This window comes from Triticum aestivum, chromosome 3A (assembly GCF_018294505.1).
Source record: "Triticum aestivum cultivar Chinese Spring chromosome 3A, IWGSC CS RefSeq v2.1, whole genome shotgun sequence".
NCBI lineage: Eukaryota > Viridiplantae > Streptophyta > Magnoliopsida > Poales > Poaceae > Triticum > Triticum aestivum.
This window is the reverse complement of record NC_057800.1, coordinates 51,718,361-51,789,610: the sequence shown is the minus strand read 5'-3', so window position 1 is coordinate 51,789,610 and position 71,250 is coordinate 51,718,361. Positions and strand designations below refer to the sequence as shown.

The 71,250-nt window shown below is 50.1% G+C and overlaps 3 protein-coding genes and 1 pseudogene across 3 annotated transcripts; 2 read left to right on the top strand and 2 right to left on the bottom strand.

The window, feature by feature from the left end:
- The first annotated feature begins 23,069 nt into the window (after nucleotides 1-23,069).
- On the top strand, nucleotides 23,070-23,990 carry LOC123056742 (uncharacterized). Its single transcript, XM_044480027.1, has one exon. The coding sequence runs from the start codon at nucleotides 23,070-23,072 to the stop codon at nucleotides 23,988-23,990; it is 921 nt and encodes a 306-aa protein (XP_044335962.1).
- A 3,219-nt stretch (nucleotides 23,991-27,209) lies between these two features.
- LOC123060183 (KIN17-like protein) lies at nucleotides 27,210-28,477 on the top strand (annotated as a pseudogene).
- Nucleotides 28,478-28,504: 27 nt separating this feature from the next.
- On the bottom strand, nucleotides 28,505-30,873 carry LOC123060184 (probable 3-beta-hydroxysteroid-Delta(8),Delta(7)-isomerase). Its single transcript, XM_044482765.1, has 4 exons — nucleotides 30,576-30,873; nucleotides 30,337-30,483; nucleotides 30,100-30,208; nucleotides 28,505-29,091 (listed from the first exon to the last, which is right to left on the bottom strand). Exons 1-4 carry the CDS (start codon nucleotides 30,709-30,711, stop codon nucleotides 28,833-28,835), a joined length of 651 nt encoding a protein of 216 aa, XP_044338700.1. The 5' UTR covers nucleotides 30,712-30,873; the 3' UTR covers nucleotides 28,505-28,832.
- Nucleotides 30,874-48,089: 17,216 nt separating this feature from the next.
- On the bottom strand, nucleotides 48,090-50,354 carry LOC123057838 (F-box protein PP2-B10). Its single transcript, XM_044480719.1, has 2 exons — nucleotides 49,821-50,354; nucleotides 48,090-48,692 (listed from the first exon to the last, which is right to left on the bottom strand). Exons 1-2 carry the CDS (start codon nucleotides 50,300-50,302, stop codon nucleotides 48,257-48,259), a joined length of 918 nt encoding a protein of 305 aa, XP_044336654.1. The 5' UTR covers nucleotides 50,303-50,354; the 3' UTR covers nucleotides 48,090-48,256.
- Nucleotides 50,355-71,250: the final 20,896 nt, after the last annotated feature.

Genomic DNA, 71,250 nt, shown 5'->3' with positions numbered 1-71,250 from the left:
CTCTCCCACAAAGAGGCGAACTTCTATGCTTGGAAGACATACTTCAAGCTCCTCTTTCGTGAGTATAATCTGCAGGATCACATCGACGGCACCGCCAACCTCTTCGTCCTCAACCGCGACGCCGACTGGCTGGCGATCGACGCCACCATCATCCGGTGGCTCTTTCTCACCGTGTCCAAAGACATCTTCCATACTGTCGTTCGCGACAAGGACGATGCATGCACGGTGTGGAACAAGATCGTCGGTCTCTTCACCGACAACAAGCTCCAACGGATCGTCTTCCTGCAGCAGGAGTTCTTCGGGTGTCATCAAAACGACTCCTCCATTGACGACTACTGCATGCGTCTCAAGACCCTCTCCGACGAGCTCAATGACATCGGCTTCAAGGTGGGCGATGAGTTGCTCCTCTCCACCCTCACCGCCGGCCTCAATGAGGATCTCGGCAACGCTGCCACCAACCTCACACTCATGGCGAACCCTACCTACGAGCGGGCGGTGGCTTATCTTCGTCTCGAGGAACGCCGGTTGAAGCATCTTCGCTCCTGTGCCGTTCACACCGCCTTCGCCGCCGGCTACTCACGCGGTGGCCCTCCGCCCTCGGGTGCTCCCCCCGGCTTCCCCGCGCCGTTCCAGGCGCCCCGGCCACCGACTGCTTCAGCGCCAAACGGCGCCTACGGCGTCCCGTACCAGCAGCGGCCACCGGTCCCTGGTGCCCCTGCGGCTCTTCCTCAACACTTGCCGCAGCAGCCGCAGCAACAGCAGCCGCGCCAGCGACGCCGTGGCCGCGGTAAAGGTCAACAGCTGCAGCAACAGCCGCGCGCCGGGCCCGTCCACCAGCAGCAGCAGCCGACACCACCTTGGGGGGGTGGCCACAACCCCTGGACCGGGGTTGTGCACGCCTACACTATGCCCGTGCCCCCCCCCCCCCCCCGCTCCAAGCCTCCTCGGTCCCGGTCCTTCCGGGCATCAGGCCTTCTTCGCCGGTCAGCAAACCGGCCCGGTCGCTCCATCAACCTACTACGCTCCTGCTCCGGTTGGCTATGGGGGGCCAACCGCTAGCAATGGCGTGACCGGCTACTCGGGCTACCCTGCGCCAGCTTCTTATGATCCGGCTCTGCTTGCTGCTCTTCATCAACAGCCTCCGACCGGGGCTTACTCCGGCGGTGGTGACTGGTTCATGGACACCGGTGCATCTTCGCACATGGCCGCTTACCCGGGTAACCTCTCCTCCGTGTCTCCTATTCACACTTCTTCTCGTATCATTGTCGGTAATGGTGCTGGTCTTCCTATCACTCATATTGGTTCCACAAGTTTTCCTTCCAACTCTAGGCCACTTTATCTCAATAATGTTCTTGTGTCTCCCGAGCTTATTCAGAATCTAGTTTGTGTTCGTAAACTTTCTCGTGATAACTCTGTAACTGTGAATTTGACGAAGTTGGTTTTTCTGTTAAGGACGCCCTCACACGGATGGTTCTTCACCGCTGTGACAGTCCCGGCGATACATACTCCGTCCAGCCTCCATCATCTTCACCTGTTGGACCAGTTGCACTTTCCGCCGGCGTTGATCTCTGGCACACACGTCTCGGTCATCCTAGCTCCACCGCTCTTCGTCATATTATTAGGGATTTTTCTTTTACATGTAATAAAACTGATGCGCACTCTTGTCACGCATGCCGTCTGGGCAAACATGTTCGCCTTCCCTTTAGTACTTCATCCACAGTTGCGTCGTTACCTTTCGAGTTAATCCATAGTGATGTTTGGACCTCTCATGTTGCTAGTAACACTAGTTTTTCATATTATCTTGTTATCTTGGATGACTTTTCTCATTTTGTGTGGACCTTTCCATTACGTAAGAAGTCCGATGTTGCTGCCACTCTCACGGCTTTCTACTCTTATGTAGCCACACAATTCGGTCGTCCCATTCTAGCTTTGCAAACTGACAACGGGAAAGAATTCGACAACACTACCATCCGCAACCTTCTCTCCACACATGGCACTGTTTTCCGTCTTACCTGTCCATACACCTCACAGCAGAACGGTCGGGCCGAACGCATCCTTCGCACTCTCAACGACTGCGTCCGCACCCTCCTTTTCCATGCCTACATGCCACCCCGCTTCTGGCCTGACGCTCTCGCTACTGCCACTCTCCTCATAAACCTTCGTCCATGTCGTACCCGGTGGAACTTCACACCTCACCACCTTCTCTTCGGGTCTCCTCCTTCATACGACGGTCTTCGTATATTTGGTTGTCTCTGTTACCCTAGTATTGTCGCCACCACTCCTCATAAACTTGCTCCTCGTTCCCTTCCATGTGTCTTCCTTGGTTACCCGGCTAACACCAAAGGCTATAGATGCTATGACCCGGTTTCCCACCATGTCATCACATCCCGGCATGTTTATTTCGACGAGTTGTCTTTTCCTTTTAAACAGGAACAGCAGGAGGCTTCTTCCTCGGCGCCCGGTCCCTCCTTGGCCGACCCTATCCGCCCTGGTTTAACCACCCGGCGTAGGGCGCCCCCTGGACGTGCGGCGCTTCGGCTCCTGCCCGCCGCTTCATCAGCTGCGCCGGCCTCCGAGCCGGCCTCCCAGCCGGCATCCGAGCCGGCCTCCGGGCCGGCCTCTTCGGCTGCTTCATCGCCGGGCTTCGCGCCGGCCTCTGCGCCGGTCTCCCCGGCTTCGTCGACTTCACCGGCCACTGGGTCGGCTCGCTCGCCGGAGTCGTCATCCTCTGTCCCGGCTTCTTCACAGCCGGGCGCGTCGCCGACATCTTCACCACCAGGCTCGGCGCCTTCTCCGGTAGAGGCTGCTGTGCCACCGCCTGCTGGCCCTGTCACGCGGTCACGGCTAGGCGTCCATCGGCCCAGCACTTGCTACCCACCGGACGTGTACACCTGCATCGCTTCGACTTCTTCATCGCCATCACCCGTGCCGACCTCCGCCCGTTCCGCGCTTCGTGACCCCATGTGGTTCGCCGCGATGAAGGAGGAGTTTGATGCATTGCAACGCAATCACACCTGGCAGCTCGTCCCCCGTCCTCCTCAGGCCAACGTCATTACCGGGAAGTGGGTGTTCAAACACAAGTTTCATCCGGATGGTACTCTCGACCGACACAAGGCTCGTTGGGTCGTTCGCGGTTTTCGTCAACGAGCAGGTGTTGACTTCACCGACACCTTCGCCCCGGTTGTCAAACCCGGCACGATTCAGACTGTTCTTCAGCTCGCGGTCTCTCGCTCATGGCCTGTGCACCAGATGGATGTTTCGAATGCTTTTCTTCATGGTCACCTTGAGGAACAGGTGTTCTGTCAGCAGCCGACTGGATTTGTTGATGAGTCTTCTCCGGATCATGTGTGCTTGCTCTCTCGGTCTTTGTACGGTCTTAAGCAAGCTCCTCGCGCCTGGTACCAGCGCATCGCAGCTTTTCTCACTCAGCTTGGCTTCCGCTCCACTCGCTCCGATGCTTCACTGTTTGTCTACCACCAGGGTGATGCTACTGCCTACCTTCTGCTCTATGTTGACGACATCATCTTGACACCATGCTCGCCTGCTCTTCTTCAACAGCTCACCGATCGTCTTCGTGCTGAATTTGCCATTAAGGATCTAGGTCCTCTGCACTATTTTCTCGGGATCGAGGTTCTTCGTCGAGCAGATGGCTTCTTTCTTCATCAGCGGAAGTATGCTCATGAGCTTCTGGATCGTGCCGGGATGCTTAACTGCAAACCGGCTGCCACACCTGTTGATACGAAGGCCAAGCTCTCCGCCACAGATGGTTCTCCTGCTTGAGATGCTCCCTTCTACAGGTCGATTGTTGGTGCTCTTCAATACCTCACTCTTACTCGTCCAGAGCTCCAGTACGCTGTGCAGCAGGTTTGCCTCCATATGCATGCTCCACGTGATGCTCACTGGACCGCGGTCAAGCGCATTCTGCGCTACATCCGTGGCACCTTGGATCTTGGATTGTCACTTCAGGCTTCATCATCTTTGGACATGACTGCTTATTCTGACGCCGATTGGGCCGGCTGCCCTGACACGCGCCGCTCGACCTCTGGTTATTGCGTCTATCTTGGACCATCTCTCATCTCCTGGTCATCCAAACGGCAGCCTGTTGTATCCCGCTCCAGTGCTGAAGCAGAGTACCGCGCCGTTGCCAACGTCGTCGCCGAGTGTTCCTGGCTTCGTCAGCTGTTGCATGAGCTTTTGTCTCCGGTTGACAAGGCTACGATTGTCTACTGTGACAATGTTTCTGCGGTCTACCTCTCCGCCAACCCGGTTCATCATCGACGCACCAAGCACATTGAGATTGATATCCACTTTGTTCGGGAACAGGTCGCTTTGGGTCATGTGCGCGTGCTACATGTACCTACGTCCCAACAGTTTGCTGACATCATGACCAAGGGCTTGTCTACTGCGTCTTTTGAGGAGTTCCGATCCAGTTTTTGCGTCGACCGTGGTGCCGCTTCGACTGCGGGGGGGTGTTGAGATGTAGATAACATATGTGTATTTCTTGTACAACAAGCCCTCCTCCTTCCATGTATAGTCGAGGACGTGGCTACCCTTTGTACTTATATATACGTGCATATTGCACCCGATCAATACATCGTGAGTTGCATAATTCTCTACACCCACCTCGAGGTGAGTTTGAGGGGCGGCCCGCAGGATCTATGCTTCTCGGTGTCTGTCCCCTTCCTAGGCAGACGACCGCTGGTGGTGGCTGCAGCCTGCAGATCCACATCTCGTTCTTCCTCTTTTTTAAAGAAAATATATAAGGGGGCATGGGCCATCGAGTTTGTGAGCTCGAGCTCACCCTTTACCACAGTAAAATCCAAAATATTTGTCTAAAAAAAGTGAAATCCGAAATATACTAGCAGTACTATTTAAAAAAAACTCGCAATAAACATCGATGCGTGTTTTGCATGTGTGCAAAATTTTACAATGAAATGTTGTCTGGACAGAAAAAAAATCAATGCTCCAAAAACATCGTTTTTGAAAGCATTTTGGAGCTTTGATTTTGTTTTTTCGCCGAGACCTCTATGCATGTCATTCCATTACAAAAAATTTCATGCATGTGAAATGCACACCAATGTTTGCTGCCAAAAAATTCAGATTCTTTAAATAAAGATGATATATTTTTTTCCAGATTTTACTGTGACAAAGAGTGCATGTGAGCTCGAGCAGACAAGAGCAACTTCACACGTTTCTGTTTTCTTGATATACTATCCAAGAATGGGACATCGGCACGACTAAAAAATTAAATTCAAGGCCAATGAGTCTTTTGCACCGGCTTCAAAATGAAATTGGGGCAAGGGAGCCGGTCGCAGCTGGCCCTTCAAGAAGAGAGAGTCGACTCAGATTCCTTTGCCTCAGGTTGTAATATGTTGTTACAATAGCACAGGGTTTTGCAAGTATGTTATCTTTTGTGTTTATAGATGAAAAAAATCGAACTGGTGACCGAATTTCTTATATTCTAAAGTTACAAATATGCTAACTCATAATATTAATGGGGGTCATGGTAGAGATTGGAATTTATTCACATATGTGCCTTTTCTCGTTAAGCAAATAAACTCTAAATATCCTAACTTGATATAAAATCCAATTGCTAAATGATGCTATTTAAAATGATGTTGCTCTAATACACATCTGATATTAAAAGTGAATAATGCTTAGCAACAAAAAATTAAACACCTATGCATTTAAGAGTTTAGTTGATAAGAGCATATCGGGCGCCCTATATCCGTCTCAAACGCCCGAACAAGTTGTTCGGACACTGGCTGGTCACAAAAACTGACCCAACTGGAGCTCTTAAACGGGCCCCAAACGCCCGGGCTGACCGGCACCTCTCATGTCCGTCTCAAATGTAGGACGGATATGAGGCGGCTCGGGCGTGTCCGCCACGTTAACCTGGCCCACCCTGACCCCACAAAATTCCCCGTCCGAAAAAAAATCCTAGCTCACTCTGCTCCGCTCCATGACACTCCCATTTCCCCAATCCGGCCAATCCCTAGCGTCGGCGAGCATGTCCAGCACCGGCACCCACTCCAATACCTAGCAACGTCAAGCATTTCCGTATGTGGATGTGTGTTATTCGTCAGAAAGGCCATATATTAAGTATCGCACGTCCTTACAAAGACAACCGTATGTGGATGTTTTCAATTCCATGATATAATTGTTTTCGTTTTTGAAACTGATTTTGAAAAGAAAAAAAATCTTAGATTAGAAAATATAATAGATTACCATTTTTTTTATAAATACTCGGTTTCTCGACTATTCAAACCACCTTTTCACATTGTCACTTAATTCTATCAAATAAAAACTTTAGAGGATTAAACCTAAATGTACCGACCCATGTAATTTCCCCTTAGGCGATTTGACCTCTATTCTGCGCTGAGGAAAATTCCTAATCTACGCTCACTGGTCAAATAGCCCCCCCCCCCCCCCCCCCCCTATATCCATGGCATGTGTGTAGATGGACCAAGGCCCGTCACTGGTTTTCATGGCCGACCCTTATCTTTTTCGTGGGTTTTCTGTTCAGGTTAGGTTACTTTCGGGTATTTTTCCATGGTTTTTCTTTTTCCCTGACTTTTCTTTTTTATTTTCGTTATGATTTTATAAACATATTTGAATGTGCATAGTCGAACTTTTTAAAATACAGGATGGTTTTTCATTTTAAATTTTAATTATAAATAAGATATATTTTGTATACATGGATACTTTTTAATATACGATGAATATTTTCAAAATACAGGATCAACTCTTTTCAAATGCATGATGATTATTACTCGAGGCAAAATAACCAATGGGTAACATAATTTTTTATCATGGGCATACAGGTAAAAATCATTGAGTTATAAATTTAGGTAATCTTTACATTTTAAATATATTTCTTATCTTAGAATAAATGCAGGTCTCTCATGTTGCACTAAGTTAGAGGAACTTTTTTACTATATACTATATAGCTATGCATTCCCATGTGGGTGGGTGCCTTGTGTTTCCACCCACCCACATACGAGCCCTTAACAATGAACAGAGCCTCGTGGGTGCCTTGTGTTTCCACCCGGCGGCTGCTGTGTACGGCCGCAATTCCCCACTCCTCCCAAAGGAAACACACCTCGTCTCGGATAGAATTTGTTCCATTCTTTCCTTCCACAAGAAAGAAAAGGATCGATTTCACGCAGTGTAACCAGCCAGACGAATGTTTTTCTGCGCTCCGATCCTGTGCATATGACCCTCATTTTCTTCCACCGCCCATTTGATTGTGTTTGCGTCTCCTGGAAGTAATAAGAAGACCGCCATTGCTACTGGTGGTGTAGCTCAAGCTGATAGCTAGCAATGATGCCAATCAAACCAGGACTGTTGGCTTCTTGGAATGATTTACACTTTTCCTAAAGCATATCTAGATGGGTTTTAGGTATTGCACATCTAACCTCTATGTTATTGATTTTATGCTAGATTTATGCAAGCGTTTTCTTTTGTCTTTTATTTTTCTTTCTTATTTGATTGAGTCATTTAGATGCCTAATAATTAGGACATATCTAAACGTGCCCTAGACAGATCTAAAAGTACATCTTTGCATTTCTACTGTGTCCGGAGTTATTATTGGACACGGCCAGTTGCGGGTGCTTCGACGAGCAGCAAGAGAGCGGCACCTAGGCCGCCGTGAATGTGAACAGTAAAACATGTGCCATTGAGCCTGAGCTCCACAACAACTTTTCCCGTGCTGCTTGCTACATCTTTGCATATCTACTGTGTCCGGAGTTACTACCGACTCGGCGCGGTTGCGGCCCTACGAGGAGCAGCGACGGACAGCGGCACCTTGGCCGCCGTGCATCGGTTTACCTTGGCCCGGGCGTGCTAATCGAGGACGGCGCCAAGGATGACACCGACGTGCTCCCGGTGGGGGCTAAATTTCGTGTTTTGACCATTTTCTGAAACCTATTCAAGATTTGACCTTAGTTTGAAAAAATTTAGAGATCTGATCCTTTTGTTACCGCCAGGGACCTTGGTGGTAGGGTATAACAGCCTACCGCCAAGGTCCCTGGCGGTAGGGTTGCATGCCATACCGTCAAAAACCTCCTAAGTATTGACCACAGTGCGTGCTCGTGCCTACCGCCAAACACCTTGGCGATAGAGTTGTGCAGACTACCGCCAGTCCGGTTGGCGGTAGCGATGTTTCCTACCGCCAAAATCCATGACGGTAGGCTGTTAGACCCTACCGCCATGGACTCTGGCGGTAGCAAAAAGGCCAGATCTCGATTTTTTTTTCAAACTAGGGTCAAATCTCGAATAGGTTTCAAAAAAGGATCAAAACACAAAATTTTACCCTCGGTGGGTTCTGCGCCATGGCCAATGTTGATTTCTCGTGGAAGTCCTTGTATGTAGTAGAAACAAAGGCCACTAGTAGTCAAATAAATGACAAAGAGAATGAAGCATGTCGGGGGTTTGGTGCGTCATATGCCAACGGATGGCTTATTATGGTGGGGGCGAGTAGAACGTCGCCGGTGCCTGGAAACGGGATGAGGCGAAGACATGCACGCCGGCGAATCTTACCCAGCTTCAAGGCTCTCCGGGGAGATAATACCCCTACTGCTGCTCTGCGGGGTCTCCGCATGATCACTATGGTCAAGTGTTTACATGGTTGTTCCTTGAGCTGTGTCTGGTGGTAGGAGAGGGCAAGGCTAGCTCTCTCCCTCTATCTGGTGTGGTATAGAACTACTGGGATCCAACCCTTTGCATGGGTGCCCTGGGGGGTTTATATAGGCCTACCCCCAGGGGTACAATGGTAATTCGACTGGGCGCGGGCCTAGCCGTCAGTGCCTCCGACCTCCGGCTTCTCCGCCGACCGCTGGGGCCCGCCGACTGGTGGGCCCCGCCGACTGGTCTGGTACGGAGCCGACAGGCCGCGTCCGCCCGTTCTTGGCCTGTCACCGAGGGCACGTGGCCAGGCCATCCTGCCAGCCCACGCGCGCGACGGGACAGGCCCGTAGGCGGGGCCCGCCACTACCGCACCTCGGCGCCCGAGCGGATCCGCTGCGGCCCGGTGGACGGTTGGGATTCCCGTGAAGTTACTGCGCGCAGTAACTTTACGTGGATCATGGGGGCGTGGGGTTGCGGGCACAGTAAATCCCCACGTCCGCCCCCTCGGCTTCACAGCCCACGGGGTTATAAGTAGGGGGAAGAGGGGGGCACACGCGCCCCTCCTTCCCACTACCTCTTGCTTTCTTCCTCCTCGCAGCTCCTCGCTCTCCTGCTTCCTCTTCTCTTCTTTGCTCCACCGCACGCCCAGGCTCCGGCGAACGCTGCGGTGACAGCTCGCGATGAGCTCTTCCTCCGCTGTCGCGCCTCCCCCAGTGCGCTCCGGCACCTGGGACGGCTCTGAAGTCCACGAAGACCATATCGAGTTCCTCCGCCGGACCCGTCAGCTTCCCGGCGAAGACCGCCTGCAGGTGCGTCTTGCGTCGGAAGGGGAGATTTCCCCCGCCCCGCAGGAGGGCGAGCGGGTCATCTTCCGCTCGCACTGCCTGCGCGGGCTGGGGCTGCCGGCGAGCAGCTTCTTCCGGTCGTTCATGGAGTTCTACGGCCTCCAACCACACCACCTCACCCCCAACACAGTGGTGCTGCTGTCCGCCTTCGTGGCTCTGTGCGAAGGCTTCCTCGAAGTCCTCCCCACCCTCGAGCTCTGGAGGGAGTTCTTCTTCTCCAAGCTCGGCACCCAGGCCGCAGGCGTGCCGGCTCAGTGCGGCGCCTTCATCGCCGTGCGAAGGACAGGAGCCGACAACCACTTCCCCTCCATCTCGCTGTTGAAGTCGGTGAAGATGTGGCAGCGGTCCTACTTCTACGTCAGGAACATCGCCACGAGGGGCGACTGGGTTAATCTGCCGGCCTTCGAAGCCGGCCCGCCGGCTGGCAGACTGCCCAACTGGTCGTACCGGGCCAGGTCGCTGACGCCTGCGGGAGCCGGCGCCATCACTCGACTCCGAGTGCTGACGCAGTCAGAGGGTCTGACTGGTCCGGACCTGCTAGCCGCCTTCGTCTCGCGCCGAGTTCTCCCACTCCAAGGCTGCCCTCACCTGATATGCCAGATGAGCGGGGGCCGCGACCCGAGTCGGATGTGCACCAAGGACATGCCTCACGAAGAGGTGGCCCTGATGGTGAACTACCTCTCGGACAGCAGGCTCCCGGAGGACTGGCGATTCGGCAAGGAGCCATACTCCCGCGCCAACCCCCCGCCCGTGGTGAGCCGCCTTTCTTTCCTTTCTTTGGATTGTCTTCTTCTTGCCGAGTTTTGTTCTGATCAGTCTGCTTTTGGTTAGAATCCCCTCCTTCACCCACCAGCCGGCACCTCAGGGCCGGCCCGTGAGTTCGTCGCCGACCGGGCGGAGAGCGACATCGACGACCCCGATCTGGGGGTGGCGGCTCTGGAAGACGACGCCGAGGGAGGAGGAGGGACGACAGGCGACTTCAGGCCCTCGGCTACCTTCGCCGACTGGCCTGAAGACAACGCCGAGGGAGGATTCGCCCCTCGCCACCGGCCAGGAGCCAGCCAGCCGGGCGCGGGCTCTTCTGCCGCGTCGGGCGCTCCAGGCGGCGGGAAGAAGCGTCGGGCTGCGCCGACTTTATTCGCCAGTCGGCCGAAGAAGCCCAATGGCTCGGCTGCGGCGACCCGGCGGGATGAGGCAGCCGCGAAGGCCATCCGCTTCCGTAAGGAAGTGAAGAAGCCGCCGTTGGTCTCTGCGTAAGTATTCTGACTTCGAAGTTTATTCTTTCTTCGTGTTTTGTCTGAGTCTCTGCTCGCCCCTCTTTCTTCAGGGCTCCCCTCTCTCTTGAGCGGGTCGTCGCCGCCTCCGTCATGGGGTCAGCGGAGACGCCCGCCACCACTCGGCGGTAGACCCCGCTGCCGACCTCCGGGAGGCGACGGAGCGAAATGCGCAGGAGAAGCGCAATGAAGAAGAAGCCCTCCGCCTGGAGAAGGCGGAGGCCGACAGGGCGGAGGCCTCAGCCAAGAAAAAACTAGCGGAGGCCGAGGCCGCCGCCGCGGCGAAGCAACAGGCTGAGGAAGCCGCACGCCACCAGTCGGCCTTGCTTGTTACCCCGCTGAACTCTATGCCGCCGCTCCCGGAGTTCACGGGGCAGACTGGAGGAGCCGGCGGGGAGAACCTCGTCGAGGAGAGGGAAGGTGGCGAGCCCTCTACTCCGGGCGCAAACGTTCCGCCGTCGCCTCCACCGCCGTCTGAAGGCGTGCAAGGAGAGCAGCCAGCGGATCCTCCGATGCCACCGACCGAAGACGATGCCGTGGCAAGGCTACTCCTCCAAGTCGGCTTGCCAGCGCGCCATCGTCTGGAGAAGGCGACTTCGGCACCCCGCCCCCTGGAAGCCGGCACCGCCAGCTCGGCGGCTCCAAACGCTGAAGCGACGAGCGCCGCACCTGTTGGGTGGGTGCGAGGAGGCGGCACAGGGCCGCTGAACCGGGCGCTCCTGGACGTCCAGGCGAAGCTCCGCGCTGAGGGCGACGCCCTCCAGAGTTGCACCAAGGCGTTCCTAGCGTCGCGGGCAGCCGTCCGGGTACGTTTTTTCTTTGGGCCTTTGTTTTTCTTGTTCCTCTCTGTGGGGGCGCGCCAGCGCACCCACTGAGTGTAGTCCCCGAGTTTCGGGCCAGCTGCTGAGCAGGCGGCCCGGAACTCCAATTGATGAACTTCTGGGTACTAACTTTGTCTGAGATGCTTGTTGCAGGATTACCACAACCTCCGCGTCACTGCCTTCAACCGCAATGTTGAAGAGCTGGGCAAGCAGACCGCCGACTTGGCGGAGAGCCGGAGTAAGTCCTTCTCTCTTTTTTCTTCTCTACGGGGGCGCGCTAGCGCACCCGCGGGCTGTAGTCCCCGAAATTCGGGCCGACTGCTGAGCAGTCGGGCCGGATCTCCCCGGCGACTTACTTTATTGACGACTGTTGTCTTTCTTCCTTTCCTTCGGGAGCCAACGCTGCTCTTCAACAACAGCTGAGCGAAGCCAACTCCGCCCTGCTCACCAAAGGGGAGGAGTGCAGCAGGCTCGCCACAGAACGCGATCTGCTGGCCACTCAGTTGGCAGAGTAGAAGGAGCTGCTTGCGAAGTCGCAGAGGGAGGCGGAGGAGACGGAAACCACCCTCTTGGCCGAGTTCGTGAGCGAGCGCTCCTCCTGGTCTGACAAGGAGGCGCTGCTGTCCTCCGGCTTCCACGAGATTGAAGACATCGTTGATGGTGAGTCTCTTTATTTTCTTTCTTCGAGCTGCCGACTTAGATCGTGCCGACTCCTGGTTTTTGACTTGCTTTTTCGTTTCTTCGTGTCTTTTGCAGACTTCTTCCCTGGGCAGTCGCAAGCCGCTATCCAAGCCATCGAGGCCGATCGTGAAAGTCGGAGGGCGGAGGGCGCGGAGATCGCTGCCGATGCCCCCCGAACTCTTGATGAACACATGTTGAGCATCGAGGCTCGCCTCCGGCCGGCTCATCGGATGTTGCGCCGGCTTCAGCGCGTCGCCGCCCAGGCGATTTCCGCCCTTTAGCCGGATATGCAGGCTCCGCGCACCCCCAGCCTGACGGCCAACTGGTTGGAGGTCGCGGCTGGTCGCCTCGAGGCCTGGAAGGGCTCTTCGGCCCGGGTTGGAGCGCGCTGGGCCTTGGAGTTTGTCAAGGCGTGGTACCCGGGGCTGGATCTAGACCGGTTGGCCACGCTTCGGTCGGAGGCCCAGCCGAAGCTGGCGGCTGCGGAAGACGCCCTTGTCAAGCGTGCTACAGCGATCGCCGAGTACACCGACACGAGCATCTTCGTCACCGAGCGGTCTGAAGACGGTGAGGAGGTACCGCCAGAGTGGTTTGGGATGAACCCAGACTACGACGAAGACTCGGCGGAGGTGATTGGCTCCAGCGTCGAGGAGGAGGACGAGGCGGAGGATGAGGGCGAGGTGGAGGCACCAGAAGACGGAGCAGACGACCAGCCTCAGCCCGACCACGCCTCCAGCAATGAGCCGCGTGCGACCGACCCGACTGCTGCCGGAGGCGATCAAGCCGAGACTAGCCGGCCGACCGCCCCGACGCCTGACGCTGGCGCCTCCTTCGACCCCCCGAATCCATCTGCCGCCTCCTAAGCCGCCGTTGTGTCTTTTGTTTTACCTGCTTCAGTAGTCTTTTGAAGAACTTGTTAATTCGCACAATTCCATCCGCGGGGTGTATTTTGAACCTCTATTCGACAATTCGGCCAAGGGCCTATGTTATATATATATATATATATATATATATATATATATATATATATATATATATATATATATATATCTTTTCTTGCTCATTGTTCTTTTGGCTGTTTTCCTTTGCCGCTTTCTCCTAGTTGCCTGCCTTGCCAATCGGACAGCCTCTCTGCGGACTGTTGCTGGATCAAGTGCTAGGCTACTTTGGAAAAGCAAGTACTTAGCCGATTTCAAGATTGTTTGAGCAAGTTGGATAGAAAACGACAATCCGACTGTCCGAGAGTCGGTTTGCGAGAAAGTCTGGAAGTCGTCTTGAGCTATGTTTTATGCTTTGAGTCCTTAGCCATTATTCATGCGAACACCCATTCTACCTTACCTCTGCCCACCGTACAGTCGCTCTGCGAGCTGCGGCTTCTGACAGAAGACGGCTTAGGTGCTACACACTACTTGTCCGGCTGCAGGAAGCATTTCATAGTGCAAGGCGGCAAGTCCCCGGGCCGACTTGTTGAGCCCGGTGCCAAACGGCATGACAAAGAGTAACATACTTGTAGGCATAATTTTTATCATACAGACAAAAGAGGGCAGTCCCCGAGCTCGTCTTGGGGGGCCCGAAGTCTTGGTACTTTAATACAAAAGGTAGCGTGGTACATACTGCATCAACTGTAAAATCTTCGGAGAAGATTTGCATTCCATGGCCGCTCTGTCTCCTTGCCGGAGTCGTCCCTCTTGCGTGCTCGGGGCTTCTGAGCGTTGATCAGGTAGTAGGAATCGTTGCCTGGTACTTTGCTGATGATGAAAGGGCCTTCCCAAGGTGGAGATAGCTTGTGCTGGCCGGCTGTTCGCTGGATCAGCCGGAGCACAAGGTCGCCTTCTTGGAAAGATCTTGGCCTGACCTTCCTGTTGTGGTATCGGCGCAGGCTCTGCTGGTAGATGCTGGACCGGCTGAGTGCCAACAGCCGGCCCTCTTCCAGCAAATCGACGCCGTCTTGTCGTGCTTCTTCTGCTTCCTCCTCGGTGTACATGGTGACTCGTGGGGAGTCGAACTCTATGTCCGTTGGGATGACGGCTTCGGCACCGTAGACGAGGAAGAAGGGCGTGAAGCCGGTTGACTTGTTTGGAGTCGTGCGCAGACTCCAGAGGACGGCTGGCAGCTCGTCGAGCCAGCAGCCAGCCGAGCGCTCCAGAGGCTCGATCAACCGAGGCTTGATGCCGGACAGGATGAGGCCGTTTGCTCGCTCCACTTGGCCGTTTGACTGCGGGTGGGCGACGGACGCTAGGTCCAGTCAGATGCCCTGTGTTGCGCAGAAACGGGCCAAGGCGCCTTTGGCAAAATTTGTGCCGTTGTCGGTGATGATGCTGTGTGGTATGCCGTACCGAATTGTGATATCGGTGATGAAGATCACAGCAGTCGGACCGTTCAGTTTCTTAATTGGCTTCACTTCCACCCACTTGGTGAACTTGTCCACTACGACAAGTAGGTGAGTTAGACCACCTCGTGCTGTCTTGAACGGTCCCACCATGTCTAGACCCCAAACTACGAAAGGCCAAGCAATGGGGATGGTCTTGAGCGCGGAAGCCGGCTGGTGCGGCTTGGAGCTGAACTTCTGGCACCCTTTGCATTTTTGGACCAACTCCTTGGCCTCTTCCAAGGCAGTCAGCCAAAAGAAACCGTGCCGAAAAGCTTTGGCGATGAGTGCTCTTGAAGCCGCATGGTGGCCGCATTCGCCTTGATGGATGTCTTTGAGGATCACCTGGCCTTGCTCTGGCTCTACGCAGCGCTGGTAGACACCAGTGACGATGCGCCTAACCAGCTCTCTGTTGATTATGGTATAGGCTGCCGCCCGGCGTTGTACTTGCCGAGTTGAGGTTTCATCAGTTGGTAGCTCTTTGTTCACCGGGAATTTGAGGATGGGCTGGGCCCATGAGGGTGCTGCTATTTCTTCGACTACCAGAACTGCGACTTGAACGAGGGAGGCTGGGCTGGGAGGCGGCGGGCTGGAGTCAACAGCCGCTTGCTGGGCTGATGAAGTCCCCAGGCCGACTGGCGCGGTCCTTGGGCCGAGTTCTGGAATCTTCGAGTCCGTCACCGCAGTCCCCGGGCCGGGCTCGACTGTGGCAGCTTTGGAGTCGCCCGCCAAAGTCCCCGTTCCGACTGCCAGAGCTCTGGAGTCGGATCCGCCGTCTTCGGGAGGAGCCGGTATGAAAATGGAGTCTGATTCTGGTGAAGGCTTGACAGACGGCTTGAGGAGGCGTTGAAGGGCGATGCCAGATGGTATTGCTTGGCGGGTAGAGCCGATTCGTGCTAAGGCGTCTGTTTGGTCGTTGTCGTTTCTTGGCACATGGAGGAACTCGCACCCTTCAAAATACCCGCTGAGTTGCTGCACGAGGAAACGGTAGCTCGCCATGTTTGCGTCTTTCGCGTCCCAGTCGCCAGATGACTGCTGGACCACTAAGTCCGAGTCGCCATAACACAGGATCCGGCGGATGCCAAATTCTTTGGCAAGACGGAGCCCGTGAATGAGCGCCTCGTACTCGGCCACGTTGTTGGAGGCGGCAAAATGGATTTGTAGTGCATATTTGAGCTTGTCGCCTTTGGGAGAGGTGAGGACGACGCCGGCTCCCAAGCCGGTGCGCATCTTGGAGCCGTCGAAGTGCATCCGCCAATGGGTGGAGTCAGGCGCTGGAGGCAGGTACTGGGTCTCGGCCCAGTCAACGAGGAAGTCGGCCAGTGCTTGTGATTTGATAGCGGTGCGGGGCTGGTAGTAGATGGTGTAAGGAGCCAGCTCTATGGCCCACTTGGCCACTCGACCAGAGGCATCTCGGCTACCGATGATCTCGGCAAGTGGAGCCGTGCAGACCATCGTGATTGGATGCTCTTGAAAGTAAGGCTTCAATTTCTTGGCAGCAAAGTGCATGTCATAGCACATCTTCTGGTAGTGGGGGTAGTTCTACTTGGAGGTCGACAGTACCTCGCTCAGGTAATATACTGGTCTCTGGACAGGTAGCGCCTTGCCTTCCTCCTTACGCTCTACTACAATGATTGTGCTGACTACTCGGCTGGTGGCGGCGATGTACAGGAGCATAGGTTCCTTGGGAGTCGGAGCCGCCAGGACGGGTGGAGTAGTCAGTATCTTCTTCAACTGGTGGAAAGCTTCGTCCGCCTTATGGTTCCACTCGAAAAAAGTGGTCTTCTTCATGAGTTGGTATAAGGGGAGAGCTTTCTCGCCCAGCCGACTGATGAATCGGCTGATGGACGCCAAGCAGCCGGTGAACTTCTGCACATCCAGCAGTCGGCTAGGTACCTCCATTCTCTCGATTGCCTTGATTTTTACTGGGTTGCATTCTATGCCGCGTTCAGAGACCAGGAAACCTACCAGCTGGCTGGCTGGTACTCCGAAGACACACTTCTCGGAGTTGAGCTTGATCTGGAACCGGCGCAGGTTCTCAAAGGTCTCCTTGAGGTCTTCCAGCAATGTTCCTCACTTTTCTGTCTTCACCACCACGTCGTCCACATAAACGCGGGCGTTCCTGCCTAGCTGCTTGAGGAGGCACTTCTGCATGCAACGCTGAAAGGTGGCACCGGCATTCCTCAAGCCGAACGTCATGGTGAGGTAGCAGAATTCTCCAAACGGCGTGATGAAGGCGGTCTTCAATCTGTCAGCTGGGTTCAGCTTAATCTGGTGATATCCTGAGTACGCATCCAAGAAACTCAACAGCTCGCATCCGGCTGTGGAGTCTATCACCTGATCAATTCTCGGCAGAGCAAACGGGTCCTTGGGGCAGGCCTTGTTGAGGCTCGTGTAGTCAATACACATTCGCCATTGCTTGTTCTTCTTTAGCACCAGGACCAGATTTGCCAGCCACTCCGGGAAGAAAACTTCCATAATGAAGCCGGCTGCTAGGAGTCGGGCTATCTCTTCTCCGACAACTCTTCTCTTCTCTTCTGATAAGCGGCGCAGGGGCTGCCTGACCGGCTTTGCATCAGATCGGACGTGTAACTTGTGCTCGGCGAAATCCGTCGGTACACCTGGCATGTCCTTGGGAGACCATGCGAAGATGTCCCGATTCTCACGGAGGAAATCGACGAGCTCGCCTTCCTATTTGCTGTCGAGGTTTGCACCTACGACGGCGTACCTCTCTGGGTGCTCCGGATCCAAGGGTATCTTCTTTGTCTCTTTGGCCGGCTTGAACGAACCTTCGGCTTCCGACTCCTTCGGGTCGGGCGATATCTCCGGCTGCTTGCCGGCCATCGCCACAACTCGCTCAAGGAGTCGCTTCTCGGCTGCAATCACCAGGGACTCGGCCAGCCGACTGCTCTCGGCCGCGCAAGCGGACGACTTCCGGTAGTCGCCGGCCACAGTCAGAATTCCCCTGGAACTGGGCATCTTCATCTTGAGGTAGGCGTAGTGGGGGACCGCCATGAACTTGGCCAAGGCGGGCCGGCCAAGTAATGCATGGTATGGGCTCTCAAGGTCCACTACCTCAAACCAAACAGACTCTCTTCGGAAGTGATCTTTGTCCCCAAAGAGGACGTCAATCAGGATCTTGCCGATTGGTGAGCAGGAAAGCCCAGGAACAATGTCGTGGAACACAGTCCGGCTGTTCTGAAGCTGTCTCTGCTTGATTCCTAACTTTTCCATGGTGTCCTTGTACAGGATATTGATGCTGCTGCCCCCATCTATCAGAACTCGCGAGAAACGCGCGGCCCGTTTGTCCGTGGCAAAGGTTGCGTCCAGGACCGCGTAGGATCCCGGACTCGGCATCACTTCTGGATGGTCAGCCCTGCTCCAGCTGATAGGCCTCTCAGACCAGTGCATGAACTCTGGCGTCTCTAAGGCTACTGCGTTCACCTCTTGTCGCAGCAGCCGCCTGCTGCGTCGATCATCAGCCACACTGGTGAACACCACGTAGGCTCCATGCTCTTCAGGGTATTCGTCTTGTACTGCGCCAACTGGCCTGACTGCCGGCTGCTGGGGCGGAGGCGGCTGCCCAGCAGGTGGGGGTGGCAGGAGGTCGTCTCCCTTGGCGATCCTGGTGAGCCAGTGGCACTTCCGGGTGGTGTGATTCAACGGCTTCGCGCCGCTGTGGAACTTGCAAGGTCCATCCAAGGTCTGCTCGTAGGAGAAGGCCGGCAACCAGTTTGGCTTGCCGCCTTTATGTCGCTTGGGCGGAGGCTTCTCTTCTAGCTGCTGGGCTTCGACGGTCGCGACCTGCCGGCTACTGGAAGCCGGCTGCGGGGCCTTGCGCTTGTTGTCGCCCTGCTGTTGTCGCCGGCCGGCGTCTGCTGCCGGAGTTCTTGGAGCCTGAGGAGCTACTTTGCCAGTCGTGCTGATTTGAATTTCCGTCTTCATGGAGGAGTCGGCCGTAGCGTACTTGTCCGCTATGATCAGCAGCTCGTCGAGGGTTTCTGGCTCGTCGCAGAGGAGCTTGTGCTTGAGGAGGGTGCCTTCTCGGCACCCGGCTGTGAAGTACTTGATGGCCTGCACCTCGTGCACACCCTCGCAGGAATTCCGGAGCTCAGCCCAACGCGTGAGGTAGTCGCGCGTCGACTCGTCAGGACCTTGCATGCACAAGGAGAGCTGACGAGGCTTGGGAGGACGCTTGTACGTGCTGGTGAAGTTGCGGACGAACGCTTCGGTGAAGTCGACCCAACTGTTGATGCTGCGGGGCTTTAGGCTGTTCAGCCATGTCCGGGCCGTGCCCTGGAGCATGAGCGGAATGTACTTTACGGCGACACGCTTGTTGCCGTTTGCTATACTGACAGCCATGGAGTAGTCGACTAGCCAGTCTTCCGGCTTCACGGAGCCGGTATACTTGGGCGTGTCTCTTGGGAGCGTGAACCCTTTGGGAAAGGGCTCGTCCCGAATGCGTGGCCCGAAACAAGGCGGACCCAGCTCGTCTTCTTCTTCCAGCACCAGGGACCGGTGAAGTCGGTCGATCCGGTGGCGGGCGTCATTCTCTCCAACTCCCTCTCGGCGGCCAAGGCGGTCACCGAGAGTCTGATGGTCAACAGGCGGCGGGGAGACTCGCCTCTCCTTGCGGGGAGGGGGAGGCGGACAGTCGTCCCGTCGTTCCACTGCTCTCGGGCGGCCGTCTCGGTCGCGCTCTATGGTAATCCGAGTCCGACTGTGGCTGACAGCCGGCTCCTTGTCCTTCCTTCCTCGGGCACCGCCAGTCGGCGTCCGAGACGTCGCGCCTTGATCTCGGTGCGGGTCGTTGTTTGGCCGCTGCGGCGCCTCCGTGCGGCAGCCCGCCTTGTTTTGCGGGGCGGCCCCGTCGAGGAGCCGCTGGACTCGCTCCATCATGAGGCGGCGCTCTTTGCCCTCGAAATTGTCCAGCTCATCCGCCGCTGCCTGGGCGGCTCGGATGTTCTCCGCTGGCATGGCATACACGGGGCGGCTAGCCGCAAACAGGCTGGCGATGGCTACGCCGCGCTGCTGAACTGCGCCAAGGCGGCTGGGCCCTGCCGGGACCGGCGAGCCGCCAACAGCGCGATCCATCTCCCGCTGGTAAGCTTCTGACAAGCGTCTCATGCTGGCTAGCTTCTTCGCGCAGCTAGGTCTCTGCGTCAACTTGTTGAAGGCGGCGCGCCAACTTGTTGAAGGCGGCGCGCTTCTAACGTCTCTGCGTTAGCATCTTCCGGAATGGGCGCAGCTAGGTCTTGCAGCGCCGCGCCGAGTGAGTCGGGCGCCCTTCCACCAGGGAACTCGTCATGACTGATGACCAGCACCTCAGTGACGGTGCTTCCGTCTCTCTCCGCGTGGGGGAGAGGTTCATCGTAGACCACCACGTTGGTGGGGAACGCGTCGACCGACGCGGTGTCGGAGTCGACCAGCATCGGGTCGGTGGAGCCTACGGACTCCAAGTCCACGGCAGGCTCGCCGGAAACATGGAGTTGATCGAGGAGGCCCGCGAGGAGGTTTTCGGGGCCGCCTGCGCCTGCGTCGGACGCAGATTCGTCGGAGAGGCGGACCTCGCCGACAAGTTCGAACAAGGAGCTGGCTGCGCAGGCGATCTCAACGCCACGCAGCGCGTCGACGCAGACTTCGTCTGGCGTGCCTGGCTGGCTGCGCTCGCCAGGGAGAAAAAGGGTTCCCGTCCATTCCCGTCCAGAACAGATCTCCGGACGGCGGTGCACCACGCCCCACGGTGGGCGCCAAATGTCAGGGGTTTGGTGCGACATATGCCAATGGATGGCTTATCATGGTGGGGGCGAGTAGAACGTCGTCGGTGCCTGGAAACGGGATGAGGCGAAGACATGCACGCCGGCGAATCTTACCCAGCTTCGGGGCTCTCCGGGGAGATAATACCCCTACTGCTGCTCTGCGGGGTCTCCGCATGATCACTACGGTCAAGTGTTTACACAGTTGCTTCTTGAGCCGTGTCTGGTGGTAGGAGAGGGCAAGGCTAGCTCTCTTCCTCTATCTGGTGTGGTATAGAACTACTGGAATCCAACCCTTTGCATGGGTGCCCTGGGGGGTTTATATAGGCCTACCCCCAGGGGTACAATGGTAATTCGACTGGGCGCGGGCCCAGCCGTAAGTGCCTCCGACCTCCGGCTTCTCCGCCGACCGCTGGGGCCCGCCGAATGGTGGGCCCCGCCGACTGGTCTGGTACGGAGCCGACAGGCCGCGTCCGCCGCGGGCGGGTCTCGCCGGCTGCTGATTACTGTAGCTGTGCTCCTGATGACGCAAGCTCGATCATGGGGTCCTGGCAACAGCCCCGCCGCCTGGCGGGCGATCACTGTGGCCACTCCCCATCTCTTCTTGATTAATGGCGCGTGGGCCCCGGGGGAGGGCTCAGCCGACTCCCCCGGGCCGACTCCCGACGGGTCCGACTGGCGGTTCTCCCACCGTCTCCCGAGGTCTCGCTGACTGGTGGGCCACGCTGCCTCCAGGCCGTACAGACAAGTCGTCGTGGGCGCAGGACCAGATACAGTGATGCTGATGTCAGGGCCGGCTGGGCAACAGTGCCACGCCGCAAGGAGATCTTCCCTAGTACGGCGCGCTGTAGCCATGCCTGCCCTTGGTAAGGGGCGGGGAGTGGGCTTCATTGTAGCCACGCCCCTTCCCCGTCCCCCTCGATGAGGTCACGGTTTGTTGGAGTCGCCGGCCGACTCCCCAAAGCCGGCTCCTCTGGAAGTCGCCCCTGGGACTCGGCCGTGAGCGGGCAGTCGGCCGCCTTGCCGTAGACTCCCCAGGAGGCGGCTCTTCGCCCTGTGGTCTTGAGGGGCGCTGCCTGCCTCGATGTCTTAAAAGGTTATGGGCCTTGGGTTGGCCTACCCGTAACACATTACTCCAACAAAGCAACTAATCTTGTTTATTGTTAATTGATCACGTGACACTTGCTAATTAGCAAGTGCTACCTTTTCCATACGACTTCCAGCATCTGGCCAGGTTCCACTAAGTACGCTTCTAATCCATTTTTATGTTAATATAAGTTGCTATAGTACTAATCCTAGCTACTAGTAAGTTTGCGGGTTTTCAGTCCGAGTAAAGTTTGAAAAAAACCTTTAACTCGTATGCCCTGTCGAAATTAAACCCTCACCTTCTAATCCCTGAAATCGGCACCCTATACTTGTCAATCCCGGTTAATATCGACTTTCAACCTGTTTGGCACATTGGAAAAAAGGCAATCCCAACTGGGTTCACCTGCTACTCTCACCGACAATACGGGTCCGCATGTCATATCCATCCCTCTCCTCTACCTCTTCCTCCCTGTCGTTCTCTCCTTTGTTGAAACGTCTGCGATAAGAAAAAGAAGCGAGATGGCCAGCCAGAATTGAAGGGGCAGGGAGAGGTCTGGGAGCTTTGATCGTACTAGACGCCGGAGATGGCTGCCGCCGTGTGTGGCGTCGCCTCATTGGCGCTGTGGGGCGCCTAGGCCGCCGGCCCGCGCTCAACTTCCTAGGCTTTGTCATGGCCTGCCCCAAGATCCTAACTACTGAACTGACGAATGGTTGATCGATTGGTCGAACTTGAATATGCACGTACGCAAGTGTAGAGAAAGCACCCGATGGATCCTTGAGGCTAGCTAGCTTTTCCACGTGCAGCAAACTACTATCCACTAGATGCTTGGTCGATCTGGGCTTCTGGAGTAGCACAACTCGGTGGAACACTCACGCCCCGCGGGGACACTGCCTAGCCTGGACGCGTGCGTACGCTACGGACGGCTATGTCCATGTGGATCTCGCGTTTCTCGTGCTCCACCCACCATCGTCGTTAGCATGTCGGGCTAGCTACTACGACGACACCAGCCACTCGCTCGATCAAGCACCGCCGCCATTGTTGTCGTCTTCCTCATTTCCTCTCCGTGAAGCTGCGCTCTGCAAGCTCTCGTGCGCTCAATCAGCTAGGTAAAGATCTTTCCCAGGGCTGCACGCCACTGGCCGGCAAGCCCCTCATCTGCCGTCGCACAACCACTCCCGGAGCTGCCACGTCGTTTCATTGTGTGTGCGCGCGTCATGCAGATGCAGATTGATGGATCTGACTGTAGCTCCACCAAGTTAGTGAGAGAAGAGGATGATCCTGGTGGGGATTGCGTTTTTCTAGTGCACCAAACTAGTCTAGAATTTTGCAAGGTTAGGATTGACTGAGATTAATGAGTACGGTGTACTGATTTTAGGGATTAAAAGGTAAGGGTTCAATTTCGACGGGAAGTACGAGTTCAAGGTTTTATTCAGACTTTTCCCATTCAGTCCCCAAGGGCACGCATGCAGTAAAATTCGTCGACGTTTCCTCCCCATGTTTGACCACCACACCCCGTCATTCATTTTCTCGGCTTTGTCAGCCTATAAAACCCCTCCGAATCTCGTGACAAATGTCTGTGTATCCGACTAATACCCGATCAACATAGCTAATGGCGTCTTCTGGTAAGCTCGTGGGTCTAGCTCTAATACTGCTGCTCTTCATGGCGGCGACGATCATGGCGGCGGTGGCAGGCGTCGAGTCCTACAGCTTCCCCGTCTTCAACGCCACCACGACGGCCAGCCTGGTTGCCGCCACGAACACGACCGTGGTCGGGCCGGCGGCGCTGCTCTTCCAGCCCGAGATCGACTCCACCGCGGCCAGCATCAACGTGTCCGAGGGCTTCCTGCTCCTCCCGGACACGGTCGACGTCTGGCGCGCGGGCGCGGGCGGTGGGCTGCTGCCTGCGCGCGAGGCGTCCTTCAACACGAGCTTCACGGTGGAGAGCTCCGCCACCCCCGTCTCCTTCGTGCTCCTCCTCGACAGGTTCCCGCTGTTCAACAGCCGGACGCGCCTCCGCGGCGCCAACGGCTCGGCCGACGCCGTGCCCGACGCCAACGCCACGGCCAGCGGCCTCGCCGCGGTCGAGGTCGGCGCGGTGAGGTCGTACGAGCCGGAGTCCCCGTACGTCGGCCTCAACGGCACCGTCACGCCCAACGGCCGCCGCGCCGTGGCCGTGTGGGTCGAGTACGACACCGCCGCGCACGTCCTGCGCGTGTACGTCGCGGCTGGCGGGGAGCCGAGGCCGCCCGGAGCCCTCATCGACGCGCGGCTCTCTCTCGCCGGCCGGCGCACCACGCAGACCGCGATGGTTGGGTTCTTCGCCGCCACGGTCCGCGATGTCTTCCTCGGCGTCCGTGACTGGGACCTGACGGTGGACAGGTTAGACGCCGGCGGCAAGAAGAGAACGTCATGGTGGGTGATACTCATCGCGGTGCTCGGGTCCGTGGCAGCCACAGCCGCCATTGTCACTCTGGTGGTGCGCTACTTCGTGTCGAGGCGCCGGACGCGCAGCATGGAACCCAAGCAATAGTTTGTAGTACTGCCATGTGTTCAACCCATGCATACCATGTATAGTATAGCCCTGTAGACGTCTACTATCTTTAAACCACTGTGTTTTACTATGTTACTTCCATGTTTGAATTCATATTTAACGATTGAATTAAGATCAGTGTTTCTTAGGAGAGAAAGCTACTTGGTGCACTTTATTAACTGAAATCAAAGTTACATCATCCATAATGACCGGAAATTAAAAAACGGGGGATCACCGTCCTAAACAAAAGTAGAGTTCGAATCAAAACAATGCGTGAAAGAAACCGACACCGATACGAAGAGCCTTTTGAAAGCAATCCATCAAAATAACAGAGTAAGGGCTCTAGATTTCAATAACACCATTGCAAGCTTGAATAATTTCCAGCGAATCTGATTCAACAATCACCAGTTGACATCCAAGGTCTTCCAACTGTTCCAGCCCTCGCTGAAGTGTGATCGCCTCTGCTGTTGTCGTGTCATGGAGATGATTTAGCAGCCACGACGCCCCCGCCACAGCCTCGCCACGACTGTTTCGGAGAACAACAGCCGTCGCACCCTTCTCAAAAAAAGCTGCATCGATGTTTAGCTTCTGCGATTTACCTGGAGGTTTCTTTCACAACACCTTCTCTGGTTCCTTCAGATTAGTGGCTCGACTGAACTTAATTGTGATTGCCTAGATAACGAATGCAGTACTTATAGGATTACGGACTTTTTCTCCCTTCGCAAACTCTCTCAGTTGCCACCAAGTATACCATGCGCCAATGACCAAAGACTCCCTGAGGCCCAATCGGCCAAGCACGGGAGGATGGCTCGCTGGCTGTGTGAGAAGCTCCTCAAGAATAACACTCCTGACCTGTCAATATTAATCAATCACTTCTTCTGTTAACGGTTGCATTCCCTGTTCTGTCCACATTTGTTTTGCCCTTCTACATGTGAACATCAAATGGCGTATATCTTCTGCTACTTGCTCACACAGGACATTGCAGGTGTACCTTAATATGTCGATTTGCTAGTACTGCCATACCATGGACAATCCCATGCAAAGCACGCTAGGCAAATACTTTTATCTTACTTAACATAGGGTTAGTGGCTATCTGGGGAGTTACTGTCGCGAGGTATACGGCCACAAGATTTGTTTTCCATTTTATTTCCGGGTCAAGGTTATTTGGTTGCTGAATTTTACATTATTAATAATATATGATTGCATGCATCGTTCTGATGTACATGTTGGGGGTCATCTTCTTCAAAAAAAAAGTCCCAAACAAGATTAATATTCATTGATCCTTGCCCATCACTTCTTCTAGTTTGTGCACCGTACTGGTGTTCCCACTCAACAGGAAACATAGGTTGTTGTACTTAACAGGAAACATAGTTTTCTAGGTTTGCCATTCATTTATAATATCCTTTTTTCATACCACCTTGAAAGTTATGGACAAGGAAGCCCAATTTCACTCCACCCCCAAGCCCTTGCCGCGGGGCTTCTTTTTTTGTCGCAGTGGTTTGGTTCGGTTCTTTTTTTCCCTGTGCAAGAAAAATCCAAAAACCAGAGAAAAAAATAAAACCATGTACGCGGCACGTATAGTCAACACCAAATTTTGAGAAAACATGGAGTAGAGTGTATCACAAACCTTGCCTAAATTCTGTATAAATTGAGAATTTTCACTAAATGGGGTACTGTCTTTCCAATCTTTCTGTAAACTAATTATTGTACATCTTTCCAGTCCTAATGAATCAACACACAAAACTCTTGTGTGTGCCGGAAAAAAACCCGGGTGTTATATCTGTCAAAAACATGAATTTATAGGTAAAAATGAAATTCACTCAAAAAAAAGGTACTGTCTAATGTGTTGGATCCTAATAAATACTCTACCTGTAAACAAATATAAGACCGTTTAGATTACTGCTACTTAGGAATAAGCGTCAGTCACATCATCATGGCAGCAGCACGAGATCATCACGAGCACATCTGCTGCAGCCATGCGGCGGATCCAACGGTGCATAACCGGGTCGCGCACGAAAAATAGCTTAGAGCATCTCCAACAGCCGCGCTAAACTAGCGTCACGCAGCAAATTAGGCCGTTTTAGCGCGCGCGCAACGCGGCGGGTCGCTCCAGCGGGCGCGCAAAAACGGCGCGCGCGCTATAACGGGTTGGGCACGCGGTTGAAAACACTTACCCGCGCGGCGTATTTCGGGCGCCAGCTACAGCGCGCGGCACACTCGAGCGCTCGCGCCGCACTCTCTCCTCTCCTCGTCCTACGCCCCGCGCGCGCCGGCGCGGCGCCCTGCCACCCACCCATGGACGCGCACACCGGCGCCCCGCTCACCTCGCTGCACAGCGGCGACCCCCCTGCCGCCGCCGCCATGGGAGGCATGGGTGCACCTCCGGCCGCCATGGGAGGCATGGGTGGCTTTGGAGCACCCTCCGACGCTATGGCCGCCATGGGAGGCATAAGTTTTGCTTCTCTCATGGGAGGCATGGGTGCACCTCCGGCCGCCATGGGTGCAATATCTTTCGATGTGCCTTCTCACACACATTCCCATGAAGATGCCGTTGAAAATCTTGCCAACACCGTCGGAGCCTCACATGATGCGGTGCGTGATGAGGAGAGGGAGGAAGATTCATCTTCGGAGGCGGAAGAGTCGTCTTCGGAAGATGAGGACGAGGACGAAGACGAGGAAGATGAAGATTGATGTGTCTTTCATGTCTTGAACTTTAGTTTGCATTTGAACTTGGTTGGATGAACTTGTGGGCATGATTTTGAACTTGTGGGCATGAACTTTTATTCATCAACTTGTTTGTGTCAAATTTCATATGTTCATTTTTGTCCAAAATATCATATATGCAAAATGCCCGGCGAGTCGCGCGCGCTGTATTTTTGCGCTTTGCTGGAGCGGCACGCGCTGCATTATAGCGCGGCTGCTGGAGCGCAGGCGGGCGCGCAAAACCAGCCGCAGCGCGCGCGGTAAACAGGTTTTTTGCACGTGGCGCTTAGCGCGGCTGTTGGAAATGCTCTTATGAAATGAACGTTCGCACAAAAAATTGAGAAGTCCACGGCTTCCTATACGCTTTCCATGTCGTGTACGTGTCCGAGTAGTATACGTGCCAGTCACCTACGCCGACCCAAAACCGGGCCGCCGGGCGCCTCCCAGCCCTCCACAAAAGAGAAGAGGAACGCCGCCTCCTCCCACGACGTACCCCGGCGGCGCAGCGCAGGCGGGATGGGGAAGAGCGAGCTGAAGGCAATGGCGAGCCGGATGAAGGCAAGGGGCTGCAGAAGCTGCGGTGGTACTGCCAGGTGTGCGAGAAGCAGTGCCGCGACGAGAACGGCTTCGAGTGCCACTGCTCGTCGGAGTCGCACCGGCGGCAGATGGCCGTCTTCGGCCAGGCCCCCGACCGCGCCAACGAGCGCTTCTCCGGCGAGTTCCTCGAGGCGTTCCTCGCCCTGCTCCGCCACGGCCACCGCGGCTCCCGCGTCGCCGCCACCGTCGTCTACAACGAGCTCGTCGCCGACCGCCGCCACGTGCACATGAACTCCACGCGCTGGGCCACGCTCTCCGAGTTCGTCCAGTTCCTCGGCCGCCAGGGCCTCGCCAGGGTCGAGCACACGCCCAAGGGCTGGTTCATCGCCTACGTCGACAGGGGCTCCGAGCAGGCCGCCAAGGCCGGGCTCAAGCGCAAGAGGGTCCAGTCCGAGGAGCTCGTCATTGCCCGGCAGATCGAGCGTGCCCAGAAGAAATCCATGGCCGAGGCCAATGGTGATGACAATGGCGACCTCGGGAAGATTGAGGAAGCGTATTCGGAACAAGTCGATGCTGATCAAGAAGAGTTCAACAAGGCAACCGGGAAGGTTGCGATCGCACTCCGGCGCGCTGCTCCGGCAACGCCTGAGGTTAAGCCAGAGATGAAATTTGGCTTGGATGAAGAGGAGGAGGAGGTGATCAACAACAAGGGGAAAGACGCAGGGAAATCAACGGGTACGAGGAGGTCAGCCATTGATGATCTGATGGAGGAGGAGGCGAAGGCCAAGGAGCGGAGCAACCGGAAGGACCACTGGCTGTGCCCCGGCATCGTGGTCAAGGTGATGAGCAAATCACTAGCCGAGAAGGGGCACCATTACTACAAGCACAAGGGACTGGTGAAGAGGGTGATAGACAGGTACGTCGGGGAGATCGAGATGCTGGAGAGCAATCATGTCGTCAGGGTCGACCAAGATGAGCTTGAGACCGTCGTCCCGCGGATCGGCGGGCTTGTGCGGATCGTCAATGGCGCCTACCGGGGATCGAACGCGAGGTTGCTCTCGGTGGACACGGAGAAGTTCTCCGCCAAACTGCGGGTTGAGAAGGGCCTCTATGATGGGAGAGTTCTCGAGGCTGTCGAGTACGAGGACATCTGCAAGATTGCTGATTAGTGTGATAGGGTAGAGTTTCATTTCAGACCCAGTAGTAGCATTTCAGAGGTTTTGCTTAATGCAGTGGACCTATGGAGCCAATGTACTAGCAGCTCTGACTGTTAGTTTTTTTCCCCAAATAAAAGGTGCTTTTATTAACTCAAAATATAGTCTCAATCGGATACAAAGTATAATGAGCAACACCCGGCCTCTTACTACTAGTTGCCTGATAGTATGTGCAATGGTGATTGCCCATGCAAGGGTGGCATATAATTTTCATTTGCAGCAATAAACAGCCGCCCTCCTTGATGTTACAACACAATCCAGTAGTACAACATACTTGTTTCAGGCAATGTAGTTTGCAAAGGGTACAATATAAGCCAACAAATTTCTAGCCGTAAAATAAGAAGTTCAGTGTGTCCTGGTTGCAACCAAATCCTGTCTGCTGCAGGAATTACTTAGTCTTGATCTTCTCACTTTGATGAATCGCTGCGCAGATCCTCTTCCAGCTCCTTGTGGCGATCAGCAACGGTATCACAACCCATGAACTGTTTGCGCCGATGAAATATGCCCAGAAGTAGAACGGACTGGCCCAGAAGTTGAAGCCGTCCAAGTAGGCGGTGGTGAAGTAGACGATGCATCCGTAGAGCTGACCGAGGCACACGGCGAACTGGAGGATGTGGCTGTAGGACTTGCGTGATGCAATGGCATAGCTGCAATGAGAAAACTCGTGGTAAGATGAAAGTAAAGCTTGTGCATCATAAAAGTTTGAACAGCGGAGCTGGACTGAAATTTCAGATTAACTATATCGACGATGGACTTGTGTACTAGGCAAGAAAATGAGCTTGCCATTTTTATAAACAAGTTCAGACTGAAATTGTCAAGAGGAGAGATTCTTCAGACCTCTGGAACAGGTTCAGTAAAAACAGTGCTAGTGCCTAGTATTGCTATGCTTTGCGGTCGAACTTATCTAAATTTGAGGCAAACCAAGAAACACAAAAGGTACCGAATCGTTTGTTTGCACATTGATTTATTCAACAAGAACTACTATCTGCAAGAACATCAATCTGCAAAATCATCATGTGGTTCTTACATTTTGTAAAATACAATACTAAGCTGATGGAGTTTATACTTTTGAAAGAATACTGGGCAGATAAACACTCCAATTTTGCCTAAAATGTGCTATGCCAACCCTAACAGGACCGTCTAGTTTCAGTCAAATACTCAAATCATCACGATGCATGTTTATTTCAGGGCCAGCAAAACAGTCCACCAGAAACACATGAAAACCGATTCCATCTTTCATGAATCCTGCAATCTGTTAGAATTCCATTATCTTTCATGCATCCTATCATGCAAACATAGAGCACTAGTGTTGTTAATACAGGACCAACACACTACTTGCGGATCTGAGCAACACTGCAAATGTATGCTCTGTTGAAGCATCCACCGGTAGCACGTTTCATAAAAAATTATGAACTTGCATTGTTTATCAAAATCAAATTCTGAACTTTCGTGAATGTAGATTCAGAGGACGAAGAGAACTATCATCTTACTGAAAGAAAGGGGTGAATAATCAAGTGTGCAATCTTAGTGGGGCTTCCTACGCAGTTAAGCCCATTTGCAGAACCATGTCTGAAAAATGCAGAAAACAGAGCAAGCTGCTGCTGCTGCTGCTGCTTCGTATGAAGCATCATCGTAGCCAAGATGAGAAGACGTACACTGCGAGCAGCGAGGCAGGGCCTTTCAGCACGGCCGTGATTCCTTCGACGGTGACGGTGGCGGTGTCCCTGGCGACGTACCTGGAGTCACCCTTGCTGTACTCCTTCCCTGGACAAACACGAGAGCAGACACAACGACCTCAAGAACTCCATCTTGACCGATCCAGATTTGGAGCTAAACTTGACTAGTAATTGGGACTGTTGTTGGTGAAAGAATCAGCCTGGAGATCAACTTACAGACTTCGTCGAAGAAGTTGGGGTTGGTCTTGGTGAAGAAATCGGGGGTGAAGACGAAGGGGCCCTCGATGAGTATGTGGGTGAGGCCGGTGAACGCCCACCAGCACATGAGCAGGCGGTCGGTGCCGGACAACCTGCGGCATCTCCCTGCGCAGCGGAGGCGGAGGCGGAGGCGTGAGCTGACTGACGGCCGGCGAGATCTCGACTGGGGCGGGATTGGGGGAAGGTAATGTTTTTACCGGAGAGGAGCCAGACGGCGACGAGGACGAAGAGGGAGGTGCCGAGGTAGGCCCCGAGGATCTCGAGCTGGGTGAGGCGCAGCGGCACGTAGCCCGGGAGGTCCAGGCTCGCCGGCACGTAAGGGTGGGCGCCCATCGCCGCCGCCGCCGCCGTCTCGATCTGGGAGCCGGAGCTGGAGAGGGAGCAAATCAGCGCTAGTCAACCGGGGTGTATACCGCACTGGTGATGGACGATGGATGATGGGTCGGAGCTTTGTAACGGAGGCGGGCATGGGCATTGGGATCGTCGCCTTCTGGATAAGCAAATCAGATCCTGACTGGGACAACTGCAACCATCAATCATTCTTCTTTTTTAAATCAGGATTGGTGGTTCTGCACACTGTGATGCAATAATCATCTTCAATACGGTGTTTGAGCATTGTTTCTTTTCTGAAGGCGTTGTTGTTGAAGAACTTCGCCGTCCTTGTGGTGTCAAGAGAAGATTAGTGCGGATAAGATCGTTACTGTAGTTTGTCGATCTCTGTTTTGACCGCTTCGGCTTTTTTCTTCTTCTTCTTTTTCCATGCTAAGGCATGGCTTTGGTCTTGTATGACATTGCTATCTGTCGGTGTGTTTAGTCTGTGTTGTCTTTGTGCATCTTAGCTATGCAGAGGCTGGTGTCTGCTCATTATCTGTTGTATTCACTTGATGCTTCATTTTGAGGTAATAAAATCCACCCTTTGTCGGGAAAAGAAATCTTGAATACGATGTCATTTCAACTTGTAACATGAAAGACGTAATATAATAAACCTTCATTTCACTTTCGCCCGCCTGTCCACATGCGATTTTTGCCCCAAAACGCGACGCCGCCTACCCGACTCGGCTGCCTATTCCCGCCATCAACCACGCCGCCGTAGTCGACGCCGATCTGATTGTGCCCCGCCGAGATCGCGCGACCGATTTGGAAATTTGTCGGAGCTCCAGCTGCCGTAATGGTTGTACAAGCTCTCGGCCACCTTCTTGTAGCAGTTTTCAGCCGCCGAAGCTAAAAAGGTGATGTCGCACGACCACCGCAATCGGCCGAGCCAGCGGTTTCTCGGGTGTTGCCTTCATCGGCGCCTCCACGCAAGCAAAGTCCTCCGGCAGCCACGCGGCTACCTGCAGCCATTGCCCACCCGGCACCCGCCATCTCAAGTCTGCAGCCGCCGCACACATCCCGACCCGCCGCTGGTTGATTCCTTCCACCTTGCCCACAACGTGTTCGAGCAAATTCCCGCAATGAAAAAAAAATCTTGCAAACTAGGAGGGTTTTTTTATCGGACATGAAGGTGTAGTTTGACGGTGATTTCCGCATTGTAGATGAGTTCGTGCGACTCCTCTTTCATGGATGATTCATCGTCGGATGAGGAATTTGATATGAACGAAGAAGAGGACAGTGCTATGCGAGGGGCAATGCACAAGAGGAATAAGTCAAAGCGTGGTGGTCCCTTATTTGGCCGTGAGTTCATCGGGAGAACGGGTTCAGAGCATGAGAGATTGATGTGCAACTATTTTGGTACACCACCCGTTTTTCCAGAGGGTACTTCCGTCTCCGGTTCAGGATATCCAAAGATTTGTTCATCCACATTTTGCAATTCTGTGAACCAACATGATCGCTCCTTCTAGCATGGCATGGACAGTTTAAGGGTCGCGGGAAGGATGCCTGTTGGAAATATGCCCTAGCATCGCTCCTTTCTCCCGCAACTTTGTAACACACGAACATGCTACCATTGTCCGTTTTGTACATGCACATGATATGTGGGTGAAATTATGATACCATCCCAACTTTCAACTTTTTCAGAGTTCATTTGAAATGCTTTCATGTCTTATGGTTCGGCCCTCGTAATACCATGACCATTAGTCCCTGGCCCATGCCAACTTTTAACTTTCAACTTTCTAAAACTAATGGCACTAACAGAAACTTTCAACTTTCATCTATTCTCATTTTTTTAGTAAGTTAATCACAAACTTGTGATTCAAACAATTTTCAAAGAATTCAAATTTTAACTATTCAAATTTGAAAACTAATGGCACTAACAGAAAGTTTATAATTTTTCTAAAACTAATGGCACTAACAGAAAGTTTATAATTTTGCTAACCTAAAAGCAAACAAAATTAAAAATTAAAGCAAAAAACAGAAGAAAATAAATAATGCAAAAAACAAATCAAAAAAATAGGAAAAAACTATTTTTATAGTAAAGTTAATCACAAAATAAAATAAATAAAGCAACAAAGAAAGCAAAAAAACTAAAAAAATGTTTTCAAATTTGAAAACTAATGGCACTAACAGAAAGTTTATAATTTTTGTAAAACTAATGGCACTAACAGAAAGTTTATAATTTTGCTAACCTAAAAGCAAACAGAATTAAAAATTAAAGCAAAAAACAAAATAAAATCAATAATGCAAAAAACAAATCAAAAAAACAGGAAAAAACTATTTTTATAGTAAAGTTAATCACAAAATAAAATAAATAAATCAACAAAGAAAACTAAAAAATTATTTTCAAATTTGAAAACTAATGGCATTAACAAAAAGTTTATAATTTTTCTAAAACTAAAAGCATAAAGAATTAAAAAATAAACCAAAAACAAAAGAAAATAAATAAAGCAACAAAAAAACAAAAAAATGCCACCTACTGGGCCACCACGGCCTGAATACGACTAGAAACCCTACCATGGGCCAGGATTCAGGCCCGCAGTGGGCCCAGTAGGCCCACAGGCATTGCAGTGACAGATTAGGCCCGAAAGCCTGCAGTTGAGAGGAGTTCAGGAGGGTGGGCGCAGCAGTGCTTATAAACCACTCCCGAGCCCTCTCAACTAGCGAGGTGGGACTAAACTTTTGGGCGCGGGGCAGCACAAGGCCATTGGTCCCGGTTGGTGGCACCAACCGGGACTAAAGGGGGCATTGGTCCCGGTTCGTGGCACGAACCGTGACCAATGCCCCCCTTTAGTCCACGAACCGTGACCAATGCCCCCCTTTAGTCCCGGTTGGTGCCACCAACGGGGACCATAGGCCGCCGCTTCCCGCCCTTTGGGCTGCTGAAAATTGGCATTTGGTCCCGGTTGGTGCCACCAACCGGGACCAAAGGGGGGCATTGGTCACGGTTCGTGCCACGAACCGGGACCATTGCTCTGGGTATATAAGGTAGCACTTGTGAAAATTTCGCCAACCGCTCCCATTCGCCCCCGACGCCCCCAGGCCGTTCGCCGTCGTCGTCGCCGCCCCGAGCCCGTCGTCGCCCGCTCCCCGTCGCCGTCGCCCCGCGCCGCCGCAGGACTTGTCCCCGTCACTGCTTGCGCCGTCGCCGGCCTCCTCCTCGTCGCTGCGTGCGCCATCTCCGACCCCCTCCCCGTCGCCCCGCGCCGTCGCCGGCCTCCTCCCCGTCCCCGGCCTCCTCCCCGTCGCGCCCCCAGTGAGCTCCCCCCTTCCCATCGATCCCTGTTGCTCTGACCATCGCCGCTGAGAGGCTCATATGTATGGCTATGTATGTATATATGTATGTATGTATGTATGGCTATGTATGTATGTATATGCTCATATGTATGTATGTATGTATGTATGTATGTATGTATGTATGTATGTATGTATGTATGTATGTGCTCTCTGTATATGGATTTGGCTATGTATATGCTCTCTGTATATGCTCATATGTATGTATGTTCATATAGCATTTTTTCTATATATGAATTATTATTTTGTTCATGGATATATGCTAAAGAAAATGAGGGGGTGATAGATGATGATGAGGGGTCGAGAGTGGGACGAGAGGTCGAGAGGTGACGAGGGGAGAAAAAAATGTAATCAGGGACGAAGGTCGTCGAGGGGTCGAGAGAGGGACGAGGGGTCGAGAGAACTAAATAAGAAGAAGAGGAGGAGAGGAAGAAGAGGAGAAATAAATAAGAAGAAGAAAAAAGAAGAAAAAGAAGAGGAGAAGAAGAAACGAATAGTGGAGAAGAAGAGAAAATAGAATATATTCTATTTTTTCTTCTTCTCCACTATTCCTTTCTTCTTCTCCTCTTTTTCTTCTTCTTCTTTTTCTTTGATCTTCTCCTCTAGCTATTCCTTTCTTCTTCTCCTCTTTCTTCTTCTTCTTCTTCTTCTTCTTCTTCTTCTTCTTCTTCTTCTTCTTCTTCTTCTTCTTCTTCTTCTTCTTCTTCTTCTTCTTCTTAATTTTTATCGGGAACGAGGGTGTCGAGGACCGCCGAGGGGTCGAGGGTCGGGAACTAGGGTAGAGGGTCGAGGGTCGTTAAGGGGTCAAGGGTCGAGGGTTTCAGGGTCGAGGGTTCGAGGGTTCTATAGGGTCGAGGGTCGAGGGTTCCAGGGTCGTCTAGGGGTCGAGGGTTCCAGGGTCGTCGAGGGTTCGAGGGGTCGAGAGAGGTTTCCTAGTGTCAAAGTATTGAAGAAATCCATGCCTATGGCGGAAGGAGCTCATCAACCTTCCGAACTGGACGCCTCCGCCTCCTCCTCCTCCTCCGGCGAGTCAGGGCACTCCGCCTCCTCCACCGCCTCCTCCTCCGACGAGTGACGATCAGGGCCCTCGGCCGGCTCCTTCTCCTGCGCGTGGCGGCACTCCGCCTCCTTCTCCGCCTGCGCCGACGCGACCGAGCAGCCAACCTCCTCCTTCTCCGCCTCGTCAGCAAGGGCGGAAGAGACCTGCCGCCGCTCCAGCTGCTCCGGCGCGTTGTAGTCCTTCTCCTCCACCTCGTAAGCAAGTAAAGAAGACAACCGCTCCGTCTGCTCGATCGGCGTCTAGCAGTACAACCAGAGGCAGGAGGACATACAGATTTGGTCCTTCTCTGAAGACTCCAGAGAAGTTACCATATGAGAGGACCCCGGAGGAGAACGCCGAGATCGCGCGAACCGAAGTGGATGACTGGTTTCAAGGGTTGAGAGCAAAGAGACATCCACCTCCGGAGGAGAAGGTAGATCCGGTGAAAGTGAAGCGCACTCTGGCTGCCCTGGCAAAACCGCCCAAGTCTCTGCCGAAAGGCAACTATGAGCGCATTATTGCAAAGACATGGGCCGAAGCGGAGCAGTCGGGAAGTACAGTCAGTGATCAAAGGCTGAAAGAACGACGAGCAGCTGGGAAACAAATTGCCCAGCTCGGCGAACAAGCGAAGCAATCGTGCCCCCCCCTCAAGGTGCCTAGCGACATCGTCGATCCGAGGATGGTGCCCGGTTATGGCAATGTTGACGATTACCTGCCCGACGATGTACATTATGATACCATGGAGGTGCAGATACACAGATACGAGTACGGGAAGCCTCTCGTCAAAGATGAAAAATCTTTAACAACGATGATGCGAAGATTACATGATTGGTACTTGAAAATCTGCAGAGAGTCTGGGGGGAGGAGTACTTTGTATGCGAGAGTTAAACCGGAGCATGACCTCGTTGGAATTAAACTGTTGCCTATTCCATTTGAGGAGTTCTATCAGTTTTTCAATCAATTGGCCCTCGATAAAACAACGATCACCTGCTACTGTCTGTAAGTACTACTACTTCTGTCATTAAGTCTCTCTATATAGCTCATCTCTTTCATTGCATGTATTATAATTATCCTCACTATATTATGCAGAATGAAGATCGCCGAATTGAAGAAAAGACAAATCGGTGATATTGGGTTCGTTAACACATATCTCATAGATGCAACTGAGGTTCAACATCGTCCCGGAGATACCGAGGCCAACTTGCTACGATCATTCAAAAAAAATGAAAACAAAGATATAATACTCTTTCCTTACAACTTCAAGTGAGTGTTACTGTCTTGTGCATATTCGGTTTCCCTTATATATTAGTCCAGGTTATAGTAATGTAATTGATGAGTTATGCATGCGTGTGCAGTTTCCACTATATTCTCCTAGAGATTAGGCTTGAGCAGGGAGTAGTAACCGTCTTGGACTCTAAACGAAAAGATCCCCAGGAGTATGCGGACATGACTGAAATCCTCAAGAAGTAAGTTAAATCGATCATTATCCACCATATTGGCAACTTTGTTCATTTCTTGATATCAAGTAATTGTTTTCTTTGTCCGGCAAGGTTTGGAGAAAATTCACCAGAACAGTTCCGGGACTGCCGAAGGAGCTGGAATTTAGACACCCGAAAGTAAGTACTATAGTAGCATGTTCCGCGCATCTCCTAGTGATTCAAGCGCTAGTTTCATCAATACCATTTAGCATTCTTGCTTATCAGTTTGATTGACCTCTATTTTTTGTAAAGTGGTTGTGGCAGGAAAAAAGAAATGATTTCTGTGGATACTACGTCTGCGAGTCCATTCGCCACACGACCTGTGAGCGGGGAGGGTACTCTGACGAACAATATGAAGTACGTAAATAACAACATTCATAATTTTATTTTATTACCATCATTTATATTGAGTTTCATTCATTCATATATATATATGTATTGACCCCCTGCTTCAAATTAGATGTTTCGGAAGCGGGATGAACTTGTTGGGGAACGTAGCATAAATTCAAAATTTTCCTACATGTCACCAAGATCTATCTATGGAGTCATCTAGAAACGAGGGAGGAGTGGATCCACATGCCCTTGTAGATCGCGCACGGAAGCATTCAAGAGAACGGGGTTGATGGAGTCGTACTCGTCGTGATCCAAATCACCGATGATCCTAGCGCCGAACGGACGGCACCTCCGCGTTCAACACACGTACGGAGCAGCGACATCTCCTCCTTCTTGATCCAGCAAGGGGGGAGGAGAGGTTGATGGAGATCCAACAACACGACGGAGTGGTGGTGGAAGTAGCGGGATTCCAACAGGGCTTCGCCAAGCGCTGCGGGAGGAGGGAGATGTGTCATGGGAGGGAGAGGGAGGCGCCAGGGCTTATGTATGGCTGCCCTCCCTTTCCCCCACTATATATAGGGCCAAGGGAGAGGGGGGGAGCAGCCTTGGCCCTTCCTCCAAGGAAGGGTGCGGCCAAGGGAGGAGTCCTTCCTCCCCAAGGCACCTCGGAGGTGCCTTCCCCCTTTAGGACTCTTCCTTTCCCTCTTCTCTTGGCGCATGGGCCTCTTGGGGCTGGTGCCCTTGGCCCATATAGGCCAAGGCGCACCCCCTACAGCCCATGTGGCCCCCCGGGGCAGGTGACCCCACCCGGTGGACCCCCGGGACCCTTCCGGTGGTCCCGGTACAATACCGGTGACCCCGAAACTTGTCCCGATGGCCAAAATAGCACTTCCTATATATAATTCTTTACCTCCGGACCATTCCGGAACTCCTCGTGACGTCCGGGATCTCATCTGGGACTCCGAACACCTTTCGGGTTACCGCATACTAATATCTCTATAACCCTAGCGTCACCGAACCTTAAGTGTGTAGACCCTACGGGTTCAGGAGACATGCAGACATGACCGAGATGACTCTCCGGTCAATAACCAACAGCGGGATCTGGATACCCATGTTGGATCCCACATGTTCCACGATGATCTCATCGGATGAACCACGATGTCAAGGACTTAATCAATCCCGTATACAATTCCCTTTGTCTAGCGGTACGATACTTGCCCGAGATTCGATCGTCGGTATCCCGATACCTTGTTCAATCTCGTTACCGGCAAGTCTCTTTTACTCGTTCCGTAACACATCATCCCGTGATCAACTCCTTGATCACATTGTGCACATTATGATGATGTCCTACCGAGTGGGCCCAGAGATACCTCTCCGTCACACGGAGTGACAAATCCCAGTCTCGATTCGTGCCAACCCAACAGACACTTTCGGAGATACCCGTAGTGCATCTTTATAGTCACCCAGTTACGTTGTGACGTTTGGTACACCCAAAGCACTCCTACGGTATCCGGGAGTTGCACAATCTCATGGTCTAAGGAAATGATACTTGACATTAGAAAAGCTTTAGCATACGAACTACATGATCTTGTGCTAGGCTTAGGATTGGGTCTTGTCCATCACATCATTCTCCTAATGATGTGATCCCGTTATCAATGACATCCAATGTCCATGGCCAGGAAACCGTAACCATCTATTGATCAACGAGCTAGTCAACTAGAGGCTCACTAGGGACATGGTGTTGTCTATGTATCCACACATGTATCTGAGTTTCCTATCAATACAATTCTAGCATGGATAATAAACGATTATCATGAACAAGCAAATATAATAATAACTAATTTATTATTGCCTCTAGGGAATATTTCCAACAGTCTCCCACTTGCACTAGAGTCAATAATCCAGTTCACATCGATATGTGATTAACACTCAAGGTCACATCCCCATGTGACTAACACCCAAAGAGTTTACTAGAGTCAATAATCTAATTCACATTACCATGTGATTAACACTCGATGAGTTCTGGTTTGATCATGTTGCTTGTGAGAGAGGTTTTAGTCAACGGGTCTGCAACATTCAGATCCGTATGTACTTCGCAAATCTCTATGGAATCTCCTAGATGCAGCTACCATGTTCTATTTGAAGCTATTCCAAATAACTGTTCTACTATACGAATCCAGTTTACTACTCAGAATAATCTGGATTAGTGTTAAAGTTTGCATCGGCGTAACCCTTTACGACGAACTCTTTTACCACCTCCATAATTGAGAAACATGCCCTTATTCCTCTAAGGATAATTTTGACCGCTGTCCTGTGATCCATTCTTAGATCACTCTTGTACCCCTTGACTGACTCATGGCAAGGCACATTTTAGGTGCAGTACACAGCATAGCATACTGTAGAGCCTATGTCTTAAGCATAGGGGACGACCTTCGTCCTTTCTCTCTATTCTGCCGTGGTCGAGCGTTAAGTCTTAACTTCATACCTTACAACTCAGGCAAGAACTCCTTCTTTGACTGATCCATCTTGAACACCTTCAAGATCATGTCAAGGTATGTGCTCATTTGAAAGTACCATTAAGCGTTTTGATCTATCCTTATAGATCTTGATGCTCAATGTTTTAAGTAGCTTAATCCAGGCTTTCCATTGAAAAACACTTTCCAAATAACCCTATATGCTTTCCAGAAATTCTACGTCATTTCTGATCAACAATATGTCAACAACATATATTTATCAGAAATTCTATAGTGCTCCCACTCACTTCTTTGGAAATACAAGTTTCTCATAAACTTTGTATAAACCCAAAATCTTTGATCATCATCAAAGCATACATTCCAACTCCGAGATGCTTACTCCAGTCCCTAGAAGGATTGCTGGAGCTTTGCATACTTATTAGCATCTTTCAGGATTGACAAAACCTTCCGGTTGTATCACATGCAACCTTTCCTCAAGATAATCGTCGAGGAAACAATGTTTTGACATCCTATCTGCAAGATTTCATAAATAATACAGTAATCGCTAATATAATTCCAACAGACTCTTAGCATCGCTACGAGTGAGAAAGTCTCATCGTAGTCAACTCCTTGAACTTGTCGGAAAACATCTTAACGACAAGTCGAGCTTTCTTAATGGTGACATTTACCATCATTGTCCGTCTTCCTTTTAAAATCCATCTGCACTCAACAGCCTTACGACCATCGAGTTGTTCTCCCAAAGTCTACACTTTGTTTTCATATATGGATCCTCTCTCGGATTATATGGCCTCAAGCCATTTTGGAATCCGGGCCCACCATCGCTTCTCCATAGCTCGTAGGTTCATTGTTGTCTAGCAACATGACTTCCAAGACATGATCACGTACCACTCTGAAGTAGTACGCATCCTTGTCATCCCACGAGGTTTGGTAGTGACTTGATCTGAAGTTTCATGATCACTATCATAAGCTTCCACTTCAATTGGTGTAGGTGCCTCAGGAACAACTCCTGTGCCCTGCCACACACTAGTTGAAGAGACGGTTCAATAACCTCATCAAGTCTCCACCATCCTCCCACTCAATTCTTTCGAGAGAAACTTTTCCTCGAGAAAGAACCCGATTCTAGAAACAATCCCTTATTGCTTTCGAATCTGAGACAGGAGGTATACCCAACTGTTTTGGGTGTCCTATGAAGATGCATTTATCCGCTTTGGGTTCGAGCTTATCAGCCTGAAACTTTTTCACATAAGCGTCGCAGCCCCAAACTTTTAAGAAATGACAGCTTAGGTTTCTCTAAACCATAGTTCATACGGTGTCATCTCATCGGAATTACGTGGTGCCCTATTTAAAGTGAATGTGGTTGTCTCTAATGCCTAACCCATAAACTATCGTGGTAATTCGATAAGAGACATCATGGTATGCATCATATCCAATAGGGTGCAGTTATGATGTTCGGACACCCCATCACACTATGGTGTTCCAGGCTGTATTAGTTGTGAAACAATTTCCACAAAGTCTTAATTCTGTGCCAAACTCGTAATTCAAATATTCATCTCTATGATCATATCATAGATCTTTTATCCTCTTGTCATGACGATCTTTCAACTTCACCCTGAAATTACTTGAACCTTTCAATAATTCAGACTCGTGATTCATCAAGTAAATATACTCAACATCTACTCAAATCATCTGTGAAGTAAGAACATAACGATATCCACTACATGCCTCAGCACTCATTGGATTGCACACATCAAAATGTATTACTTCCAACAAGTTGCTTTCTAGTTCCATTTTACTGAAAACGAGGCTTTCAGTCATCTTGCCCATGTGGTATGATTTGCATGTCTCAAGTGATTCAAAATCAAGTGAGTCCAAACGGTCCATTTGCATGGAGTTTCTTCATGCATATACACCAATAGACATGGTTCGCATGTCTCAAACCTTTCAAAAACGAGTGAGCCCAAAGATCCATCAACATGGAGCTTCTTCATGCGTTTTATACCGATATGACTTAAGTGGCAGTGCCACAAGTAGGTGGTACTATCATTACTATCTTATATCTTTTGGCATGAACATGTGTATCACTATGATCGAGATTCAATGAACCATTCATTTTAGGTGCAAGACCATTGAAGGTATTATTCAAATAAACAGAGTAACCATTATTCTCCTTAAATGAATAACCGTATTGCGATAGACATAATCCAGTCATGTCTATGCTCAACGCAAACACCAAATAACAATTATTTAGGTTTTAATACCAATCTCGATGGTAGAGGGAGCGTACGATATTTGATCAACCTTGGAAATACTTCCAACACATATCGTCATCTCACCTTTAGCTAGTCTCCGTTTATTCCGTAGCTTTTATTTCGAGTTACTAACACTTAGCAACTGAACCGGTATCTAATACCCTGGTGCTACTAGGAGTACTAGTAAAGTACACATTAACACAATGTATATCCAATATACTTCTATCGACCTTGCCAGCCTTCTCATCTACCAAATATCTAGGGTAATTCTGCTCCAGTGGCTGTTCCCCTTATTACAGAAGCACTTAGTCTCGGGTTTGGGTTCAACCTTGGGTTTCTTCACTAGAGCAGCAGCTGAATTGCCGTTTCATGAAGTATCCCTTCTTGCCCTTGCCCTTCTTGAAACTAGTGGTTTCACCAACCATCAACAATTGATGCTCCTTCTTGATTTCTACTTTTGTGGTGTCAAACATCGCGAATATCTCAAGGATCATCATATATGTCCCTGATATATTATAGTTCATCACGAAGCTCTAGCAGCTTGGTGGTAATGACTTCGGAGAAACATCACTATCTTATCTGGAAGATCAACTCCCACTTGATTCAAATGATTGTTGTACTCAGACAATCTGAGCACTAGCTCAACAATTGAGCTTTTCTCCTCAGTTTGCAGGCTGAGAAAATCGTGGAGGTCTTATACCTCTTGACGTGGGCACGAGCCTGAAATCCCAATTTCAGCCCTCAAAACATCTCATATGTTTTGCGACGTTTTAAAAACGTCTTCGGTGCCTCAACTCTAAACCGTTCAACTGAACTATCACGTAGTTATCAAAACGTGTATGTCAGATGTTCGCAACATCCACAGACGACGTTCGAGGTTCAGCACACTGAGCGGTGCATTAAGGACATAAGCCTTCTAAGAAGCAATGAGGACAATCCTCAGTTTACGGACCTAGTCCGCATAATTGCTACTATCAACTTTCAACTAAAATTTTCTCTAGGAACATATCTAAACAGTAGAACTAAAGCGCGAGCTACGACACAATTTGCAAAATCCTTTTGACTATGTTCAGGATAAACAAGTTCATCTTATGAACTCCCACTCAGATAGACATCCCTCTAGTCATCTAAGTGATTACATGATCCGAGTCAATTAGGCCGTGTCCGATCATCACGTGAGACAGACTAGTCAACATCGGTGAACATCTTCATGTTGATCGTATCTTCTATACGACTCATGCTCGACCTTTCGGTCTTCTGTGTTCCGAGGCCATGTCTGTACATGCTAGGCTCGTCAAGTCAACCTAAGTGTTTGCATGTGTAAATCTGTCTTACAACCGTTGTATGTGAACGTTGGAATCTATCACACCCGATCATCACATGGTGCTTAGAAACGAACGAACTGTCGCAACGGTGCACAGTTAGGGGGAACACTTTCTTGAAATTTTAACGAGGGATCATCTTATTTACTACCGTCGTTCTAAGCAAATAAGATGTATAAACATGATAAACATCACATGCAATCAAATAGTGACATGATATGGCCAATATCATATAGCTCCTTTTGATCTCCATCTTCGGGGCTCCATGATCATCATCGTCACCGGCATGACACCATGATCTCCATCATCGTGTCTTCATGAAGTTGTCTCGCCAACTATTACTTCTACTTCTACAGCTAACGGTTAGCAATAAAGTAAAGTAATTACATGACATTTAAGTTGACACGCAGGTCATAACTAAATAAAGACAACTCCTATGGCTCCTGCCGGTTGTCATACTCATCGACATGCAAGTCGTGATTCCTTTTACAAGAACATGATCATCTCATACATCACATATATCATTCATCACATCCTTTGGCCATATCACATGACATAGCATACCCTGCAAAAACAAGTTAGACGTCCTCTAATTGTTGTTTGCATGTTTTACGTGGCTGCTAAGGGTTTCTAGCAAGAACGTTTCTTACCTACGCAAAAACTACAACGTGATATGCCAATTGCTATTTACCCTTCATGAGGACCCTTTTCATCGAATCCGATCCGACTAAAGTGGGAGAGACAGACACCCGCTAGCCACCTTATGCAACTAGTGCATGTCAGTCGGTGGAACCAGTCTCACGTAAGAGCACGTGTAAGGTCGGTCCGGGCCGCTTCATCCCACGATGCCGCCGAATCAAGATAAGACTAGTAACGGCAAGCATATTGAACAAAATCAACGCCCACAACTACCTTGTGTTCTACTCGTGCATAGAAACTACGCATAGACCTAGCTCATGATGCCACTGTTGGGGAACGTAGCATAAATTCAAAATTTTCCTACGTGTCACCAAGATCTATCTATGGAGTCATCTAGCAACGAGGGAGGAGTGGATCCACATACCCTTGTAGATCGCGCGCGGAAGCATTCAAGAGAACGGGGTTGATGGAGTCGTACTCGTCGTGATCCAAATCACCGATGATCCTAGCGCCGAACGGACGGCACCTCCGCGTTCAACACACGTACGGAGCAGCGACGTCTCCTCCTTCTTAATCCAGCAAGGGGGGAGAAGAGGTTGATGGAGATCCAACAACACGACGGCGTGGTGGTGGAAGTAGCGGGATTCCAACAGGGCTTCGCCAAGCGCTGCGGGAGGAGGGAGATGTGTCATGGGAGGGAGAGGGAGGCGCCAGGGCTTATGTATGGCTGCCCTCCCTTTCCCCCACTATATATAGGGCCAAGGGAGAGGGGGGGGGGCGCAGCCTTGGCCCTTCCTCCAAGGAAGGGTGCGGCCAAGGGAGGAGTCCCTCCTCCCCAAGGCACCTCGGAGGTGCCTTCCCCCTTTAGGACTCTTCCTTTCCCTCTTCTCTTCGCACATGGGCCTCTTGGGGCTGGTGCCCTTGGCCCATATAGGCCAAGGCGCACCCCCTACAGCCCATGTGCCCCCCCGGGGCAGGTGGCCCCACCCGGTGGACCCCCGGGACCCTTCCGGTGGTCCCGGTACAATACCGGTGACCCCGAAACTTGTCCCGATGGCCGAAATAGCACTTCCTATATATAATTCTTTACCTCCGGACCATTCCGGAACTCCTCGTGACGTCCGGGATCTCATCCGGGACTCCGAACAACTTTTGGGTTACCGCATACTAATATCTCTATAACCCTAGCGTCACCGAACCTTAAGTGTGTAGACCCTACGGGTTCAGGAGACATGCAGACATGACCGAGATGACTCTCCGGTCAATAACCAACAGCGGGATCTGGATACCCATGTTGGCTCCCACATGTTCCACGATGATCTCATCGGATGAACCACGATGTCAAGGACTTAATCAATCTCGTATACAATTCCCTTTGTCTAGCGGTACGATACTTGCCCGAGATTCGATCGTCGGTATCCCGATACCTTGTTCAATCTTGTTACCGGCAAGTCTGTTTTACTCGTTCCGTAACACATCATCCCGTGATCAACTCCTTGATCACATTGTGCACATTATGATGATGTCCTAGCGAGTGGGCCCAGAGATACCTCTCCGTCACACGGAGTGACAAATCCCAGTCTCGATTCGTGCCAACCCAACAGACACTTTCGAAGATACCCGTAGTGCACCTTTATAGTCACCCAATTACGTTGTGACGTTTGGTACACCCAAAGCACTCCTACGGTATCTGGGAGTTGCACAATCTCATGGTCTAAGGAAATGATACTTGACATTAGAAAAGCTTTAGCATATGAACTACATGATCTTGTGCTAGGCTTAGGATTGGGTCTTGTCCATCACATCATTCTCCTAATGATGTGATCCCGTTATCAATGACATCCAATGTCCATGGTCAAGAAACCGTAAACATCTATTGATCAACGAGCTAGTCAACTAGAGGCTCACTAGGGACATGGTGTTGTCTATGTATCCACACATGTATCTGAGTTTCTTATCAATACAATTCTAGCATGGATAATAAATTATCATGAACAAGGAAATATAATAATAACTAATTTATTATTGCCTCTAGGGCATATTTCCAACAGAACTCCTAGCACCAGCTCGCATGCGAGCAATTCAAGAGGAATTGGCGGCATTCTTTCTTGACCAAGTGATCACTGAAGACGGAGAATACTATGTGGACCATGAGTCCGTATGATTATATTTGTAAGAGATAATTATTGTATATATGTAGCCGGTAGTGTCGGATAGATATACGAGAACTTGTTGTTCGACCAATCTCTCGGAGAAGGAGAGGTGGTCGATATCACTTCTCTCTGTATGCATATATGTTCATGAGGATCTTCTGTTTCCTTCGTTTGCTTACTAGCTAACTAGCGTGTCTAGTCCTCTCTATACATATGTATAGTACGTAGCGTCGACCAAGCACGGACGTAAGAGAGGACACTTCTCTCTATTAATTATAGCTAGCTAACACAATATATGAAACACCTAAATTAACCCCCCAAAACCCCCAACTCCCCCCCCTTTCAAAAAAACCCCAGCCACAGAAATGCTGACGCGTGGATGCCTATTGGTCCCGGTTGGTGCCACCAACCGGGACTAAAGGGTCTCCTGCCTGGGCTCTGCGCACTGCCCACATGGAGGCCCATCAGTCCCGGTTCTGGATTGAACTGGGACTAAAGGTACAGGGCATTAGTACCGACACTTTAGTCTCGGTTCAGGAACCGAGACTAAAGGCCCTTACGAACCGGGACTATAGGCCCTTTTTCTACCAGTGAAGGTCCGTCCTTAGTGGAGAACTCAGACAGTCCCATACCTGAACTATGACCGGTACAATACGTTTGCCGTCGTGACACCAATATAGATGGACAGAATATGACATGGGGCTGGATCAGCTATATAGGATCACTGAAATATCAGCCAAGACAATAAACCCATGCCTTTACATGAGTTCCTCTCGTATCAGACTTTCCATCAACAAATGGATCATCAAGGACAACATGTCCTTCAACAAATGGATTATCAAGGACAACATGTCCTCAAATAAAACAGGAATCAACAAAGGATAAATAAGATTCAAGGTCTAGCAACATAATCAGAACGATGATCACAGGAGACAACAATAAGATAGGATTCAAGGAGTTAGCAAAGTAACCACTTGCCTCGGATAATATGATTTGTCCTTTAGAATAATATTTTGCTAGAAGATGAAACTCCAATACTCCATCATCTTTGTATAGAATCTGACGAACACTCATATACTAATATTCTTCTGACGTATGGCTCCGTTCTTCCCTCCAGCAGCATCTACACGATCTATATATCTTCAAACATGGACGCATGCATACTTATATTCTTCATCTCTCTTCTCTTCGCTCTCTCTCCGCTGGTATGCTCTATTTCTCTCATGCTCCCACTCTTGGTGATGAGGATGTGCAAAACGAGTAGCAGCAGCTATTTATAGATGGTGAGCCCAGAGTGAACTCAGCCGAGCTGTTCTTGAAGCAAACGATCATCTGGACTCTACCTATTACGTGGCAAGCATGCATTGGTCTACATGGAGAACCTGGTAAAAGATCAAGCCGCAATGGCCTTTGACCCTTGCCCCTTGACCCTTCGAACTGCTGCCCCTTTTGCTTGTGCAAAAGCCAAACAAACCTGACCACTATACAAAACCTCCACGTAGAAATTTCTTGGTCCTAAATATCTAAGGGTGCTGCCAGCACAACCTAGCTTCATCTAGTACCAGGCCACGTTGGCCCTCTCATGCATAGGATTTTACTTAGCTTTGTAAGCATAGTACATACGTGTGCATTCTCATCATTACATGCATGCACATCTTCTAGTATTTGGCCATCTTCTCATTACTAGCTAGCCTCTACTACCCACTAATTTGTATTACTTTGCATGCTAATGCCATAACGTGAGTGCATGGATGCTAGTCTATGTGCACATATACATACTTACTTAGTGTGTAATTATATCCATTTAATATTTTATGCATGCAAAAATTACAGTTCTATTTTAATCACTTGAATCAATAATCTAGCATATCTTATTTTCCCAATATTTTCTGTTAAACAATAATAGAAATTTAATTAATCATCTTAATTTAAATTAATAACCCAAAAATATGGGTTATTACAGGTATTACTCGTAGACTCTAGAGTACATGGGATCATTACATGAATATGTTTGTTAACCGTAAAGAGTGCATGGTACCATTAATTCACTCCTCGGTCCATAGGGATCAAACCCTAAGTTTGACACATGTGTCTCATAAAGGCAGGATATTCTTTCATATTCAAGTGGGAGGCGAGGTTTTCATCGGTAGAGAGACTTCGTCAGCCTCTAGACCCGTTAGGTAACTCTTTCAAATGTGCTCATAGAGATAAGTGCATTCATATGAGTAAGTGTTTGAGCGTGTATATGAGCGTATACGCCCATGCCATGTTCGTAAAAAAATGTCTCTGATGCAATGCAGAAAAGTAAGAAGAATAAGCCTCTGATATCACTAGTTAAGACACTGGACACTCAAAATAAAGTTGCTCAAATTACTATTCACAAACTGCACGCAAACCGCGTGCTAGCTCATCGACTGATGTACCGGCATTCAGCGCAGAGTGCAAACGACATACACATCCGTATTCTTTTTCACGGGTATGTACACATCCGTATTAACTTGAGGTCATCTCCGACATCGATTTGATCATAGGGGCCTGAACTCGACGCCTTCCACGACGAGCCCACGCTTGTGGTACCACCCCAGCATCTCAAAGCTCACCGCCACCTCCTCCCCCGCCACTGCCTCGTTGCCGGTGCGCAGCCGCCCCATCTCTATCTCCCACCACCCGTCGCCGCGCAGCGCAGGCCCCCTCACGTCGACGCCGTCCGTACCTTTCCCGCCTCTGAACCTGCGTGCCTCGGCGGCGTCGGGGCGGAGGCACACGGTATGGCGGGATGGGGCACTGCCGCCCACGCTAATCGTTGTCTCCTGGTCCGGGAAGCTCAGGCCGCGGTGGGCGTCCGTGGTGACGAAGACAAGGTACGCTGCATAGGCGGTGGCCGGCGTCAGCGCGGCTGTGGGGAGCCGGCCGTAGATGTCCAGGCACGTGTAGTCCTCCAGCTGGGCCACGTCCGCGAACCTGATATATTTATAGGGCAGAGATTATTGCAAATTTTACAATCAAATCCATTTGGGTGCGCGGAATGATTTCTTCAGCAGATAAAGAATTCAAGATCAAACTCCATACTGTAGTAATTTTTTAACTTCTTGTGGCGATGCAACAATGAGCACCTCTCTCTATGTACAGGAAGTTAACAAATAACGTATATACGCAAAAAAAGAAGCTAACAAATAACGTAAAAAGCATTGCTAACCATTTGAATCAGTGACACTTAGTCAGTCAGTCAAAGTTTATTAGAGATGATTTGTACTTATGTAGAACAACAAATCAGACACAAATGGAGAAAGCGCGTGGTATAAGCAAGCTGCTTATTTTCTCAAAAAGAAAGCCAGCGAGCTAATAATACTATAATAGTCAATATCAGCACAAGGACACTACTGGTAGTATCACAATTTAATAATCTTATAATAGAATGGCAAACTTGCCGGCAACGATCCACGTCGATCATGTGATGCACACAGCTAGGATACGATTACCAATGAATAGTGTATCGGTGGTATTGGTGGCTCTGACTCTGAGTTTGTACCATTAAAAATCTTTGTAACTGTTTCTTCCCTAACTTAATGAATCAACACGCAAAGCTCTGGAAAAAAAATTCGTCCACGGCGACGTGCGCAAGTTGACGAGTGATCAACTGGTGATGGATGCCAAATTATTTGGGGAGTCGTCGGGTGCGGTGGCCTGTGGAGTTGACTTTGTAAGTAGATCGTAGCCACACGCACGCGCATGGACTTGCTTAATTAATCCTGCCCGGCAACGGTGATTTCTGCCTTCTACGACGCTGTCGGAGAAAACGATTGCATAGTTTCTTTTTAAGATGATGGCATAGTTTGTGGACGTGAATTTCCGAACAAGTCTCACCGTTGGACTTGGCTGCAGCCTGGTTTGAAGGAAATGAAATAGGCATAACGACACAAGAGAAGATTCAGGCATGCATGGTAGACTAGTAATTGGTGTGTTTGTGTTCTACTAGTAGTAGATTAGCAACCAATTAAAGTTAAAGATGGCAATCGAGTTCGTAGATCGGGAGTAGTGAGGAGAAAGGAGCAGAATCTAACAAGGATGGACGTGGATGTTTGTACGTACCTGGAGAGCCGGTGGGGCGTCCACCTCCAGCTGAACTCGCCGTCCTCCCACGGCAGGCTGAGCCTCCTCGCCGACAGCGCCACGCACTTGGCCCCGCTCCCCCTGGCCAGCCACACCGCCATGCCGCCGCCGTCCACCAGCACGGCCGCGTCGGTGAGCCCGAGGAAGGCCTCCTTCTTGCTCGAGCCCGACGGCGACGCCGCCCCCGCCGTGGAGCCGGAGCGCGAGAGAGGGAGGCTCCGCGCCGGCGCCTGGTGCAGCTGGAGGATGGCGCGGTAGTCCGGCGGGAGGAAGCGCGCCCAGACGACGTCCGACTCGGCCGCGTCGCGGAAGCAGGGCGACACGGCGGCGCAGCGGCACGCGTCCCGCGGGGAGGTGAGCGCGAGCACGTACGCCACGCACGCCTCCGGGAGGTCGCACAACCGCGTCGTGTCCTCCTCCGTCGCCGCCGCCGTCGCCATGCCGGCTCCGAGAAAGCCCATCGTAAGCGGCTATAGTACCCTGAAGATCGGGAGTTGAGAAAGCAGCGGGACCTCTATGTGTGTATGCGTTGTGTGGCCAGGAAGGACCTGGGTGTGCATATATACTACCGTACCGTACGGCGCAATGGCAGTGGGGCACCGAGAGTCAGTCAAGACAACAAGGCGACGACGAAAAGGAGCAGCCGTTCCTCTCCGTGCACCGATCGAGGCGCCGGGGCCAGCGGGTTATATGTTGCCGTGAGCCGACCACGTCCATGGCCACCCGGCCGCATGCGTGGAGGACGACGTACACCCTGTGTTTGCCCTTCCGAATGTATTACAGAGCCCCTTAAACATAAAAAAAAAAATATCAGGATCTCTAGATCACTGAGTGACCACTACCACTGGCAGAACGAGGCGTCGACGCGTCACTGTCGTTGCTCCCCTATCTATTCCTGCTTGACCTTGTCGATGACAGACGGAAAGTCTTCGTACACGAGCCCCTAAGGGACAAGCGCTTTGGCGTGGTTTTAGTTGTTGAACCCTTAAATAGATCTAAAACAACTAACATCAAATCTCGTCGTCGCCCGCACCCACAACAAAAAACCCTAACGTTGCCGCCCCAATATGACGGCAGAAATCTACGCTAGAACTCCATTGACTATGTCTAGATGAACGGTTTCAAGGAGGAACAGAGTCCGGAAGGCAAACTTAAAAAAAAAGCGTCGCCATCTGCCTAAGCATGACACCTACAAGGACTAAAAAAGTTAATCTAGGCTACTAGGCGGAGCAAAGGCACACAGATCCCTCTCCTCGTCATCGACGGCCGGAGCGGCAGGCAGATGAGATGCGAATCCATGGGCTCGTCAGCAAAGCCTGAAGAAGAGAGTTTGTCTAAGAAAATATTAGAAAACGCTTCAAGAAAAAGTCTCTACTGCAGCTTATCTAAGGAATATTCGGGTTATTATTGGATGTATAAGGATTACGTAAGGCTGCGTAAAAAGTTATGTAGGTGTAGTATTATCGACCAATTAATTAGTGTTCATCGCAGTTCTTGCCAAGGAAGCGAGGATGGATGATTGGGCGGTGAGATACCTGGTATTCCACGCAAAAGATTCCGGCAAAAGCGTCAACCCCGCAATTGTCTCGAGAAGATTCATTGGCTCACTCGGTTGGTAGTAGCAACCACGGGGTTCCTTTCATCCGAGAGCCAAAGTGTAGACCGGAATCCAACGGCCCGCACCTCGCCATTCACACTAGAGAACCGTATGAAATTTGCAAATTGGGATTTGTGTAAGCAAACGATTTGACTGCAAGTATAATACAGGTTGTTTCATGGCCTCCTCCCATCAAACACAAGGCAACGTACGAACGAATTTGTCACGCGTCATTCAAGAAAAACGTGTTGGTATAATACAAGTTCTTTTCTTTTTGCGGGTGATATAATACAAGTTCATTAGTTGCGTGACAGAGAGCATGATGTTTATTCTAAAAGGATTAGGTGAATGGTGTATCATCGAGACAACATTTCCCTAACCTTGAACTCGGCGTCCCAATAATAAGAAAAGAAAAGAAGAAACTTGAGCATAATATTTTTTTTCCCATTTCAAATTAAACGCATGTAAAGTGGTCCATAAGAAATCATATGATTTTCACTTTCTAGTCCTGCGAATTATTGTTATTTTGAAGGAAAAGTCTTACAAATTATTCAAACTAATTATATATGAAGTAAGAAACACAATCTTCCAAAATTCATGTAAAACTCCTTTGAACCAAAGAGGCTCTGCGTCACAATATATTGAAGAAGTCTCTTTCTCCATTTATCGCACCTTGACATTCTTCAACGTTAGACATTTAAAAAATGTCAAGATCAAGTACAGGACGCCAATTTTTTTCGCATAGAGAATCATAGCAAGGAAAAACTACCCACACACGTAACAAAGACATCATCAATCACTGACAGGGAATTTAGCCGCCAAGATGACGGAAACATCTACTACAACAACAGCAACAAAAAAAAAATTCAAAAGTACGCCAATGGCATATCATATTTTTATAGAAGAAAGAGAGCATATTTACAAGAAGTGTATCTCGACTGCGTACATTCAATCAAACACAAGACGCCAACACTCACACCTACTATGACAAAACCTAGGCTACCCTCTCACAAAACGCTGTAGGCCACTAACACCACTTGCCGCCTGCTGCCAATCTGCCACCTCCACTAGAATTGTCGTGGTGAGCTCCAAGGGTCTCTTTTGCTGCTCCGTTTTGTTAAACACCCTCGCGTTTCTCTGCTTCCATAAGGACCATGTAACTGCTATGACAATGGTGTCGAAACCTCTTCTATCGGCCTTGTGGAATTTCCTTCTCTCTTTGAGCCACCATTCTATAGTCATATCTGTAGGAAGGGGGTCCTAGACATTGATCCGGGGCATGTCCCAGACATTGCACCGTACCTCACGGGCGTACGAGCATCATGTGAGGATGTGGTCTGTGTTATCCTCGTCCTGCAGACAAGTATAACACGCCGAAGTCTCATCCTGCAAGCCATGCCTCACACGCCGATCCGGTGTCCAGATCCTGTACTACATAGCCAACCACGCAAAGATTTTGCACTTAAGTGGCGCCCAGCTCCTCCAAATGCATGTGGCCATCAGAGATTTAGTCCAGCCCAAGCCCGAACATATCCTTCTGTAAATGTATTTAGCCGAGTACTGTCCTGTTGCCGTGCAAGTCGAGGTGAAAACATCCCGCTCATCCGGGTTTCTATGCACCGTGGCAAGTGTGTGGCATAGATGCATACATTGTATTTGCGCCATGAAGGTGACTTGAGGTTGGCAATCCTCCGTCCATCTGTCGTGTAGGAGGGCTTGCTGCACCGTCCGTGTGTTGATGACTCTCTTCTGCACGGTATCCAGCAACAGGGGCGCAATGTCATCCACTACGAAGCCGTCAATCCATCTATCGCGCCAAAACTGCACTTTGTCTCCCTTGCCAACACTAATCTGCACAAAGCTGTCAAACACGTCCCTCACCATTGTATCTTCGATCATCAAAAGCCCCTGCCAGGGCCTGTGTGGCTCCGTTCTCCTGAGCCATTCCCATCTAACTCTTAGAGCGAGTGATTATAATCTTAGGTTCTAAATACCAAGACCTCCAAAACATTTCAGCATGCATATATTATCCCAAGCGACTAGGCATTGCCCTCCATTCACCTTGTCTTTCCCTGCCCCAAAAAATGATGTCCACTTGTTGATATCCTCAAGGACCAATGCCGAGGCATCTGCGATCATAAGATGATGTATAGGCCTAGCGGATATGACAGATTGTACTAGGATTAATCGTCCAGGACGTTGGATCAACCCCATCTGCCAAGCTGGCACGAAACGTCGTACTTTGTCCAATATTGGCTGCCACTCAGCCCGGGTCAAATTGTTCATCGCAAGCTGTAGACCAAGGTACCGACATGGAAATTCCGCGATGTCACATTGTAGTAGCTTGGCCACCCTCTGTCTATCCTCCGGGTTCCCTCTCATCACAATTGCAGAAGATTTCTGGTAGTTCACCCGTAGACCCGATGCCTCTCCAAAGGCTTGCAAAGATATATTTACGAACTCAAGGTCCAACTTGATTGGCTTGATAAACAAGGCAACATCATCCGCGTATATTGATAGTCTTTGCACAGCCGTAATGCCAGGAAATTGGCTCATCACCCCCATGTCCATGGCTTTCTGTACGAGCGCCGTCAGCACATCCATCTGAAGGAAATATGCCCTAGAGGCAATAATAAAGTTATTATTTATTTCCTTATATCATGATAAATGTTTAGTATTCATGATAGAATTGTATTAACCGGAAACTTAGTACATGTGTGAATACATAGACAAACTAAGTGTCACTAGTATGCCTCTACTTGACTAGCTCGTTAATCAAAGATGGTTAAGTTTCCTAGCCATGGACAAGAGTTGTCATTTGATGAACGGGTCACATCATTAGATAATGATATGATTGACTTGGCCCATCCGTTAGCTTAGCACGATGATCGTTTAGTTTGTTGCTATTGCTTTCTTCATAACTTATAGATGTTCCTATGACTATGAGATTATGCAACTCCTGAATACTGGAGGAACACTTAGTGTGCTATCAAATGTCACAACGTAAATGGGTGACTATAAAGATGCTCTACAGGTGTCTCCGATGGTGTTTGTTGAGTTGGCATAGATCCAGATTAGGATTTGTCACTCCGTGTATCGGAGAGGTATCTCTGGGCCCTCTCGGTAATGCTCATCACTATAAGCCTTGCAAGCAATGTGACTAATGAGTTAGTTACGGGATGTAGCATTACGGAACGAGTAAAGAGACTTGCCGGTAACGAAATTGAACTAGGTATTGAGATACCAACGATCGAATATCGAGCAAGTAACATACCGATGACAAAGGGAACAACGTATGTTGTTATGCGGTTTGACCAATAAAGATCTTCGTAGAATATGTAGGAAAATATGAGCATCCATGTTCCGCTATTGGTTATTGACCGGAGATGAGTCTCGGTCATGTCTACATAGTTCTCGAACCCATAGGGTCCGCACGCTTAACGTTCGGTGACGATCGGTATTATGAGTTTATGTGTTTTGATGTACCGAAGGTTGTTTGCAGTCCCGGATGTGATCACGGGCATGATGAGTAGTCTCGAAATGGTCGAGACATAAAGATCGATATATTGGAAGCCTATGTTTGGACATCAGAATGGTTTTGGGTGAATTCGGGAATATACCAGAGTACCGGGAGGTTACCGGAACCCCCCGGGAAGTATATGGGCCTTATTGGGCCTTAGTGCGAGAGAGGATAAGGAAGCCTAGGAGGGGGCACCCCCCAAGCCCAATCCGAATTGGGTAGGGGGTCGGCCCCCCTTTCCTTCCTCCTTCCTCCCCCTTCCTTCCTATCCTAGTCCAACTAGGGAAGGGGGGATCCTACTCGCGGTGGTAGTAGGACTCCTCCAGGGCGCGCCATAGAGGGCCGGCCCTCCCCCTCCTCCACTCCTTTATATACGGGGAGGGGGGCACCCCATAGACACACAAGTTGACTATTGTCTTAGCCGTGTGCGGTGCCCCCCTCCACCATAATCCACCTCGGTTATATCGTCGTAGTGCTTAGGCGAAGCCCTGCGCCGGTAGCTTCATCATCACTGTCATCATGCCGTCATGCTGACGAAGCTCTCCCTCAACACTCAGCTGGATCGAGAGTCCGTGAGACGCCACCGAGCTGAACGTGTGCAGATCGCGGAGGTGCCGTACTTTCGGTACTAGGATCGGTCAGATCGTGAAGACATACAACTACATCAACCGCGTTGTCATAACGCTTCCACTTACGGTCTACGAGGGTATGTGGGCAACACTCTTCCCCTCTTGTTGCTATGCATCACCTAGATAGATCTTACGTGTGAAAGATCGAGGATGTCGCCTAGAGGGGGGGGTGAATAGGCGCTTTAAAATAATTACGGTTTAGGCTTGAACAAATGCAGAATAAACCTAGCGGTTAATTTGTCAAACACAAAACCTACAACAACTAGGCTCACCTATTTGCACCAACAACTTATACTAAGCAAGATAAACAACTATGTGATAGCAAGATATATGACAAGAAACAATATGGCTATCACAAAGTAAAGTGCATAAGTAAAGGGCTCGAGTAAGAGATAACCGAGGCACGCGGAGACGATGATGTATCCCGAAGTTCACACCCTTGCGGATGCTAATCTCCGTTTGGAGCGGTGTGGAGGCACAATGCTCCCCAAGAAGCCACTAGGGCCACCGTAATCTCCTCACGCCCTCGCACAATGCAAGATGTTGTGATTCCACTAAGGGACCCTTGAGGGCGGCCACCGAACCCGTACAAATGGCAACCCTTGGGGGCGATCACCGAACCTGTACACTTTGGAAACCCTTGGGGGCGGTCACCGGTACCCGTCAAATTGCTCGGGGCGATCTCCACAACCTAATTGGAGACCCCGATGCTTGCCCGAAGCTTTACACCACAATGATTGAGCTCCAAACACCACCAACCATCTAGGGCGCCCAAGCACCCAAGAGGAACAAGCTCAAAGGTACCAAGTACCCAAGAGTAATAAGCTTCTCAACTTGTAACTTCCACGTATCACGTGGAGAACTCAAACCGATGCACCAAATGCAATGGCAAGGGCACACGGAGTGCCCAAGTCCTTCTCTCTCAAATCCCACCGAAGCAACTAATGCTAGGGAGGAAAATGAGAGGAAGAACAAGAAGGAGAACACCAAGAACTCCAAGATCTAGATCCAAGGGGTTCCCCTCACCTAGAGGAGAAAGAGATTGGTGGAAACGTGGATCTAGATCTCCTCTCTCTTTTTGCTCAAAAACTAGCAAGAATCCATGGAGGGATTGAGAGTTATCAAGCTCGAAGAAGGACAACAATGGGGGAAGAACACGAGCTTGAAGGATAAGGTTCAATGGGGAAGAAGACCCCCTTTTATAGGAGGGGGAAAATCCAACCGTTATGTGCTCAGGCGGAAGAAACAGGGAAAAGGAGCAACAAAAAATGAACCTTGGGGCGGTAGTACCGCATATAAGCGGTACTACCGCTCACCCCAGCGGTACTACCGCTCGAGGAGCAGAACACGGGACCAAAAGAGGTAGGCATAGCAGAGTATGGCAGCAGTGAAGCAGAAATGGTACTACCGCCCGACCGGAGCGGTACTACCGTGCCTTACTGCCGTGCAACTACTGCTAAACCCGACACGAAAAGAGCAGGACCCAAAATCGAGGCGGTAGAAGAGCGGCACTGCAGTGGTACTATGGCTAAGAGCTCCAAGCGGTACTACCGCTTGGGCTCGCGGTACTACCGCTGGGACTAGACAAAAACCACACTCAAGAAAAGAAGAACCGCCATAACTTCTGCATATGAGCTCCGAATTGAGCAAACTCAAGCTTGTTGGAAACAAGACGACGAGTAGCATCAAAACAGCGAAACCTCCAACAGAGAAGAACGAGCATAACCTCCAACATCGAAAACATCATAGAAGATGCATGTGAACTCCGCTTTCGATGAAATCGAGCTTTTCATCAAGATGACCATAAGCTCTAAGACTCACAAAGAGAACCAAACAAGAACCAAGAAAGATGATGCAAGGATGCAATGGTTTGAGCTCTCAACGAACGATACGATCAAGCTACTCATCGAGAGCCCCCCTTGATAGTACGGCAATCGATCCTATAACCCGGTCTCCCAACTACCATCATGAGACTGGTAAAATAGAAAACATATCAAGGGCAAACCTTTGCCTTGCACATGGTCCAGTTGAGCTAGATGATGACGATCTTGACTCCCTCAAGTTGGACCACCTTTCTTGATTGTGTTGACTCGATGAAGACTAGTTGATTGCTCCCCCATACTCCACTATGGGTGAGCCACTCTTCCGCACATCTTCACAAGTCCATTGTCACCACAAAGGACGGCAAGCTTCAAGCATTTGATCTCTTTGTGATGCTCCACTTGAACTTGCACACCGCAACCTTTCTTGATGGTGTTGACTCGATGAAGACTAGTTGATTGCTCCCCCATACTCCACTATGGGTGAGTCACTCTTCCGCACATCTTCACAAGTCCATTGTCACCACAAAGGACGGCAAGCTTCAAGCATTTGATCTCTTCGTGATGCTCCACTTGAACTTGCACACCGCAACCTAACCCCACAAAGAACCCTCACAAAGACCATGGGTTAGTACACAAAGCGTAATTGACAATGCTTACCATACCATGGGATCACTTGATCCCTCTCGGTACATCTTCTACGCTTTGTGGGTTGATCAACTTGATTCACTCTTTGACTTAGTCTTGATCAACCTCTCACAAGAACAATCTTTAGGTAATTCCTTGAATAGCACCTTGGTCGACACAAATTCTCCTTGAAACCAACACATATACTCCAAGAAAAGCCTATGGACAAAACCTTCAAATATAACTCAAGGCAACCATTAGTCCATAGAGATTGTCATCAATTACCAAAACCAAACATGGGGGCACCGCATGTTTTTCAACGTGTGCGTAGGAATTTTTTTGAAATTACTGCGTTCCCCAACACCATCACCACCATAAAGAGCAGTGGTGAGATTGATTCTCCCTGTCATAACCCGCATTGGGCATTACTGCGGCGCTTCGATCGGGGTAGTCTACCGTCACTCTACTACGGAGTAATTTAGTGCATGGCTGGTGGACCCCGATGCTGGCTGTCCCACACGTCGGCGAAAGTGAGTAATTTAGTGCATGGCTGGAGGAGGATCCGCACGGTAGAGCGTGTCCACTGTTTTTCAGAAGAAAAAAATGATTACAGCAAGCGTTTCCACTCTTACGACGGAGGAGCGCGAAACACGGCAGCCACTTGAACATACACAGTGCTCCTACTACTAGGCATGTGCAGTGGTTCATACGTCAGTACTACACAATCTTGTTGCTAGTGTAGTAAGATATGACGATAACAAATGATGTTGTGCGCATGTCAACTACTCCTATATGTAACATAGTACCGCTTTTTCGACTGTCCGGTCGAGAATGAACGGTGAGATCAATGTTAACAGAACTAGGTCCACAGTGCACGGAGAGTATGGTGCTATAGTACTCCATGAAACATGAACCATATGAAGCACGAATAGTGTTAGGCAGGGTGTATGAAGGGTGCACGGGATGGGAGAAAAAGTTCCCTTCTCGACCCACTTTTGGGTGTTTGGCAGAGTGCATGAAGGGTGCATGAGTCCACACTAGTAGGTTGACAAAAATACACGAAGAGGAAACAACTATATTGAGATGAGAATGCAATCAAACACACCCACACACTTTGTGCTACAATGACTGATCTGCACCGTCTGAGTTTGATCCAACGGTCATGTTGCACCGAGACATGGGCATGCCCATGCAGAGGGCGCCTAAACACCACCGAAGTCCCTCTGCTTCTCGAGGCACATGACGTTGGTGATGCAGGGTGCAACCGCCCGCAGAGCCCGCTCCCGGTCAACGGGAGCCAGCTCGTCAAAGACGGCGTCCAATGGCATGAATGGATTCCGGTGACGGAGCCCTGAAAGGATTCTCCCGGCAACGGCGATGGCACCCGCAACCCCTCCTTGTCCAGCTCAGCCCCCACCATCGCGCGGAGACGGCTCAGCTCCTCGGAGATATAGGTGAAGAAGGAGACCAGGACAGGAAGCTGCAGCTCGTTGAAGTCGACCGGGTGGTCGAACTGGTTTAGCCCGACGGCCGGCATCGTCGCGCTGGCACGACGGTAGGCATCGCGCAGCCGCAACACGTGCGTGGAAACTTGGTTCACCAAGTGGCTGAGGCGATCCTGGACCTCGTCACGATCGGCCCGCTCACGCTCCAGCCGGCTCCCCTGACGGCCTATCGTATCTCCCGCTTTCTGCAGCAACGCCGCCGACGCCTCGAGCATCTTTGTGGTGGTCGCCTTCCGCTTTTGAAGCTCTGTGAACTCCCGCACATAACGGAGGAGCATGGCACTCCTCTCCTCCTTGAGCTCACGGAGCTCCACGTCCTTGGCCCTGAGCTCCGCATCCTTGGCATGGAGCTCCTGTGTCAGGAGCCTCACCTCGGACTCCGTGATCTACTGCGCCTCCATGGCACCAGGTAGAAGCAATGGGGAGAGGAAGCAAAGGGGGCGAAACGGCTGAAAGGCAATGCAATCTACGGGAAGGCGGAGGGAGCAGGGAATCTTTTGGTTTTCACCATGGTAAAACACGAGTCGACGACTTCTCACATCAGGGGGCAGTGGGTACACGCGGAGTCATCGTGACTAATTGCTGCCGCGCCTGCTCCCGTCAATCAAAAAATTAAAAATCCTGTCGTGCCTGCTCCTGTCAATCAAAAAATTAAAAATCCTGCCACACCCAGACACCAGAGCAACGCCGCAGTGGATATTTAAATTTACCTGCCGGCAAGTAGATAAAAAAGGGGTGAAAAAACAAATGTGGCGGCGGCCTAGCTAATCGGTCGAACTAGCCCAACTAGCTAGCCGTGCTTCCCTGATGTACTCGGCGGGAAAGGTGGTCTTTCATGATTTGACGACTCATTTACTTGCTTTGGCGCTACCACCGAGGAGGAACCAGAAAATGCGAGGTAGGGCGTCCCACGCCAGGAAGAATATATGTGTGCACCACCCGGGAGGACCCCGAAACCGTGCGGTAGGGTGTGCCACGTCTCCGCACGAAGGAAAAATGTGCGTGTAAAAATATACTGTATCATACGTAGTACCTATGGTTCGACCTCGGGACCCAGCCAGTCTGTTGAAAACACCCCATGTAACGCCCCGAGACCGATGTGCCAGGTGTCTTCCAGTTATTCGCTGATGTTGTCATGTCATTTGCTTGTGTGTTGCATCTTATCATGTCATCATGTGCATTCGCCCGCCGTGGAGCAGCACAGAGCTCGAGAGGAGCCCCGTTCGCGCCGGATCCCCCCATCCCCGGCGAGCGCTGCCGCCCTGCGTCGCTTGAAGCCGCCATCCTGCCGTTCTCCTTCGACGATGGAGCTCCCGCAAGCCATCCCCGACACTGGTCCTCTTCTGCAGCATCCCGGCTCCGCGCCCATCCTCCTTCCTCCACGCCGAGTCCTGCTTCGCTCGTTGCTGCGCCTGCACCGCCTGAAGCCGCGCACCCCTGCTTCCTCTGCTTCAGGAACATGGCCGCGCGCTTGCGTTGATTGACTCCGACCAGATCAAACGAGCCCTCCCCATCGACCGCACATGGGCCGCGTCCCTCCTCTAGGCCCAACGAGCAGCGCTAGATGCGGCCTGCCTCCTACGCGCGTGGGCCGCGACCTCTAGATCCGGTCCAGCATGTGTCCCGGCCTGCTTCCTCCAGCGCCCTGCGCACTACTGGCCCAACATGCCTTAGTTTCGGCCCATTACGTTTTTTTTCAGTTCTGGAGGTTTTTCCTAATTATCCAGGAGTTTGTTGTTTTATAGAACAACCCTCATACTTCATGCATTTAATATCTCCACAACCGTGCATCGGATTAAAACAACTTATATGTGTAAAATGCCTAGAATTTTGTGTAGTTTCATAATTTGCCATTTTCATCTATGTTTAAAATGTTTAAAATTCTGTTTGTTTAAATTTGCTTAATTAACTTGCTAAAATGATTTAATTCATAACTAATCAACCGTAGCTCGGATTTAAATAATCTTTAGATGTAATTGGGGTAGAATAATGTCTAGTTTAACATGGTGGTTTTACTTTGCATGTTTAATAACTCTAAAATTGTGTTTAGGGCAGAACAGTACCATAACCTAATATATGCATATGAGGATTTTCCGGAATTGTTGTTCGTTGTCTCCGGCCTCATTTAAACTTGACTAGATAGGTAGTTTTATTTTGCTTCACCCCTTGCCATGCTAACCAACATTTAATATTGTTGAGTACATAAACGAGATCGAACTAAATAACTTGAATGTGGTGTTTCGTCAATATGCAATGGAGTTGCATATTGAGCTCCACTTAATTTGTAGGGTTGTTTGTGCACTTTGCCATGCCATGCCTTATTAAACCGTACATGCATCATACTTGTTTGCGCATCGTGCCATGATTATGTGATGTTTGTTTACTATGTTGTTTGCTTTCTTTCCAGTGTACTTCTTCTTGGTAATCCGGTAACGTTGCATTTGTGAGGACCCGTTGGCTACGTCCATTTGTCTTCTTCATAGACGTGTTCTTCTTCCTTGCGGGATCTCGGGCAAGATGACCATACCCTCAAAATCACTTCTATCTTTGCTTGCTAGATGCTCGCTCTTTTGCTATGCCTATGATGCGATACCTACCACTTGCTTATCATGCCTCCCATATGGTTAAGCCAAGCATCTAACCCACCTTGTCCTAGCAAACCATTGTTTGGCTATGTTACTGCTTTGCTCAGCCCCTCTTATAGCGTTGTTAGTTGCAGGTGAAGATTGGAGTTTGTTCCTTGCTGGAACATGGATATTGGTTGGGATATCACAATATCTCTTATTTAATTAATGCATCTATATACTTGGTAAAGGGTGGAAGGCTCGGCCTTATGCCTGGTGTTTTGTTCCACTCTTGCCGCCTAGTTTCCGTCATATCGGTGTTATGTTCCCGGATTTTGTGTTCCTTACACGGTTGGGTTATAATGGGAACCCCTTGACAGTTCGCCTTGAATAAAACTCCTCCAGCAAGGCCCAACATTGGTTTTACCATTTGCCACCTAGCCTTTTCTTTCCATTGGGTAGGCCTGCCCAAGGGTCATCTTTATTTAACCCCCCGGGCCAGTGCTCCTTTGAGTGTTGGTCCAAACTGAGTTGCCTGTGGGGCCACCTTGGGGAAACTTGAGGGTTGGTTTTACTCGTAGCTAGTCTCATCTGAGTGTGCCCTGAGAACGAGATATGTGCAGCTCCTATCAGGATTTGTTGGCACATTCGGGCGGCTTTGCTGGTCTTGTTTTACCATTGTCAAAATGTCTTGTAACTGGGATTCCGAGCCTGACCGGGTCTTCCCGGGAGAAGGGATATCCTTCGTTGACCGTGAGAGCTTGTGATGGGCTAAGTTGGGACACCCCTGCAGGGTTTTGAACTTTCGAAAGCCGTGCCCGCGGTTATGGGCAGATGGGAATTTGTTAATGTCCGGTTGTAGAAAACCTGAAACCTATCTTAATTAAAATGCATCAACCACGTGTGTAGCCGTGATGGTCTCTTTCCGGCGGAGTTCAGGAAGTGAACATGGTGTTGGAGTTATGTTTGACGTAGGTTGTTCTAGGATCACTTCTTGATCATAGTTTCTCGACCGTGCTTTGCCTTCTCTTTTCTCGCTCTCATTTGCGTATGTTAGCCACCAAATACGCTAGTCGTTTGCTGCAGCTCTACCTCATACCTTTTACCCTTCCCATAAGCTTAAATAGTCTTGATCGCGAGGGTGTGAGATTGTTGAGTCCCTGTGACTCACAGATTATTTCCAAAACCAGTTTGCAGGTGCCGATGAAACCGTGCAGGCGACGCAGCCGAGCTCAAGGAGGAGCTCGATGAAGACCTTGTTTGTTGTGTTGTTTCGTTCTAGTTGATCAGTAGTGGAGCCTAGTTGGGACGATCAGGGATCTGTGTAGCATTTGGGGTAGTCTTCTTTTATTTTGGGTTTCGTAGTCGGACCTTGTGTGTATCTGGATGATGTAATGCTTTATTCATGTATTGTGTGAAGTGGCGATTGTAAGCCAACTATGTATCTCTTTCCCTTATGTATTACATGGGTTGTGTGAAGATTACCTCACTTGCAATATTGCTTTCAATGCGGTTATGCCTCTTAGTCGTGCTTCGACCAGTGGGAGATATAGCCGCATCGAGGGCGTTACAAGTTGGTAATCAGAGCCTTCCCCGACCTTAGGAGCCCCCTGCTTGATCGAATCGTTGGCGTTGTTGAGTCTAGAAAAATGTTTTGAGTCATTTAGGAACTATATATATCGGAGAGTAGGATTCTTTTTACTCCTCAGTCCCTTCGTCGCTCTGGTGAGGCATCCTGACATAGAGTTTTGACTCTTCTCTTCTCAAATTTCACTAAAAAAATTTAGGATCACGCGGGTATCTTGGAATTGTTCCGATGGTTTTGTGACGAGAACATTGTTCTTGGTGCCTCCTGACATTATGGTGTTGTGGCAGTGTCCCGGGGAGTTGAGCTCCGAGGTGTTGTCATCACAATTTTATCGTTGCAGTTCTGGAATACCTGAGTTTCGCCGACATCGAAAATCTCTTTTATGCAGTTGTTGGTGAGATAACCTCGACGCCACCCAGTACTGGGGCGGGAGTTTGGGAGTATTGCCATAACTCGTATAACAGATGCTTTTCGAAGGTTGAGGTAAATGATTTCCGAAGGTTTCTTGGTTATGTGTTGAAGGTTGGATTCAGCTGGATGTAGGATTTGCTAGTTTTGGGTGAGATATTATGCTTCCCCTGTATCCCCAATACCTGATTGCATAACCGGAAAGTTTCAGGAGTTTATAAGTGGGAATTCAAGTAGCTCCTAGGATATCTTTCCGACAGATGTATGATATGAAATTGGGGTTCGATGTCTAGTGGTCCGCCTATCCACGGTTGGTTTTACAATGGTCTCGTTGTGTCTTAAAGAGTCCTTGGCTATGCTGACTCGGGGACACTTCGTATGTCATGTGCACTGCCTTGTACATGATAGCGTTGTACGATCGAGCCCGTGTAGGCCCCACCACGAAAACTTCGGCTGAAATCTCTATCATATGTTTGTTCCGGCTTATTTTGCAAGCCAATCCTTTGTTCTTGTTTTGAGTTGTGGTATTCGAGTTGCTTCGAAGTCAAATGTGGATTACATACCTTTCCTAAACGGTGTTCTCATATTTCTATGTGAATACTAATCCCTCTTGATCATCGAGGTTGTCATGTCAATCCTTTTCAACCGGCGTGTTTTCTCTTCAAGTGGATCCGATCATTTCCAACATCCGTAAGATCAACTCAAGCATTCTCAACGGTGTTTGTTTCATCCGTCTCCAAGTTGCCTTTGTTTTTCCCGCCCACCCACCCTTTTTTCTTCAAGGCTAAAATTTCTTTATCAAGTATCTATCTTATGATTATGAAGTCTCTCCATTCTTTTCTGTCAATGTCCTTACCCGGTGATTCTCATGAAGATCCTAACGGAACCTCAAGTTCATCATTCTTCATTCTTTTCCTTCTCCGGTGGATTCAATTCAAGCTTGGGTATTGAGCATAGTCTTTTCTTTTGCCCAATGCTTTTCTCACGCCAGTGCAATTCTTAATCATTCACCTCTCGCTATCCATTTGTTCCGTTGTGCTGAAGATATCTCGGAAGATTAGTGCTTCTATTCTTGATCAATCCAAGCTATTTTCGAGGTCTTACCTTATTCAAGCCATTTAATTCAACCAGCGCAACCTATCTTTTAAATCATTTCAACGGTGTTTCTTTTGAGTGGGCCCTAACCCATAGGTCTTTTCCCAGGATCTTACCTGACTCTTCTAATCTTCCCGGAGCTATCCTGACGTAAGAATGATTTATCATCAGTCAGATGGTTTCTCCAAGATCTTATAATTCTTTTAATCATTGGCTCAACCTCTTCGCTTTTCATTCTTCCGGAGTGCCTCAACAATTCTTGGTGGTGTTTCTCGTCGTCATTTTCGGATTTTGAATACCGAAGAAGACTTTTCTCTCAATCTTGCTCCGTTCTCTCAAAGTTTCATGATTCTAGCCTGTTGCCATCCTCTCATAATTATTTTTGATTGTGATAATTCTTTTCACCCATCCGGAGCAATTCAGGAGTCTTTTCAGTTTGATTCTCCAGAGCCCATCACCTCAGAAGTATTATTCTCAGCTTTCAGCTCTCTTTCTCTAAATTTTACCGGTGCATCTTTCAACTTTATCTAATCAGCTCATGATCTATTCGTACTCATGTATCCAAATTCTCTCAAGTATCTTTGTTCGTTTTCAAATTCTTACCGGTGATTCATTCCTTTACTTCGTTCATTTTTCAATTCTTATGATGATTCGTTCAAGAGTTCTTCTCCTTCATTATCATACAGATTCATTCGTTGTTCCCAAATCCTACCGGTGGTTCGCTGAAGACTTTCTCAAGTCTGCGCCATATATCTTCTTAATCCTTTCTACGAGAATAAGTGGTATGCCAAATCCGTTACTTGTCATCAATTTAATTGGTGAGGGATACGCATAATGTAATTCTTATTCTTGTTTCTTCCAAGTGATTAATTCTTTATTCCGGAGGCTCATCAAATTCTTGATTTTCTTTTGTTCATCTTTTCTTTCTCGGAGTTCCAAGCTCTAATTTTCACGGAGACATATCTAAATCATTGCAAGGCTTTACCTTGTGTTTTCAACTTCAATTTCCTTATATCATCCTTTTGTGACCGGAGTTCTTCATGTAGACTCTACATGACGGCTCATCAAGGATTTAATTCCTTCTCGAAGTGTTCATTGAGATTCTTTTCAGAGGAACTCAAGCATTCTTCATCTTGCAATCCGGAGTGCAATTCTTTCTTCTGTATCATTAGAGGTGGTATTATGTCCTTCTTGATAAATTGAATTCATGTTCCATGATTCACATGTTGTTAAGAATGAGATATTTTAAACCCATCAATCTTGTCATTGGAGTTATCTTGGGTTATAGTTCACCCAAAGCCTCCCCTAAGGATTGTTGCTAATTGTAGTACTCATAAATGACCCAATTTCTTCATTTATCCTCCCGGTGAAATAAGTTTCTCGTATTGTTCATATCAATCTAATCTATTGTTTTTCGTTAGTGCCAGAATTTCACCTCATAGTTTTGAGATGTTTTCTATAAGTCCACTACAACCTTGTTCTTTCGTTGTTGGTTTTCCAACAACTCCGTTCGAACCTTCTCCTAAAGATGCTTTTGCAAGCTCATTTAAGGTAGAAGATGTTGTTTTCTCCTTTGTTCATTCCATCCCTTTTCTCTCTTTTCTTCCGGAGGCATTGTGTTGTTGCTCTCGTCAACCCTTCTTCTTGTTCTTGTCAGGACCTTGTTCTTTTCATGCTTATCCATTTAACTGGAGTGTCACGTCCTCTTTTCAAGTATCCTCTCATCTTGTCAAGATCATGTTAAATTCCTTCCTTTTCCAACCGGAGTGTTGTCGTATTTGATCTCTATCGTTCCGTGTGCTTCTTCTTTCAACCGGAGTGCTTGCATGTGCTTCTTGTTCATTGCAACCTTTATTTTTAAGTCTTTCAACCTACAAGGTACTCGTAATGTTCCTTGTTCCTCTTTTCTAACGGAGTGTTTTCAACTTTGTTCACCTTCGTTGTGTTCTTTCTCAAATTTTGTTCAACCTCTCAAGATTCATGGTTTCACTCGTTTGTCAAAGAAGAAACTTAGCTTTACCTCTCCTCTTTCTCTTCCGTTTTCCCTCCGGTGCCATTATAGATCTCAGGACGAGATCCTCTCATAGTGGTGGAGTGTTGTAACGCCCCGAGACCGATGTGCCAGGTGTCTTCCAGTTATTCGCTAACATTGTCATGTCATTTGCTTGCGTGTTGCATCTTATCATGTCATCATGTGCATTGCATCATCATGTTTTAAAACTTGCATTCGTCCGGGTTCTCCGAGTTCTCTCCGTTGTCTGTTCTGAGCCCAACCACACTTGCACACGCCCGCGGCATGTTCGAAATAGTATTTTATAAGTGGCCGGAAAATGTTCTTAGAATGGTATGAGAGTTGACGTGTGGTCTTATTATAGTGTAGATAGACCGCCTGTCAAGTTTCATCGCATTCGGAGATCATTTGATGCCCTAACAGTTAACTATAGCTACAGTATAGCCGGTCTAACGTTGGACGTTTTCAGTCTCCGGAAACCGTGCCGGGCTGCATCTCTCCCCTCTTCTCTCAGACCAACCCGCTCTTCACAATCCGCTAGACCTAACCTAACCTCTCTTGTCAGCCCGCGGCCCTCCTCGCACGGGCGTCCGAAAGTTGTCCCGAACCCAACCCGGACTGTCGCCACCGTTGTGTCCGAATCATCCCCAAACATCTACAAAACGTCTCCATTTTCTTATTTGGACTCCCTAACTATTTTATTCGCGATCATCCGATTACGATCGGAGGGACGGATTAGCCCCTACCCAAAAATCCTATTGCTATATATAGTCCAACCCCTAGACCAAACCCTAAATTCTAGGAATTTTGTCCCTGCCGCCGCCGCCACACTCATCTCCCACCTCGGGATCCTCCCCAATCGAAATTACCCCTCATTTTCAACACTAGACCAACCCACGCCCTCCTTCTCGCGCCCGAGACCTCCCTGCCGACCTCGGGACCCTGCAGCCGTGCGCCTCCTGCCTCGAGCGCCTCCTCGTCGCATCCACTAGGACCGGCCTCGTCCCGCCCCGCCGTCTTCCCTCGTTATTCCTCCTCCCTCTGTTCGTCTCTCTCTCCGCCCTGTCCTTGCAGGACCGCCAGCGTCGCCATGGACCGCCGCCACCATCAAGTCGCCATGGCCTTCCCGACGTCGTCGGTTGCCCGCAGCTGCCAGATCGGATCCGTCCCCGAGGGATCCACCGCGGCCGTCGTTCCTTCTGCTGCCGCCTGCTTCCTTTCGTCCGAGACCGAGACGAACGAGCACTTCCTCCTGCTCGATTTGCCTGTGCCCAGGTGCTTCACCGCCACCTTTTTTCGTCCTCTCGGTCCTCCCGCCGTGGAGCAACACCGAGCTCGAGAGGAGCCCCGATCGCGCCGGATCCCCCCATCCCCGGCGAGCTCTTCCGCCCTGCGTCGCCTGAAGTCGCCGTCCTGCCGTTCTCCTTCGACGATGGAGCTCCCGCAAGCCATCCCCGACACTGGTCCTCTTCTGCAGCATCCCGGCTCCGCGCCCATCCTCCTTCCTCCACACCGAGTCCTGCTTCGCTCATTGCTGCGCCTGCACCGCCTAAAGCCGCGCACCCCTGCTTCCTCTGCTTCAGGAACATGGCCGCGCGCTTGCGTTGATTGACTCCGACCAGATCAAATGAGCCCTCCCCATCGACCGCACATGGGCCACGTCCCTCCTCTAGGCCCAGCGAGCAGCGCTAGATGCGGCCTGCCTCCTACGCGCGTGGGCCGCGACCTCTAGATCCGGTCCAGCATGTGCCCCGGCCTGCTTCCTCTTCAACTCGGCCCAAGGCCACTAGGTGAGCAGACACCTCCAGCGCCCTGCGCACTGCTGGCCCAACATGCCTTAGTTTCGGCCTGTTACATTTTTTTTCAGTTCTGGAGGTTTTTCCTAATTATCTAGGAGTTTGCTGTTTTATAGAACAACCCTCATACTTCATGCATTTAATATCTCCACAACCGTGCATCGGATTAAAACAACTTATATGTGTAAAATGCCTAGAATTTTGTGTAGTTTCATAATTTGCCATTTTCATCTATGTTTAAAATGTTTAAAATTCTGTTTGTTTAAATTTGCTTAATTAACTTGCTAAAATGATTTAATTCATAACTAATCAACCGTAGCTCGGATTTAAATAATCTTTAGATGTAATTGGGGTAGAATAATGTCTAGTTTAACATGCTGGTTTTACTTTGCCTGTTTAATAACTCTAAAATTGTGTTTAGGGCAGAACAGTACCATAACCTAATATATGCATATGAGGATTTTCCAGAATTGTTGTTCGTTGTCTCCGGCCTCATTTAAACTTGACTAGATAGGTAGTTTTATTTTGCTTCACCCCTTGCCGTGCTAACCAACATTTAATATTGTTGAGTACATAAACGAGATCGAACTAAATAACTTGAATGTGGTGTTTCGTCAATATGCAACGGAGTTGCATATTGAGCTCCACTTAATTTGTAGGGTTGTTTGTGCACTTTGCCATGCCATGCCTCATTAAACTGTACATGCATCATACTTGTTTGTGCATCGTGCCATGATTATGTAATGTTTGTTTACTATGTTGTTTGCTTTCTTTCCAGTGTACTTCTTCTTGTTAATCCGGTAACGTTGCGTTTGTGAGGACCCGTTGGCTACGTCTGTTTGTCTTCTTCATGGACTTGTTCTTCTTCCTTGTGGGATCTCAGGTAAGATGACCATACCCTCGAAATCACTTCTATCTTTGCTTGCTAGATGCTCGCTCTTTTGCTATGCCTATGATGCGATACCTACCACTTGCTTATCATGCCTCCCATATGGTTAAGCCAAGCCTCTAACGCACCTTGTCCTAGCAAACCATTGTTTGGCTATGTTACCACTTTGCTCAGCCCCTCTTATAGCGTTGTTAGTTGCAGGTGAAGATTGGAGTTTGTTCCTTGTTGGAACATGGATATTGGTTGGGATATCACAATATCTCTTATTTAATTAATGCATCTATATACTTGGTAAAGGGTGGAAGGCTCGGCCTTATGCCTGGTGTTTTGTTCCACTCTTGCCGCCTAGTTTCCATCATATCGGTGTTATGTTCCCGGATTTTGTGTTCCTTACACGGTTGGGTTATAATGGGAACCCCTTGACAGTTCGCCTTGAATAAAACTCCTCCAGCAAGGCCCAACATTGGTTTTACCATTTGCCACCTAGCCTTTTCTTTCCATTGGGTAGGCCTGCCCAAGGGTCATCTTTATTTAACCCCCCCGGGCCAGTGCTCCTTTGAGTGTTGGTCCAAACTGAGTTGCCTGCGGGGCCACCTTGGGGAAACTTGAGGGTTGGTTTTACTCGTAGCTAGTCTCATCTGAGTGTGCCCTGAGAACGAGATATGTGCAGCTCCTATCGGGATTTGTTGGCACATTCGGGCGGCTTTGCTGGTCTTGTTTTACCATTGTCAAAATGTCTTGTAACTAGGATTCCGAGCCTGACCGGGTCTTCCCGGGAGAAGGGATATCCTTCGTTGACCGTGAGAGCTTGTGATGGGCTAAGTTGGGACACCCCTGCAGGGTTTTGAACTTTCGAAAGCCGTGCCCGCGGTTATGGGCAGATGGGAATTTGTTAATGTCCGGTTGTAGAAAACCTGAAACCTATCTTAATTAAAATGCATCAACCACGTGTGTAGCCGTGATGGTCTCTTTCCGGCGGAGTTCGGGAAGTGAACACGGTGTTGGAGTTATGTTTGACGTAGGTTGTTCTAGGATCACTTCTTGATCATAGTTTCTCGACCATGCTTTGCCTTCTCTTCTCGCTCTCATTTGCGTATGTTAGCCACCAAATATGCTAGTCGTTTGCTGCAGCTCCACCTCATACCTTTTACCCTTCCCATAAGCTTAAATAGTCTTGCTCGCGAGGGTGTGAGATTGCTGAGTCCCTGTGACTCACAGATTACTTCCAAAACCAGTTTGCAGGTGCCGATGAAACCATGCAGGCGATGCAACTAAGCTCAAGGAGGAGCTCGATGAAGACCTTGTTCATTGTGTTGTTTCATTCCAGTTGATCAGTAGTGGAGCCTAGTTGGGACTATCG

Coding starts and splice junctions, on each gene's coding strand:
- LOC123057838 (XM_044480719.1), bottom strand. CDS start 50,302: ATGGGCTTTCTCGGAGCCGGCATGGCGACGGCGGCGGCGACGGAGGAG. Junction 48,693..49,820: donor ACGCCCCACCGGCTCTCCAG/GTACGTACAAAC, acceptor TAAATATATCAG/GTTCGCGGACGTGGCCCAGC.
- LOC123056742 (XM_044480027.1), top strand. CDS start 23,070: ATGGCGTCTTCTGGTAAGCTCGTGGGTCTAGCTCTAATACTGCTGCTC.
- LOC123060184 (XM_044482765.1), bottom strand. CDS start 30,711: ATGGGCGCCCACCCTTACGTGCCGGCGAGCCTGGACCTCCCGGGCTAC. Junction 30,484..30,575: donor CGCCGTCTGGCTCCTCTCCG/GTAAAAACATTA, acceptor TCCGCTGCGCAG/GGAGATGCCGCAGGTTGTCC. Junction 29,092..30,099: donor CCTGCCTCGCTGCTCGCAGT/GTACGTCTTCTC, acceptor TTCTCATTGCAG/CTATGCCATTGCATCACGCA.